General features: G+C 53.4%; 2 protein-coding genes across 2 annotated transcripts; both read right to left on the bottom strand.

Moving 5' to 3' along the window:
• Positions 1-1952: 1952 nt before the first annotated feature.
• DNAL4 (dynein axonemal light chain 4) lies at positions 1953-13656 on the bottom strand. The gene is made up of 4 exons (XM_044226524.1): positions 13578-13656; positions 5768-5978; positions 4090-4173; positions 1953-2751 (listed from the first exon to the last, which is right to left on the bottom strand). Exons 2-4 carry the CDS (start codon positions 5834-5836, stop codon positions 2587-2589), a joined length of 318 nt encoding a protein of 105 aa, XP_044082459.1. The 5' UTR covers positions 5837-5978; positions 13578-13656; the 3' UTR covers positions 1953-2586.
• Positions 13657-26251: 12595 nt separating this feature from the next.
• Positions 26252-50527, bottom strand: NPTXR (neuronal pentraxin receptor). The gene is made up of 6 exons (XM_044226317.1): positions 50491-50527; positions 48312-49387; positions 35636-35861; positions 33431-33678; positions 30814-30993; positions 26252-30466 (listed from the first exon to the last, which is right to left on the bottom strand). The coding sequence occupies exons 1-6, from the start codon at positions 50525-50527 to the stop codon at positions 30242-30244; spliced, it is 1992 nt and encodes a 663-aa protein (XP_044082252.1). The 3' UTR covers positions 26252-30241.
• Between the last annotated feature and the right edge of the window lie 15833 nt (positions 50528-66360).

Here is a 66360-nt window from a genome sequence, read left to right as displayed (position 1 = left end):
CTGGAAAATGCCAGGGCTGAGCTCAATGCCCCCTCCTCTGGAAGCTTTCCCCATGCCCTGGGCAGTGGGTTGCTTCCTTCCCTGAACCCTCTATGTCCGTGAACGCTGCCTCTCTCTCCTCCTCGTGGATGACTTCAAAGCATCCTGCTTTTCTGTTCCGGGTCTGTCCCCCTCAACAGGCCTCGAGCCATTCACTGCCAAGGACGGTGCATTCTTCCGTCCCTCTCCTCTTCAACCCCGGCCCGCAGATGCTTGCTGAACCACTGGCCGGGGGTGGGGAGGGCCCTGCGAGGAAGGCCGGGGTGACCACGGCTGGCGCTGGCCTCTGAGAGCAGAAGGAAGAAATCCCTGGGAGACACAGCTGCCACAGTGCCCGGTCACCTGAGACCCGGCCCGACAGTGACCAGGCGCTCTGTGGGAGCAGAATTGGGGCGACAAGCGGGGAGCGGGTCTGCGGCCTGGAGCCGAGGAGCACCCCTGTATCACATGCCCGCGAGGGCCAGCTGCTTACCGCGCATCTCACGGAGTCTCCACCCCGGCCCAAGGGGCTGGGCATCAGGAGGCCAGACAGGAACCGCACACAGCCCCAGGGGCTCTCCTGCTCCAGAGGCAGGGCCGAGACTCCCAACAGCCTCAGGAGGCTGGTGCTTCTTATCCTCATTCTACAGACAAAAGCACCGAGGCACAGAGAGGTTAGGAAGCAGGGCCAGGCCTGAGCCAGATCGGTGGACCTCAGGGCCCACGCTCCCGAATGCCGCCCCCGCCACCTCGGTCGCAGGCTGAGCCAGCCTCCCTGCCTGGCAGCCGCAGAGGCAGATGGGAGGCGAGAACAGATGCAAAGCGGCGGGTTAATAAACCCCAGCCATTCCAGGCCTCGGCGTCCCCTCTCCTGTCACTCCTCTCTGTGCGCCCCAATCTCTCCGGCCTGGGGTCAGCCTTTGCGGGGACCTCAACTTCCAGTTCTCATCTGCCCCCCGGCACTCAGGTCAGGACCCCGGGGCGCTGACTCAGCAAGCACTTCTGTCCATGAGCGACCCGACAGCCACCACACCGCCCAGCACACCTGCTGGTACACCTGGGGACAAACACGCTCAGCCTGGAAAGGGCGAGGGCGCAGGGGGCGGGGACTGCCAGGCCTCAGTGTCCCAGGTGGGCCATCACAGGAAGGCCCCCTGAGCAGGGAGCACTTAGGGCTGCAGAGGACAGGCTGCCCCAGCTCTGCCCAGTATCTGAGGGTCTGAGAACTTGAATGGAGGGAACAGCCCCTGAGCAGAAGGGGCTTCACAGCCCCTCAGTGTGCCCCCCTCGTGCTCAAATCACTCTGCCGCCTGGGTCTTTACTCCCACTGCCTCCTGGCCTGGGACAATCCCTCCCCCAGGAAAGCTCCCCCTTCTGCCCTTCAAGAGTCACTTTGAGGCCTCAGCCGCCAGAGGCCCCCCTCACTCCCTGGGCTGGGTGCGGAGGCTCGCCTTCCTCCTCCCAGAGGGCCCTGGCCTAGCTCTGGTCACATCACTTTTCCTGTCTGGTTGAAACAACTGAGTTCAAGTGTTCCTCCAGAACCACATGAGACCGGGAACGTGCAGGCGGCAGGGTCTGGGGCTTTTCCATCCTGGGTCCCTGACCCCGGGGCCTGGACCTCAGCAGCCGCTGAACGAACACCTTCGAACTAAAACTCCATCATTTGAGACTGAAAACGTCTTTATGGCGATGGCAGCTCAGTCTGGCCACCGAGGGAGTCTCGGTAGTGTCCCCGTGGCCCCAGCAACAGCCTGTGACCCCCAGCCAGGACGCAATGGCGAGGGAGCAGGGCTTGGGAGAGTGGGGCTGTGCCTGGGCACACATTCCAGGAGCCTCGCTGTTCAGCCTGAAGGCTCCCTGGGCTCCCGGGACCCACCACAGCCCGGGGATGCTGAGCCCATCCCCCCAAAACCTCAAGAGGCTGTAGATCAAGGTCCATTTTTGGTCACTTTAATTGTAAAAACCAAGACATTTATATAAATAAGACCGCTGTGTAAAATAGGATTCACCCTTCTACTAAAACCCTTCTCCCCACGCTCAAAAAAGAATATAGAAAACCCAGCAGAGATAAGAAGTACAAATTAGCATGCGGTCCCTGATGAGCGGTAGCTGGCAGGCCAGGATTCCCTGCAAACAGGCCTCGCGGCGAGCGCACTCCTGGCCCCGGAGCCTCGCAGAGGCTCAGTGATGTCCACACCCTCCGCCCCGGGCTACCAAGTGCAAGTACAGGGGTGGAGGCAGGTACAAAAGGCTCACAGCCTGGCAGCTGGGGGTGGGGAGAGGAGGGGACCGGGGAAGGCTGCTTGGTCCTCAGGCAAAGCTGGGGGACTAGGGTGCTCCCAGCCCCATGAGATGCAGTGGTTTGTTCAGCCTGCGGGTCAGATCGGGAAGGGGCTTCTGGGGGCGGGGGGCATCACTTCTCCAGAGGACAAGGGGAGACGCTGCCAGTGTCCCATGAGCAGACAGGCTCCTTCTGGGGCCATCTGCCTATGGCCGATAAAGACCAGGACAGTGACACCTGCCGGCAGTACTGGGCCCCCCTGGGCCGGGGGCTGGGGAGGGGCCACGTCAGGAGCACTTCCAGACACACACGGCCAGGGCCCCCCCGAAGTACAGGTACAGCAGGTTCTTCACCTCATGTGTGATCTCCAGCCCAAAGCCCTCGCCGATGACCACGTGCCACGAGGAGCCGAACTTCTTGTCCATCGTCTCCTTGATCATCTTGGCAGCGCTCTGGAGTGAAGAGGACGTTCATCAGGAGGGGAGGGGAGGGGAGGGCACGGGTCAGCCCCCTCTCTGGGAATCTTGGCAAGAGAAGAGCCCGACGCCCTATTGTTGTTCTCCTGCTCCTGGAACCTTCAGGAAGGGCTTCCACACTGCCCCACATGCACAGCCCCCCCGCCCCCGGCGGGGCTATTACAGAGGAACAGAAGAACAGACATGACCCCAAGCATCAAGAAGACACCGGAGAGGGAGGGGAAGCAGACACTGGTCCGCAGACAGAGCCGGGGGTCCGAGTTTGGGCTCTGCCACTTAGTGCTTGTCTCTGGTGTCCGCAGCGGCAGGCTGCGCTGGGGACATGACACTGAGCAGTGACACGCCTGTCAGCACTCTGCAGACTGTCCGCGACTGTCCGCATTGCGAGCTGCCAGCTTTGTCTTCAGGGAACAGAGAAGCTTCCCCCTAATGGGTTTGAGGGGCTCCTGGAAGCAGTTGGACTGCTTCCCTCACTGATGGCAACAGCCCCCACTCCTTTCTGTGCTGGCTCTTTCAAGAAGCTTCTTTTGAGAAGTCTAGGGAGGGGCAGAGGACCTAGCCTTGGAGGGGGAGTCCCAGGCTCAGCTGTGTGCTGAGCGCCCCCCGCAGCATGCCAGGCGCTTAGCCCGCGCCCCCTCGGCACACACCTCCTCCCGAGTGCCCAGCACGGACACAGCATCTGACTCCCCACTACAGATCAGGACACCAGGGCGCAGAGCTGAGAAATGGCTTTTCCCAGGTTAAAGAGCCAGCAAGGGCTGGAGACAGCATTTGAACTTAGGCCTGGCTGGCTCAAAGCCCAGGCTCTCATTGGCCAGGGCCTGGCTTCTCGGCTGCCATGCTTTCTCAGTCATCACCAGACTGATGAACAACGTTGTACGTCAATGCCTCCTGGCCATGTCCCCAGCACCTAGAACAGCGACTAGTGTCAGAAATGGTGTTTCACATCTTTTCGGAATGGATGAATGGATATATGAATTGATGCCTGGCTGGGTCCTGTTCTCTGCTGGGATGGAGCCAAAGGGAAAAGGTAATCTACTGGGCAGAGAAACACCTGCCTGAGACAGGAAGCACGGGCAGGGGCATCACGGAGAGCCCTCTAGGGCTGGGTGTGACCAGCAGACCAGTGCTGGGACACAGCACCAGACCAGACCCTTCCCTTCCTGGCCTTCCACGGGCTTCAAATCCTTCCAAGGAAGGTGCTAGCCAGGTCCCATTATGGCTCTCTGGAGCTGGATGTGGGGACAGGGGCCACTTGATTCACCCACGGGGGTCACCAAAGGCACAAAAGGCCGCCTGTACCAACGGCAATACCTCATTGTTGTTGGAGAATTTCTCACAGGCCGTGACACACAGCTCCATGGTCTCCACTCGCATCTCCTCTGGCATGTCCGAGTGCTAGGGACAGGGCAGGGGGACAAACAGAGAGAAGCTTAGCCCATGACCTGGCTTTGTGGTCTGGGCCTCTCTGTCCCACGCTTAAGGCACGGATACTGGGGAGCTGCCCCAGAACAGTCCTGGGCACAGCCCAGAGAGGTGGCCCATCTCCAGACTTGGGGTGTGGAGTCCAGTGGAACCAAGCAGGCTCTCACACCCAGGCCCCTCTGCAAGGGCATGAAGCTTCATGAACACCGCGTTCCAGCCAGCAGCCTGGCCCGGGCAGGCGAGAGGCGGGTTATGGAAAATAATTTAGAAGCAGCCCCAGAATGCCGCTGGATCTCACTCTGAAAGCGTGAAGAGACACCTCGGCTGCTCTCAACGGTTCTGATTTTTCTTCCCATGGTTGCTCTTCCTCGCCAACTTTGCTGGATCTCCCCTTGACCACCCTGATTGCAGGACAGTCCTGGGCTTCATCTCCACCCCGCTCTCTTCTCCAGCAACCTCCCAGCCCATCCTGTGACTCTGTCTATCTTCTACATGCGGAGGGTTCCCACATTTTCATTCCCAGCTACAACCTCCTTCGGGGTCTCCAGACTCTGACGTCCGGCTGTCTACTTGACCAGCTCCCTGAGATGTCTAAAGGATAACTCGACTCTCCCCACAAGCCTACCCTACCTCCATCTTCCTTCTCTTGGTAACTGACACCATTTTCTCTCCTAAGTTCCAGAAAAAGCCAACTCTGGGAGTTATCTGGATTATCGCGTGCCCTTGTGCCTGCCACCCAAGGCGCCAGTGTCTTCTACTGCCTCAACCTTCAAGATCGGTCCTGAGTGCGACCATGTGCACCTCCACACCGTGACCTGGATCAAGACACCCCCTCATCTCTCTGGGCCCCTGCAGTCTGCAGTGACGGTCTCTCCACTTCTACTCTGTTCCCTAAAATCCATTCCTACGAAGCTGGAGTGAGCTTTTAAGAACAACAAACGGATCCCATTACTCCTCGGTTTAAAGCATCCACTGTTCGCCTTTGAAGTCAGGACAGAATCCACGTTTGTCACTGTGTCTGTCGGGGTGGCCGGCCCGCCTGTGAGGCCTGGCCTCACGCCCCGTCACCCAGCTCAGCACTCCGATCTTTGTTTCTCCAAAATGTTGAGCTCACTCCCACCTAGGGTTTTCTGTGCTCGTTTTCCCTGCTTCGAATGCTCTTCCCCAGATATCCGCAAGGCTATCTCCCCAGCTTTATTCAAGTCAGAGATCAGAGAACTCCTTCCAGAAGCTAACCTCTCTCCACTAGCTCCATACACCTGCTTTATTTCTCTCTACAGCACTGATTACCTGAGTTATGTTCCTTAAGCCTCTCCTTCATGTGACCCAGGCCTCTCTGGCTTGTTCACTGCAGTGCCTAGACTACGTAGTAGGGGCCTAAGGAAAGACTTGTCGAATGAATGAATGGATGACAGAACGAAGCACTGTTGACCCCCAGACCTCCAGACCCGAGCCCACAGAGCCCTTCACTTCCTCCTCCTGCTGCCCTGCGGGGAACGGGCTCCTTGTCTCACTAGGAGGCTGTGCGGGCCTGCCGGCCTCCCTACCTCCCTCCCCTGTGGCTTACCCTGACCAGAGGGAAGGTCTGCAGTCGCTTATAATCAGCCTCCTCTTTCTTCCCTTCTGTTTCTCCCATGATCCTTCCACTGTGACCACTGGAGGGAGAGAGTGGGGCTTTCAGGAGGCGCTGGCACTGGCAGTTAAGACACACCCGGGAGATTCAGGAAGCTGGCCCTGCCAACTGGGTGGGAGCAGAAAATGTCTTTCCTCAAGGGGTGCTGTAGAAAACAGGAAAAACCAGGAGAGAGAGTTGGCTTTAAACCCATCCATCACAAATTAGAAATGTCTCACTGACAATGTGACACCTCCCCGTCTTAACTCCTCCACATCCTTTTCCAAATGGCCAGCAAGACTGCAGACGGGAGGATGAGTCAACACGAGCTGCTGGGACCGGTAAGAACACACTGGTATGCTGCTAGAAGCCCACACTGTCATTATCAAGACAAATACTGACTGCGGGCCAGGCCGAGGCTGGTGCCTGAGCCGGCAATTAGCAAATGCAGCAAGTCTGCGGGAACCCTGATGCACGTGGGCCTCACCTCCCCGTACACGTGGTTAGAAAGTTAAGTGTCAAGGTCAGGATCGACAGTCCTGGTCTTGTGGACAAGCAAGACCTCCTTCTCTAGGCACCCCCTCACCGAGCTTTTTAATCTGATTTATGGAAGGAACCGGAGCAGAGATCATCTGTGTCCTCCTGGGCATGGCCGGCTCCCAGCCCAGGTCTCCCTATTCTGGCCAGTTGGTCCAGAAAGTGGAAGGCATGGGCATTAGTGCTGGTTCTACTGGTCACCAGCAGCGTGGCCCTGGGCCTCCAATGCCTCGGCACTAACACAGGGGTAAGTCACATCTGTCTCTTGGGGCTGTAAGAGATCCGATGAGACAATGTATGTAAAGCGGCTAACACAGGGCCCGGCACGTGGCCACATACATGAGAGAACGTGCGTGTACATGAACCGAGAGGGATAAAGCCTAATACATATGTTTGGATTTTTTTTTTTTTCAAATCTAGTTATATAATAACAGATGGGACTTTTCCTAAAGAGAAGAGCCTGAATCCTAAATGTCTGGGAGCATTGCTAGAAATCCTGGTGTTTCTCTTTATTCTACAATTCAATTTATCCTGTAATTCAAAGAACTTTTTCATCTCAGCAGAAGTACTGATCTGGGGTGCCTGGGGGGCTCAGTTTGTGAAGCGTCTGCTTTTGGCTCAGGCCATGATCCCAGGGTCCTGGGACCGAGTCCCGAGTCCCGCGGTGGGCTCCTTGCTCGGCGGGGAGTCTGCTTCTCCCTCTGCCCCTGGGGGGGGGGGCGCAGGGGAAAGAAGAAGAAGTACTGATCTAAACGCATCTAAACCACCGTGCTATGAGCCCTATTTAACCATCCAGGCTGGACAGATACCTCCCGCTAACGTTACTCCAGCACGCCTCACAGTCCCAAATAGGTTTGTTGTCATGGCACAGCCTCCAAAGCCGGAAGATGCCTCGCAGAGTAACTAACGGGCAGTGACGATGGGTGACATCTGCTGGGCTTCCGGTCCCTCACACCCCGCTGCTGCAGGGACCGCGTGGGGAGGCCTGCACGAATGGAGGCTTGAAGCCATTCTGTCGTCGGCCCAAGATCTCAGCTAGTGAGCAGCAGGCTGGGGTCTGACTCCCGGCCCGTCTCCGGCCTGTGCCCTCCTCACAGTGCTGTCGCCTGGGAGGTGCCCACGAACCCGCCCCCAGCCAGCTGCCAGCAGCACGGCTCCGATGACCCCAGCCGGGAAGTACACATTTGATGTCCGGCCTGTCCGTGACCGGGGTTCTAACGTGAACTCAACCCTTGCATGGCCGAGTGCTGAGCTTTTCCGGGCCACGCCCACCATTTCCTCCCTCTGATGCCTCACAGGCCAACCGCACCGCCCCATCTGGTGGGCTCCCTCGCACAAGGCTGGGAGCCTGCCACCGACTCCGCCACCCGATTTCCCCGTGGACAGACGGCCCCTCTCCTCTCATCAAGTCTGCGCATCTGGAGTGCTCAGATATTAGCAATTTTTGTCTCTACATAGAAGCTGGCCAATGACCAGGCAGCACCTCGTTGTACTTTCTGCTCGTGTTTCTTATTTCACAAAATCTAGGGAATTGTTTGGTCTTTGCTCCTTAATATGAAGGCCCATCTCCAATTCCATCCTCTCCGCCCGGCTTTCTTTCCCCAAGGCCACTTGCTTGCCCACCCCCACCCCCACATTATCCAAGTTTGACAGAAGTGGCGGCCGCAGCAATGATCAAAGGCAAAGGGCTTTCCGGTTTGTTGACCTCCCAAGATTTTCAGCTGCAAATGCTGAACACCGGGTCCTCAGCAGCTGCTGGGGCCTCTTCTGCCTAAATATATCAATTCGATCCAATTCCTCCTCGGGGCTCACAAGTGCGGGCCTGGAGTGGCCTGGAAGGGAATCCAGAGGCGAGTGTGGACATGCGTGCCCTGGGGGAGGGCCAGGATGGCAGTGGCTGGACTCTGTGGATCCGAGAATACGGAATCCTGATGGGTTGGAGGTATTACCAAAGTCCATTCTTAAGGTACCAAGGGGGAAAGCTACTTGGACAGGTATTTTTTGGAGGCGGGGGGGCGGTGCGGGGGGCGGGGAGGTGTGGAGAACCGTGAGGCAGAGTATTTATGGTTGAATGCCTGTTTTATAACCAAAATGAATTCTGCTCTCTCCCTTGCTTTGTAGCCTTGGGCAAGTAACTCAACCTGAGCCTTGGTCTCTTCCTCTGTAAAATGGGAGCAACCCACCTTCTCGTTCTCAGAGATGCACGTGAGCACCCATTAGTGGCCTCTGAGCCTTTGGAAGTGGCAGAGCCCTGCGCGCCTCTTACCGCCGCCCTGCCAGTAGCCAGGACTTCACCAACACGATCCAAGCACATTTACGAAGGACCACAATTGCAAATGGCTTCCCTAACCACTACCTGTACTTCTGGGGATCCAAAAGGGATGAGACTTGCAGAATAAAAAGGAACAGTTATAGATGATATGCTGCCAAATACAGAAAAGTAAGAGAATCTTTTATGATGCCATATCATTATAGTACAGCTATAGTCATTCTGCTGCGATTTAAAACCCGGCTGGAAGAACGCTACCAAAAATAGCGGACCCAGAGGTTTTAATAACCTTATCCATCTTCCATGCAAATGAGTATGTGCCTGACAGCTCCAGGCCAGAAAGAAGTCCCATCAGGCCTAAAAGAGAGTCCTTTAATAATGCACATGTGCCTACGGCCAGGGTCCTGGAATCTGCTGGGTACCAGTCCCAGGACGTCCTGGTGCACCAAGCCCAGAGCAGCTGTGCCTTCTCTCCAGCCCCCTGTTCTTCTCCCCGCCCCAGGGCACCTCCGTGAGCTACATCCAGCCTCGCTCGTGTCTGCTGCGAGGCTTCTCCCAGGCAACAGGAGGCACAGACAGGGCTCTTCTTGTCATTGCCTCGAAACAGCCAGTGCCCCTGTCCTGCTGTCTGTGCCTTGTTCTTTTGTGACACTGACCTCAGTTGCTATGTATTATTTTGCTTCTGAAGTATTTCAGAAGGATCCTGAAGAGGGCAAGGGGATGTGAGAGGGATGGGGGAGACGAAGGCCCAAAGTGTCTGCCAGTTCCCTGGGGGTGTCCCCAGCCATTCAATGCCCAGAACACTCCTGGCCTGTGGATCTTGGGGTGCCTCTGGGTACCACCACGAGGATCTGAGAGATGGGAAGACACACAGAGCAGGACACGCGGTGGCAAGGTATAGGCTCCAAAGGCAGGTCTGATTTCACATCGCATGTCTTAGACAAGTGTTTCTCTCTCTAAGCCTTAGTTTTCTCATCTAGAAATTGGGGCTGAAGCACAGACTATTCCAGAGTAAATGTCAGCTCTTGTTACTGGAGCACTTGGAAGGGGACCTGTGAAGTCTTTCTTCTCTCTCTGCCTCTATGCGGGCTCACAGAACATCTGAACATTCAGCCAAACCAACCCATACTTACTGAGTTGTCACCCTGCAAACCACAGTATTAGCACAGATGGACGAAAGTCACAAGGAAATTCTGGAGAACAAGTTGGGGCCAGCGATAGTGGTGTGGGTGCACTGGGTGTTCTCCTTCATGTCTCATTTCACCCCACAACAACCCGTGGGGGCAGCATCCACTCCCCGTTCTCAGATTAGGCACCTGAGGGCCCAGAGAGGTTTGGAGGCTGGCCCAAGGGTACAGAGCCAGTAATGACAGAGCCAGGATCCAAACCCGTATCTTCTAATTCTACCTTCTCTACCTATTTCCCCCAGTCACAAGCAAGTAGGAGACAGACCAAAATGCAAACAGCTTCATGTCTCAGCATCTCCCAGTCCAGCACCTGTCCAGGCACACCTCTGCTTCCAGCCGTATCCGGGATACACACTTGTGTACCTTGGTCATCTTCCCGCCTTTCCGGGCCATGTCTACCCTCCGCCTTCTGGCAAACATAGAGCAAAGCTGGCAAGAGGAAGAGAGAAGAACCTGAGGGCCTGTGGCCATTCACCCAAGATGATGGTGCGGTCAGGAAATAACATGGAAGATCTGCATTTCACAGATCAGTCTAGAGAGGGGAAAGCAAACGCAGGATTGCATTTTTAAATTATGCTAAGCAAGAGCATTAAACACATTATCTACTAAAAAGGAAGATTTTAATAGTTAGGAGGAGATGCTTGCAGAAAAAAGGAGAGTCCTCAGAAAAGCCATTTACCTTTCACAAATGCAGGAGCACGTATGCGCATGCGCCTGCGCGCACACACACACACACACACACACACACAAACACATACACGATGTTGCCGCTGTTGGTGTTGTTTTTAATACTGCCCTTATTTTTTCTTATTTTACTGAGGTCCAGTGAACACTTTTGCTATGCCTTAGACTAAGGGGAGGGAGGGAAGACAAAGGAAGGAAGTAGGAAGAGAAAGAAACAGAGAGATGAAGAGATGAAGACACTTTCTCTCTGAGTAACTGATATAATAAGCAATATTGACTCACGTGGTACCCCCTCACCAACATATCCAAATTTGGATGAAATCCCAAACATTTTTTGTCAAGATACAAAGTACAGCAAAAAGTCATAACCGTCACAGCTATTAGCTCTACACAAGAACAGACACTTCCCACAGACAGTGGGTTACGAAGTTTCCCACCCCCTCCTTCCCACTCAAGAGAACAGATTTGAATGTAAGGGACTAAGAATGACATTATTACAGAAATAAATTGGGAGTTAGCACTGATTTATTATGTTTTTTTGTAAAGATTTTATTTATTTATTTGACAGAGAGAGATCACAAGTAGGTAGAGAGGCAGGCAGAGAGAGAGAAGGCGGGGGAAGCAGGCTCCCCACTGAGCAGAGAGTCTGATGCGGGACTTGATCCCAGGATCCTGAGATCATGACCTAAGCCGAGGGCAGAGGCTTAACCCACTGAGTCACCCAGGTGCCCTATTATTTTTTTTTATCATTCACAATTGATAATTTCTGTGACGTCTCACAACCAGTCACGACTTAGCCATGTGTCCTGAGTCCAGACAATCAATCACCCCGAGGCTGAAGAACCTCGTCTATTCTCCTGTAGACCCCCAGAGCACAAAGACCAGTGCCTGACACATGGCAGAAGCCCATCAGATGTCTATCTTGTGATTAAGTTACATTTCATTTGGCCCCCTGAGAAGGGAGAGGACCTATCAAATCCATTCGATATTTATTGAACACTGACCTTGAGCAAGGCAACAGGATGGACGTCCTACATACAGGATCTTATTTGCTGTCTGCCCCCCACCCCGCTGCCAATAACTCTGTTAAACAGGTACTCTGTTAGACATGACCATGACAGCTGAGAAAAAGAAAGGGACTTTCTACCCAGCTAACAAACGGAGGAGCTAGGAGTCCCTCAGGTGTATAGGACTTGAAGGTTATGCCTTTTCAATGACTCTACTACAAGCAAGAGACAGTTTCTACTTTCAAGGAGCTTACAATCGGAGAGATCAACACACATACACAGGAACTAACTATGCTTCATGGCAGAAAGCAGTACCTGTCACAAGGCAGATACAGAGACAGAGAGAGGAGGAGAGTTCTGGAAGGGGCAGGGATGGGGGAGAAGATAGCAAGAAAAGCTTGGTGGCAGGGGCATTTGAGTGGGAATCCTGCCAAGTGGACAAGGTGGGGCAGAGATAAGGACAAACACAGTGACAACCAAGCAGTAAGCTCAAAGCCTTTTCTGGGACAGTCCAATGGTCCAGTTTGGCTAGAGGACAGAACGTGGCACAGAAGGGGGAAAGAAGGCTGGGAAAAAATGTTGGGGTTGGGTTGTGGAAGTACAGAAGGGCTCTAAAACCTAGGCTTGAGAAGTGTGGATATTTTTAGTGGGGAACGAGAACCCCTTTGGAGGTCTCTTGGGGGTTGTGGCATTGCATTGTTTTCAGACAATTATTCTGGTGGGATGGATAAACAGAAAAGACTAAAGGTAGGGAACACCAGTTTGGAAGCTACAGCACTGACTCAGGTGACGGGCACTGAAGACTTGAGCCAAGATGGCAGCTTCAGGAATGGAGAAGATGGGAAGTCCTTGAGGAGGCAGAATCAAGGGAAACTGACAACCGCCCGAGTGTGAGGAGAGTGGCCGAGTGAGTGAGACGATGGCCTCGCCACTGAGAAAGACAGGGCAAGTCACGTTGAATGGATGGACAAGTAAAGAAGGGGGCCAGTTTGATTTTGGAACCTCTGAGTTTACGTGGCTGGTGAGACATGCAGATAAAGGTGTCTTGTGAGGGGGAGGCCATCACCAAATCACGGATCATTGGTCACAGAAGGGAAGCTGTTGAGTCCAACCAGCACAGCAATATGACCTAAGGCATCCCTAACCACTGAAGCCCCGTAGAAAGATGAGAGCAGGAGATCTGGATTTGAGGGTCACATTGAAGAAATGACGGCTGCCGCTAAGGGCACTGGTGACACTTCTCAGAGGGGGAGAATGTGAGGAAGTAAGAGACAAAGGAAGTGAAACAACAAATAGTAAATTCACACTGGACTGGGCTCTTTACACTTCAATTCCTACTATCCTCAGAATTCCCCAAGGAGATACCCTATTGTATCCTGATTCCATATAAACTCAGCCTGGAGCCCAGGGAGGTTAGATAACTTGCTAAGGTCCTGTAACTGGGAATCCAAATTGGGTTTGCCAAGTTCTTTTCACTACACCCGGTAACTGAGGATGGGTAGCACATCCTCAGGGAAGCCGATAGCTGGGTCAAAGAATTACATCCTAGAACTTTAGAGTCGAAGAGGCCTTCTATTTACGAAGCCCAGCTTCTATTTATAGATGGGGAAACTGAGGCCCAAAGAAGGAGCTGACCAGCCTGGAGTTCTAGCAAGTCACCAACTGTCCAAGTCAAACAGTCTGAGCCAATGCGACAGCGACCACCCGTCCAGCCGTGGGAGGGGGGAATTACTCCGCGAAACGTGTGTGTTGGCGGGGGCTGTGGGCTGGGGGGGGGGGATCAAGGTCCTGGGGGGAGCCGGGTCGGGGAGGATGGGGGACCGCGCAGCGGGACGGGGCCTCGGGTGTGTGGGGGAAGGAGCAGCCCACAGAGTCGCCACCGCTAATCTGTCACGGCCGAGTTCGCAGGTCCCCGAAGTGTGGGGGTGGGGGTTAGGAGGATCTGGGACCAGGACTAGCAGGCAGGAGACTGAGGTGGGGCCTCCGCGGAGGCCGAGGCCCCACCCGCCCCGCGACGCCACTCTGCCCCGCTTCGGGCCGGCCCTCCCCGCCCGGCTCCCCGCCGCGCCCCGGGGCCTCACCTGCTCCCGCGGGGGCCGGAGCCGGGGCCGCCGCTAGCGCACCCCCGCCAGGGTTGTCAAGGAGCGAAACAAGAGTGTCTTAGCAACAACAAGGAAGTCCTGCCTCCTCACCGGACGTTGACAGGAATTTCACTTTTTATTGGTGAATAAAAGTGTCAATCAATGTTAAAGGCCCCTACAACGGAAGGCTTTACGGAAGGGGGCGTGGCCAGAGGCTATGGAGGCGGAGCTTCAGTTATAGTCGTCTTAAGTGGGCCTGAGGAGCCCGCGGAGGTACAGAAGTCCGTGTTTCAGAGAAAAGAACTGGGAAGGGCGGTGTTACCCTGGGCTCATCTTTCGGCCATTTGAAATTACAAATGCAATTTGTTGGTGTCCTGATACTGAGATACTACTTTATTGGGATCTCAGAAGCCTAACAACAGCTAGCGTGACAAAAACTAGGCTTTGCAAGGAGTCTTTCACCAGATTCTCACAATTTTTTTTAAGGTAACGGTATTCGTAACCCCATTTGCACTAAGGTTCAGAGAGGTTAAGAAGCCTGTTAAAGGAGGGGCACCTGGGTGGCTCAGTGGGTTAAGCCGCTGCCTTCGGCTCGGGTCATGATCTCTGGGTCCTGGGATCGAGTCCCATATCGGGCTCTCTGCTCAGCAGGGAGCCTGCTTCCCTCTCTCTCTCTTTGCCTGCCTCTCCCTCTACTTGTGATTTCTCTCTGTCAAATAAATAAATAAAATCTTAAAAAAAAAAAAAGAAGCCTGTTAAAGGAAAGAATTAAAGAAAAATTCCCTGAGATGGAACCAGCTGTCCTTTCCACAGTAGCTCCATACGAGACGCTGTACCATCTAATTTAAAGACACAGTTGCCCAGAGCCTGCCTTTTCTTACATTTAGGAGGGAAAATTAATCCGAAAGTATTAGTACAACTAGGGAGAAGGGAAAGGGGAAAGAGAGAAGAAACTGCAGATTCATTTACTTGATTGGTGGATCAAAGGGTGACTTCGTAATTTCAACATTTACTTTATCATGATGGGTACTTCAGGTGAAACCCCACTTCACATTCACTGGCACTTTTTTTTTTTTAAGATTTTATTTATTTATTTGACAGACAGAGATCACAAGTAGGCAGAGAGAGAGGAAGGGAAGCAGGCTCCCCGCAGAGCAGAGAGCTCCATGCGGGGCTCTATCCCAGGACCCTGAGATCAGACCCAAGCTGAAGGCAGAGGCTTTAACCCACTGAGCAACCCAGGTACCCCATCACTGGCACTTTCTGGGAACTCAGTCCTGGCCAGATGCTGGTCATTCAGAGAAGAGTAAGATGAGGTTCTTGGTTCCAGAGAAGACACAGTCCAGTGAGGGGCAGCTGTGTACAAATTGATAAGAAGAATTTTTTACCTGTACTCTGGTATAGGTGCGGGCAAGGTGCTGGTTCTCTCCAAGGAGGGAGTAACTAACTCTCAGAGGAGGTGGTACTTGAGTTTTCTGTGTCTAAGCTGACTAGTAGGCTAATGAGGGCGGGAGAGCACAGTTCACTGGGGAGCTGCCAGTGATGCCATGAAGCCTGGGTTTAGGGTGAATGTGGTACAGTGGGAGATGACAGTGAAGAAGGTGGGGGTGAAGATGCAGAGGGAAGAAGTGATCACCAGAGTCAGAAGGGGTTTGAATGCCAAGGTCAGGGACTTGGGTAGTCCCTGGGAGTGTTCCCTGGTGTTCTCTTGGGTGAGAGTGGGGAAAGTAGCTGTTGGGAAGTTTCAAGTAGGTGCCCTACTTGAAAGATAGATATGAGTCACGGAACGATCACTTGGGCGGTGAATGTGGTGGAACTCACTTGGAGTGGGTAGACGGAAGGAGGGCACAGTGGGTTTGGTTCTGTGATTTGGCAGCTTGAGGTATGCTCGGCCCTTGCCGATTCCCAAATTGCCTTCCTGGTGCGTTCTTAAGGTCCATGGAATGTCTGACTCAGCCTCCAGATTTCCCTAATCCTCTTTGCCAAGTTTCTCCAGGAGATGGAAGTTGGCCTTTGAGGGGGCTGAAGCTCTCGCCTCCGCCTCTCATCCAAACTTCTAAAAGGGGTCTACGTTTGCCGTCTTCTGTTTCTCACCTCCTATTCGGTCTTCAGCCCACTGCAATCTGGCTTCCACACCCACGCTGCCGCCACCGAAATTACCTCTTCCATGGTTACCGGTGACCTCCTGAAGAGTGGAATCCAACAGATCTTTATCTTGCTGGACCTATCCCCTCTGGGGGTGTAAGCCTGTCCACCACACCTGTCTTCGTGAAATTCTCTACTTCAGAAATAGTGCCTGCAGAACTCTTTACGATGTGGATTCTAGGGCCCCATGGCATCAGAACAGTGAAGGGCAGGAATCCGTGTCATAAATGCTCCTGGTGCACATTCATAGTTGAGAGTCACTGCTCTGTCATCTGGGGCACCACATTCTCTTGGATCTTCTCAAACCTCTCTTCCTCTCTGGCTCCTTTTTCCCTTTGGTCTCTGTGCCTGCCTTGACTCTATTTTCTTCTTACCAAGGGTCTCAAATTTCTTCCTACCTCAGGTCACATCCTCATCAACAAGAGTTTCCCTTGGTCACACTTCCTAGGGTATTTACTGAAACTGAAGGTTGGTGCTTTGGTAAAGCCCCTCTGGTGACTCCAAACCCTCCCAGGGACATATGCCACCCCATGCATACCTTGTTGAGAATTAACTGCCTTAAATCTTGTCCTCTGGGGAATCTCATCTACTCCCATGGTTCTGTTGTCAATGTCCTAGATTCTGATGGCTCTTGTGTTTCTCTCTCCAGATTAGGCTTCTCACTGGAGCCCCAGACCTAAATATCCAGCTGCTCCTGGCCATCTCCACCAGCATGTCCCACAAGCCCTTCAAAGTCACTGTGCCCCAAACTGAATTAATCATCTCCCTCCAACTTGCTTTCCCTGTATCCCCCATCTCGATATATGGCACCAAGTTGCTTCCTTCAGAAACCAGAGATCCTGTCCTTCATACTTACTTCCCTCTGCCATCACCCACATCAAGTCAATCAAAAGCCTCCTGATTTTGGCTCCTATGTCCTGATTATAGCCCCTTCTGGCTACCTTCATGGAACTCCCCATGTGTACAGCATGGAGATCAGTACAGTATGATCCCATCTGTATTATTGCAACAACTTCCTAAAATGACTCCCTGAGTCTTGCCCTTTTCCAATACATCATCCAAGTCCCAGTCAATGTGATGTGTCTAAACCCCAAATTTCACCACTGCATTCCTCTCTTTAACAACTCCTTCCTTTTCTCCTCAGTTCCGCATAATCTGCCAGGTGATATCCAGAGACCATGACCTGTCATTTGAGGCTCCCCCATGGTGTGGTCTATGGGTGCCTCCATCTATTCTTGCTACTCCTTCCCCTGTGCTCTGTACCCCAGCTACACCAGCCCTCTTGGCCCTCTGCACCCTCCAACCCGTTTCTCACCTTGCCTTTGCTCACACATCTGCTTGGCCACATTCTCTCTCTGGCCTTCCTCCTTTTGGCTATATGAGCACATACATATTTGGCCTAAACTGTACACACTTGGATTCCATCACTGGCAGCTAGAAGAGACCTCTGTGCTCCCATCTCCTCTGGTGCCTGCTCTTGTCCTTGCTTTTCTCCATGGTTTAATTCTCTGTCTTCCCCTGTGAGCTCTTGGAGAGCAAGAACCTTGTCCCATTGATCTCTAAAGCAATGTGTTACCTACAGGATCTAGCAGAGAGTAGGTGCTTACTCAATGTTTCATGAACAATTGTATGCAGAAGTGGATAGGATCTCACCCTACTTCAGACTCACCTCTTGTCAATCCTCAAGATTCAGCCAATATTCCAGCTACATCAGCTACACCATTTCACGTACTGCTCCTGTTGTTCATCATGGCTGATGGGGACACCCTGGAATCAATTAGCAATTGGATCAGCTGCGAGTAAGAGAGATTGGAAAAATAGTGACTTAAAAAAAACATAAAGTTATTATCTCTTTTTAAAAAAATAGGTTCCACGCCCAGTGCTGAGCCCATTGTGGGGTGTGAGCTCACAACCCTGAGATCAAGACCTGTGCTGAGATCAAGAGTTGGGGTGCTTAACTGACTAAGCCACCCAGACACGCCATAAATTTATTATCTTGCATTGTTATGGAGTCAGAAGTCAGACACAATGGGTCTCACTGGGCTAAAAGCAAAGTGTTCCCAGGGCTGCATTTTGCCTGAGGCTATAGGTGAGGCTGTTTCTTTCCCTTTTCCTACTTCTAGAGACTTTCTGTATTCCTCTGACCCTGGCTCTTCAACCTCCCCTTAACTCTAAAAAATCTTGTGATTACATTGGGTCCATCCAGATAATCCAGGTTAATCCCCTTATCTTCTGGTCATATGATTAGCAGCCTTAATGCCATCTGTAATCTTATTTCCCCTTGCCACGTGATATAACATATTTACAGATTCTGGGGATCAGGATATAGACATATTTTGGGGGACTGTTTTTCTACCTTCTGTGGCCAGTTTGGGTGAATTTTTCCCATGTAATTAAAGAGAATATCTATTCTTTTCGTTGCTCTGTTAGGTCAAGTTTGTTAATCATTTTGTACAAATTTTCTATACTCATACTGAACTTTTTGTGTGCTAGCTTTATAAGTTATTGAGAGAGGTGTGTTCAAATATCCCATTACAACTGTGGATTTGTCAAATTTACTTTTTGTTTCTGTCAATTTTTACTTTATATTATTATGAAGCTGTGTTAATACATATTTTTCTGTCTTTTAAATTTCAACCTATCATATACCAGTTTGACAAGGTTAATATTTTTATTGGTCTAGTTCCCTTTTAACATTAATGTAATTACCTACTTCCATTACATGTAGGTTTAAAGCAGTCAACTCTCTATTCATTTTCTACTTATTCTGCCCTTTTTGTGTTCCTTTTTTCTTTCCCTTTAAGCCTTCTTTTGAATTGTTTTTATTATTCTATTTTTTCTTCTATTGTACTTGTTAGTTACACATTCTTTTACAGTCCTTTTAGCAAAACCCAGGAAAATAAAATGTTGACCCTAGAGATAGTAAAGTCTAGTATAAAATTAATACTTTTAGTATGTCCAGTACAATGCAAGGAAATTAGAACATTTTAACTGCATTTACCTCTTCCCACCTTTTATTCTGTTGTTATGAATTTTAAGCTTCACACAAGATAATTGTTATTTTTTTTCACCTGGTGTTAACTTAGATTTAACCACATGCTTACCCTTTCTGTTGTGAATTTCCATGCTTCCTTTCAGGACCATTTTCCCTTTTCTTAAATGATTTCCTTTAGTCTGTCCTCCAGAGAAGCTCTGTTGGTAACAAAACCCATTGGTGATGAATATGTTCTTTTTTCTTTGTCTGAACACATCTTTATGCCACCTCTATTTTTGAAGACTGTTCAGTGAATAGGGAATTCTAGAACGGGGTTATGTCAGCACTTTGATGCTATCATCACTTTATTGTCCTCCTTTCTCATTCCTTCTACTGAGAAGGTAGTTGTTATTCCAGCCATTGTCTTTGGAAAGTAATGCATCTTTCTTCTGTGGGACCTTGGAAGAGTTTTCTTTTTGTCTTTGGTTTTAGATCTGTTTCACCGTCAAAGTCCTAGTTGTGGTTTTCTTTGCATTTTTCATGCCCAGTGTTCCCTGAGATTCTTATATCTGTGGCTTCATGTCTTTCAATAGTTGGGAGAAAATCTTCAGATGTTAATTCAAATACTCTTTCTGCCTTATTTACTCTCTCCCCTTCTGGGGCTCCTTACTTGTTAGAACTTTTCACCATGTTGCTCGTTAATCTTTTGCTTCCCTCCTCTCCCTGCCCCTAGCACTTTCTATTCTTTTTCCTCAGTTTTTGCTCTGGCTCATTTCTTTTGAGATCTCTATTAATAGAGTTCACAATTCCTTCTTCAGGTGTGTCCAACCTGCTACTAGACTTATCTGTTGAGTTCATGAGTTCAGTTCATGCATTTTTCAGCTCTGGGATCTCCATTTCATTATTTTTCAGGGTTTACAGTTCTCTGTTGAAATTCTATTTGTCATCTAAGTTCTTAAATGTATTAACCATAATTATTTTCAGGTCTATGTTTCACAACTGCACCATATGGATTCCCTAAAGATATCTTTTCAAAATTAGACTTTAATTTTGAGATAATTATAGATTCACATTCTGTTGTAAGAAGTAATACAGAGAGATCTTATGCATCCTTTATCCACTTACCACCAATGATAGCATCCTGCAAAACTATAGGAGAATATCACAACCAGGATATTGACATTGACGCAATCATATTCAGAGTTCCCATTTTACTTGTACTCGAGTGTATGTGTGTGTATTTAGTTCCATGCAATTTTATCACATGTGTGGGTCTTTTGCCTTTGAATTTTTTTCTCCCCTTGATTTTGAGTCATTCAGTTTTGTTTTCAGATATGTCTGATGAGGCCAAGCCTTGTGTAACAAAAATGTAATGTGAGTTTGAATGATGTTGTTATCCTTCCTCCAGAGAGAACTTACTTTTGCTTTTGGCAAGATGTTGGTGAAAGAGCAGACACCTTAATTCAATCAGTGAATGAGAGGATTGGATGCTGGGATTCAGTCTTTGGAGGGCTGGAATATTTCCAATTTACCTGACTCTCTTTTTGGGGTCACACTGAAAGTCTGGATCATTTACCAAGAGCCATTTATATTGAACTCCAATTTGTAGCCAAAATCTTTACCTCTATTTGTCATACAATTTCTTGAATCTATTAACCAGCTGCTCAGCTGTTTCTCTCTGTTCAAAGTGGGCATTTGTCATAAGTGGGCAGGTGCCTCAAGAGGAAAACTGTAGCACCCCCCCCCCCAATCAGGCTCACTTCTCTGAGCTTCTGTTCTCTGTGGGATTTGGTTAACTCTCTCACCTCTCTTGATGTTTCCGTGATGCCTGGAAGTTTCAGATGTGATGCTTGGTTTTTCTAGCTTTTCTCCAGGGGAGAATTAATCTGCAACAGAAATCTCCTACCTCAGCCATTGTTTCTCAAACCAGTGTTTGCCATCCCTGAGAGGTGAAGGGGAATCCAAAATCACAGATCATATAATGCAGCCTCTGAGGGATTGTGCTGGAGTCAGGCAGGATTATATCCCAGTGTTGCCACTTTGCAGCTGGCTGACCTTGGACAAGCACTTCATCTTTCTGTGCCTGTTTTCTAGCAGTACTTCCCTCCCAGGCTTAAATAAACTAAGAGGTGTCAAGTGATCAGAGCAGCAAATGTCTAGTGCATAGTGAGAACTTAATATAGATCAGTTATTAGTATTCAACAAATACTCAGTAAGCCCTGCTCTGCCAGATGCTGGATACACTGTGTGGTGGGGAAGACAGATACTGTCCCTTCTCTCATGGGGCTGACACTCTGGGTGACTCACAATTAAAAGTAAGTAAAAAAGATCATTATCAAAGAGAAGTACGTGCTGTGAAAAGAGTTAAAGGGATGATAGAGAAGGTGACCCTGACAGGTTTGGGTCCAAGATGAGTCAGTAGGGCTCAGTTGCCAATTCTGGGGTCGTGGAGGAGAGGACTGAGCAAGTGGCAGAAAGCGACCAGGCAGTGACTTAAGGCTGAGGAGTCAGCAAAACATCTGCGATTGTTGCATGGCAAGCTGAGACCTGAATGACCAGGAGCATGTCCCCTGAGAACTAGGAGAAGGTGCCTTCCAGGAAGGAAGGGAGGGAACATATGCAACCTCCCCAGATCTGGCAGTCTGGGGGAACAGAGGGAGGCCTGAGTGTCCCGGAGCATAAGTGGGGAAAGGGAGAGAGGTAATGCATGAGACCTGAGAGGTGGGAGGGAGTCGGATCACATAGGGCTTTGTATGGATTTCATTCTAAATGTACTGGCATGCTTCGGAGTTTTGTGAAGGGGAATTTGGACGCATTTTGATGGCAACACGATCATTCTGGCTACTGTATAGAGAATGAATTTAGAGAGAGATTTGCAGGAAGACAGTTGAGCGATGATGGTGGTTTGGACAGAGCAGTAGCGGATCTAGAGAGGAGTGAGCAGGCTGGAGATCCGTGTTAGTGGTGGAGTCAGAAGACGGATATGCAAGAGAAAGAGGGAAGTCATTGATAATTCTTGCATTTCTGATTTGAACAACTGGCAGCTCATGAGCCTGTTTAGTAAGTGGAAGGCTGGGGCAGAAGCCGAGGGGGATCGGGAGTTTGGGATGTATTAATTTGGAGATTCCTATCAGGCAAGGATTCCTGGTTTGAAAGTCATCAGATGATAACTAAAGCCATGATCCTGGATAAGATTTCCAACAGAGAGTGTCTAAATAGCAAGGATAAAGAGATACAGGGCTGTGGCCTGGGGTACTGCAGATTTAGAGGTTGGGAAGATAAGGAGGAATCGGAAAGAGCCTGAGAAGGAGCAGCCAGTGAATTCAAACTCTGGTTCTCAAAGTGCCGTCCAGGGACCAGCGGCCACTGCGTCGCCTAGCTCTTGTTAGAGGTGCTGAATGTCAGGCTGCACCCCCAGCCCTGCTGCCTCAGACACACCAGGGGTGAGGCCCAGACATCAGTCCTTGATTGCACTATGGGCCAAACTAGTGAAATAGAAGGAGAACTGAGGAAACGTGTGCTTTGAAAGGCCAGAGAAGGAAATCTTAAGAGAAGGAAGGAGTGGTTAATTATGTGTCCATGCAGCTGCAAGCGCAACCTAGATGAGTACACAGGCCTGGCCGTGAAGTTTCATAATGTAGAGGTCACCCTTGGCCTTGACGAGTGTGATCTCGGTGAGCCGTGGGCGCAGTGGCAGAGTGGGAGCTGGAGAAGGAGTGAATGAGAGAGGGAGGGCGTGGGGAAGACTGTAGACCCCGTGTGCAGTAAAGGGTTAACTCAGCCAGCGTAGGGTGCTCAAACCCCATCCATTCCAAAGAAAGAACTGAGCCTTTTTTAAAGTATATGTGCTGCCGAAGTGAGCACAAGAACTGAGCCTTGACCAGTGGGTGGTAGATAACTTCTGAGCCCTTCAAATATCCTACCTGGTAAGGGTATCTTTATACACCTTGGGCCATATCAGATGATTTCCTTTCACAAAGTGATTTACAGAAAACACCTGCCTTTTTTTTTTTTTTCACCCTGTGTCAGCTTGACCTGTCGGAGTGGGGGCTGGAGCCTGAGTAGTGAGGATGTACAGGTTCTGCATGCCCGCATGACTGACCCCAAGTACAACCCCTGGACACCCAGGCTCAGGTCCCCTTCCCTGGATGATGATTTTCTTTTTTTTTTTTTAAGTATTTATTTTTTATTTTTTATAAACATACATTTTTATCCCCAGGGGTACAGGTCTGTGAATCGCCAGGTTTACACACTTCACAGCACTCACCAAAGCACATACCCTCCCCAATATCCATAACCCCACCCCCTTCTCCCAACCCCCCTCCCCCCAGCAACCCTCAGTTTGTTTTGTGAGATTAAGAGTCACTTATGATTTGTCTCCCTCCCAATCCCATCTTGTTTCATTTATTCTTCTCCTACTCACTTAAGCCCCCATGTTGCATCACCACTTCCTCATATCAGGGAGCTCATATGATAGTTGTCTTTCTTGGCTTGACTTATTTCGCTGAGCATGATACACTCTAGTTCCATCCATGTTGTCACAAATGGCAAGATTTCATTTCTTTTGATGGCTACATAGTATTCCATTGTGTATATATACCACATCTTCTTTATCCATTCATCTGCTGATGGACATCTAGGTTCTTTCCATAGTTTGACTATTGTGGACATTGCTGCTATAAACATTCGGGTGCACATGCCCCTTTGGATCACTACATTTGTATCTTTAGGGTAAATACCCAGTAGTGCAATTGCTGGGTCATCGGGCAGTTCTATTTTCAACATTTTGAGGAACCTCCATGCTGTTTTCCAGAGTGGTTGCACCAGCTTGCATTCCCACCAACAGTGTAGGAGGGTTCCCCTTTCTCCACATCCTCGCCAGCATCTGTCATTTCCTGACTTGTTGATTTTAGCCATTCTGACTGGTGTGAGGTGATATCTCATTGTGGTTTTGATTTGTATTTCCCTGATGCCGAGTGATATGGAGCACTTTTTCATGTGTCTGTTGGCCATCTGGATGTCTTCTTTGCAGAAATGTCTGTTCATGTCCTCTGCTCATTTCTTGATTGGATTATTTGTTCTTTGGGTGTTGAGTTTGCTAAGTTCTTTATAGATTTTGGACACTAGTCCTTTATCTGATATGTCGTTTGCAAATATCTTCTCCCATTCTGTCAGTTGTCTTTTGATTTTGTTAACTGTTTCCTTTGCTGTGCAAAAGCTTTTGATCTTGATGAAATCCCAATAGCTCATTTTTGCCCTTGCTTCCCTTGCCTTTGCGATGTTCCTAGGAAGATGTTGCTGCGGCTGAGGTCGAAGAGGTTGCTGCCTGTGTTCTCCTCAAGGATTTTGATGGATTCCTTTCTCACATTGAGGTCCTTCATCCATTTTGAGTCTATTTTCGTGTGTGGTGTAAGGAAATGGTCCAATTTCATTTTTCTGCATGTGGCTGTCCAATTTTCCCAATACCATTTAGATGATTTTCTTTTTTAAAAAGATTTTTATTTATTTATTTGACAGAGAGAGATTACAAGTAGGCAGAGAGGCAGGTAGAGAGAGAAGGAGGAGGAAGCAGGCTCCCTGCCGAGCAGAGAGCCCGATGCGGGACTCGGTCCCAGGACCCCGAGATCATGACCTGAGCCGAAGGCAGCGGCTTAACCCACTGAGCCACCCAGGCGCCCCTGAATGATGATTTTCTGCACAGATGTCACACATCACTGCTTGGGGAGGGAAGCGTTGTCCATGACTCCCCCACCCCCACTCCCAGAAGGGACACCTGGAAGCTCACTCCTGGTCTCTCCTGGATTTCTGCCCTAATGTGCCTTTTCCCTCTGCATTTGTTCACCGTAACAAACCATAACCAAGAGAAGAACAATTTTTTGGAGGCCCGTGAGCCAGTCCAGTGAGTCATCAAACCTGAGGGTGGTCTTGGGGACCCTACCACACCTGCTTTTGTGAGAAGTCTTGCAGTGATAGGAGCAGAGAAGAAATGAGAACTGGGGGTATGTACTGGCTTGGGGTGGGGGGATTTGGTTTGAGGAGCCAGGAAGACATCCTTGCAAACCCGTTGCAGTGATAAGGTAGACAGGAAGAGTTGGTAACTCAGGAGAGATGCTCTTGAGGTGGCAAGGGGGACGGGGTCCAGGTCACAAGGGCCTCCCGTAGGAGCAGGGATGACTTGTTCTGAGTGGCAGGAGGGCAGTTAGAGAACGTGTGGGCTCATAGACAGATTTGGTGAAGCAATGCTCATTTTGTTTCCTCAACGGACTGTGGGGTAAGGTCACCCTTGAGCATGCAGGAGGGGGGTTGTGGAGGACTCTAGGAGGTCTGAGGAGAGAAGGGGTCTGCTTTTTAGCTATTCTGGGGAACAAGTCCTCATACAAGGAAAGTGCTAAGATGGCGGGGCAGGCGGAAACACCCCTCGGAGATCTCAACATCCATCAGAGCCCTGAGCTTTTCTGCATCAGTGTTCAGCTGGGCAGGTGCTGGCATGAAGCAGGTGGATGGTGGGGATTAAAGCAGGGTTGGACGTTGCCAGCTGAGTGGGACAGAGGGAGAGAGGGTGTTTGTAAGTAAATCAGTGCGAGAGAGGATAAACAAAGTGTATCTGCCTGCAGCTTAATTTTGCTCCGTGGTAAGTAATCAAAAGCAATATTTTAAAACAAATCTGGATTCATTTTGGAGAAGGAAGCAAGCACACGAAGTTTTCAGATAACTTGGTAGACTTCAGATATGGTTTTCCTGTTTCAATGGCTGCTTCTTGCTAGCTATACACCCTGGTCTTCATGGGGTGAGTTCACTTAGGGGGGATGTTTGGGAAACTTCAGAAAATTCTGGAAGCCTGTCCTACCGGCATGACCCTCTGACCTGCTGGACCCCCTGGCATTTTCACAGGGGCTGTCTGAGGACACGGTCCAACTACAGGCAGAAACAGTATTGATGGAACAGGAGGATGGAGGCTGTGTCCCTAAGATAGTGAGGATAGGGAGGGCTGGGGACCCGATCAAGACCTCCTAGAGAAGGGAAGGGTTTTGTAGGGGTGGGCAGGGGTAGCAGACCCTGACACGGCCAAAGAAGCCAGCCTAGAGGCCAAAGTCAGAGGGACCAGGTAGACTGTGGAGCAGGGACAGGTTGAAATACACCAGAGTCCCTCCCTCTCTCTAGGGTCCAAGGGAGGCGATGCTCTGGGGGTCCAGGCAGTGGGTCCAGTGACTCAGGCAGACTGGGTCTCCGGGAACAAGTCAGGGACCTCATTCCCAGAACTGGGGCACGAGGTGGGGATCGGGTGTTGGGAATGAGGCCAAAACCCAGTTATCAGAACTGGGACACTTTCCATGTGGGACTTGGGTGTTCTTTACATCCATCCTGCATAAATCCTGGCCAAGGGGGTATGCCTGCGCCGGGAGCTGGCAGAACAATCAGTCTCAGTGAGAGGCTAGCGTGGTGAGGCTGCGGAGCACCCAGGTGCCTCCTATGTCTTTGCCCGCTGCCCTGCTCCAAGGAGCCGCCTCCTTCCAGCCCCGCACCCCCAGGCTAGGTCCACCCTTACAAGAAGAGCCTCAGAGTAAACATTGTTTATTTTGAACATTCAAATTTACAAAAACAAAAAAAGTAACAAAAACCAGGACACATCTCATACACATACACACATACGCACACATGTTGCATCTCATGTCACTTTATGTACAAAACCGGGCGAGGAGGAGGAGGGGATGCGCTAATTTCACAGTGTCAGACAGTTGGACGTGCTCACTCACTGCTCAGCCTGGGCCCACGCGAGCCCCCTCCCCACCCAGCAGGGGCGAGGTGGGGTTTGGGGGGGGCAGGCAGCTGGGACAGAGGGGAGGAGAATGATCCCATCTTTGGGAGGGGACCCCTTCCCCAGTCTGCTCAAGGCAAGGTGCTGGGACATGGAGAGGAACCAGGGACCCAGTTCTTGGTGGGGGGGCAGGGACCACTGCATTGTGGAGAGTCAGAAAACTAAGATCAGGTCTCCGGAAGTCCTGGCTGGGTGGCCCCAAGAACCACTCACCCTCCGGGGGCCTCTGCATCCTCATCTATAAAACGAGGCTGGGGCCTCTTGAAGAAACCTTTCTGCCCAAAGCTGTGGTCCTAGGTCATGCACAACTGTGGCAAGATGATCTGTTCCCTCAGGATGTTGACCGGAGGTACAGCAGGCCACAAAGGGGGATGAAATCTGGCAGATCAGAGCTGTGAAGCACCTGGCGCAGGGCTTGACCAAAGCAGAATTTTGAGAAAGATCATCTCCCCTCTTCCCTGCCTGGGACTCTTGGGAGACCATCCAGCTTCTTCTTCCCTTTGGATTCTCCTGGAAACTCAAGCCAGTTGGAGAAGGGCTGAGGCGGCAGGCACACTGCAGAGACCCCTCCACGGCCTCACCCAAGGGGACCCTGGCCCTGGGGCCAGCCCATCCTGGGCCTCTTCCTCCATCACCAAACCTGGGAGGGTAGTGAATGGGGTCAAGCACATCTCTTTGGGGCAAAACCCACTGGGAGCAATGAGGCTCGAGTCTCACTCCACACAGAGTAGGGGTGCCTGTCCCTTTGGTCCTGGCTATAACCTGCCTCGGCTTAAAGCCTGGACTCCAGCACCTGCCAGCTGATTAACACCGGGCAGGTGACTTAACCTCTCTGTGCCCCAGTTCCCTCCCTTGGAGCACGGGGCTGAGAACAGTCCCAGCTTGTGTTGTGAGGATAAATGAGATGATGCCTGTGAGGTGCTCAGCACAGGCCTGATACTTTAAAAAGATGGAACAAACAGACTCCAGCATCACCGTTAGCCAGGGTAGCTCAAGAACACAAGTGAGCACCGTTTCTAGCTCCTCTTTCCCCATCTTCTCGGCTGTGCCCCGGAGCAGCCGGACAAGACCAGAGCCGGAGTCCGAACAGCAGGTGCTCGGCAAAGGTGAAGAACCATTAGTGAACGAAGGAAGGGTGGGGACTTTCAGGTTTTCACCTTCCTGGAATGGAAACGGGCACCCAGGCCACTCACCAATGGCCCAGACTCACAGCCTGCACCTTAAAGCCTCTAATTTGTTCCTGTGCCCTCTGGAGGGCTGGCCAGGGTGACTCAGATGGGGACCAAGGTCCGATGTCTCATCATCACCAAAACAAAGCATAAAGGACTTGGGAGGATGCCTCTGGGTGGGCTCAAGTTCTGTCCCTTCCCTCCTAGACCCTTTCTTTCCCCCAAGGCCTCCAGAAAACCTGCTTCCTTAAAACCAGTACTGGAAACCCAATAAAACCCGGTGTCCCCAGAATTTGGGTTCCAAATTCCGCTGTCACCCCAGCAACAGCGTATGTCATTAAAAGATGCATGACCCAGCACTTGGGCTGATGTCATTGGCTGTTACCAGGGCAACCCTGGTCTCAGCAGGTTCTGGCGGAAGCACGCCACGCCATAGCTGCTGCTTCTAGGGGGAGTTGGGGCCGTTGTGCTGAAAGGTCTATTTGTGCTCTTGAACTGGCAACAAGCATCTGGGGGCTGGAGGCAACAAGTCTTGGGGAGGCGTCCATGGCAATGGGCCCCACAGCCTGCTGCTCTCTTGCCTCCGGCCCCAGGCTGAGTAGTGGTGGGGGGCAGAAATAGGGAGCAGAAAGCAGGGCACATGCATCAGTACCTGCTCAAGTCAGGTAGTCTGCAGCTGCCCAGACACCTCGTTGTAGGTGACTGGCAGAGGGGACACCTGCTTTCCATTCCTGCCAGAGTGCCTGGGGATCACCCTTTTCCTCCCCCTACTTCCTAGGGCAGCGGGGGGGGGGCGGGGCTGGATGCCAAGATATTTGTGTGTTTCATAAAGGAAGATGTTCATATTGGAAAGCATTCTGATCTCTTTCAAATGTCCATCCTCTCAGGTGAAGGCTGGACGTGAAGACACTCATGGGCAGGCAGTATGGTGTAGGGGGAAAGAACACTGAAGGGGGTGTCAAAAGCCCTGGGTTCTAGTCCTGGTTCTGCCACATTGTGCTGTGTGATCCTGTGCAAGTCACTTGACCTCTTGGAGCTCTTCCCCATCTATACAAGCAAGAAGTCAGACTGAGTGGTTTTTCTCAGCTTTTACATTCTTCTACTCTCTTGGGGGAGCTGGTGAGGACTCAGGGTGGGGAGCTGGAAGCCACCAGCCCTTTCAGATGGGCAAGGGTGCCAGGCTGTGGTGGTGGTGGGGGAATCCAGAAAAGCTGGTTTTTACAATCTGTGCATGAGGTTGGTCCGCTTTGTCCCTCGCCCTTGCCCTGGTGCCTGACTTTCTGGAGGCCACTGCTGACCCTGACCCATGCCTAGCCAGATCCCATCTGCTACTTACTCTGAGGATCTGCCTCTGGTTCCTGGGCAGCTTCGGGCTTGCCCCATCTGATCCACTTGGAACAACAGACCACCTCACGTCTGATCTGGAGAGCTCTCCAGAATGACCAAAGCAAGGGTTACAAATGAGGAAGGCTGAGCCAGAGAGGGCAGGGACTCACAGAAGGCCACACAGCAGGTTAGCAGCCAGGCTAGCCAGGAACCATGGGCTTCTTCTCATCCAGTGCTCTGCACACCACTCCATGCTTCTCCCCTCTTTGCCTACTTGGTTTCTCCCCTCTTTCCCCAGAGGCTGCAGTGCCATGCAGAGGGAGTAGGTAATGTGGCTCTGCTGTAACCTGGGTCCCCTGGGCACATGTCTCTGACACAAACTGCTCCTAGCCCAGGCTGAAGTGGCCCAGGCCATCCTCGGCATGGAGAGGTGACCTGCCAGTTAGCACACGTGTGGGTGGGCACAAGGGGTGACTATGGCCTTTGGGCCTCCGAGGGTCTTGTCCCTCAGGCTGGGGCTGGAAGGGGATGTCCTGGAAATCGAGGTGGGGGTGGGCCAGGCATGGAACCAACACTCAAACCACTGCACACATAGAAACGAGGGAAGAGGAAGAGAGAAGGTGCAGGAGGCTCCGTCAAGATCCCGCGGCCCTTCGCTGGCAGCGGGTGTAAAGATGGAGGAGGGATGAGTCTGAGTCTCCTGTCTCTGTCATCCCCTTCTCAGCTCAGGGGACAGCTCTAGAGTCTGTTGCGGCCCTGAAGGGGAAGGGGCCAGGCCTGTTGCATGGGGGACAGGAGGGCAGATAGCCAAGCCTGCTGCTGAGATAGTGGGTCCTTCCCTCATACACGACCCCGTGGGACATGCTGTTGAGATCAGTGGAATCAGACGTGGCTGAGGGCCAGCGTGGGTGGGGGTAAGAGAGAGCTCCAGTGTAATGCTGAGAAGGTGGGCAGTGCTGAGGGGGGCTCTGCTACCACCCCCCACCAGGCCCTGGACTCACCCCAGGCTTGGCCTGTTGGCTTGAGCTGCTTGTCCCCATCCAATTGGGGTTAGGGGACAGGCGCTGCAGGGCAGGGCATTCTGGAGGTGTGGGTATAGGTGGGGAAACAGGTGGCATAGCCAGGAGCGGGGCGGGAGGGAAGGCCAGTGTGTGGGTAGGCTGAGGAGGGAATGTGTGCCCCCACCATAAGGTCCCCTGGTAGGCAAGGGAGGGACCCTGGATGAGGAAGCCCCTCATGCTTTGGCCCTCCCCTTGCAGACATCAAAGGTGGCCTTTTTTGCACCCCCGAAGGCCTCCACCAACTTGTCTTCCCAGGGGAGGACGTTGCCCAGCAGTGGCCCGGTACAGTTGGCAATGCCCAGGACTTGGGCAGGTGTCAGGATGTGGTCCCACAGGTTAAACTGGGCGATGTCACCCACGAAGGCCTGGGTGGCATCAAACCGGCCGCCCAGGGTATCCTGGGCCAAGAGAGCAGCAGAAAAAGGAGAGAGAAGAAAGACATGGAGTGAGCCATCGGAAAAGACAGGCAGACAGACTCAATCAGGCCCCAGGTCCCGTTGAAGTCCCGCCCCTGAACTTCTAGCTCCGCCCCAAGCCTCCAGCTCTGTCCCTGAGGTTCCAGCCCTTTGGGCAGGTCACTGCTCATTCTGAGTCTCAGTTTGCCCATCTGCAGAATGGCTGGGTCAGACTAAGTGATCATTGTTGAGCTTCCAGGGTCCCTCTACCTAACTCCTCCTTCCCAGGGGCCCTGGGTGAGTGTGACATCTACTCAGGCCTCAAGCCCTCACAACACCCTGAGGCTTACCTGCTCCTGGCCCAGAATGAGGATCCCGTGAGGCTTGATGGGGTGCCAGGCGGCCAGGTTCTCACCGGAGCCCTGCAGCTCCCCATCCTGGTAGGCAGACCACAGGCCATCCCTCGTGGTCCAGGCGACACAGATGTGATGCCAGCCATTGTCCTTCAGGCTCAGAGGCAGCTGGGCCACCTGGACATAGGTCCCGCAACCCCAGGTCAGAGGTGTCACAAGTCCCAAGGCTGGACCAGTGAGGTGGGGATCAGAAGACCCGTGTCCTTTCCAGGGACTGAGCCAAGGCTTGATCCTCCCCTTCCTCTCAACCCTGTGCCTTTCTGACCAATTTTTCCTCTTTCCCCACAACTTAACCAGGCAGCTTCTCTCGGATTGCAAGGGACTAGTCAATATTGGTTTTTGGGTGTTTCCAGTTACCTTATTTAACCCCTCACAGGCCTGTCAGTTCATGTGGGGTGGGAGCCACATCTCACAGCCTCTGAACACCTCACACAGTGCCTGGCACACAGCTGGGCTCAGGGAGTCCTAGCAGCCTTGGACTCAGAGCCTGGGCTCTGCCACCCAACCTCCTGCAGGACCTTGGGGAGGCTGATCTCTCTTCCCTGGGTCTCAGTTCCTCATGCAAAGGATGCAAAGGTCAAGCAAAGGGTGGCAAATACATAGCCACCTCTGCCTCGTCCACCCAAGGCGGGCCCGGCTAACCAGTCATGAACCCAGGCTCAGCCCTGGGATCTTTCCTACCACAGTGCTCTGGGAAGCTGCTGGTGATTGATTAGCGTTGGCCTGTGAGATGAAAGGTACTTGCTGTCTGTGGATTTGGGACTCCCGAAGGGCTCTTTCATCTCCTAAGTTCTGTGAGATCACGCTTTAATACAACATTCTCTGAGGTCCACTTAGTGCCAGGCTTGTTCTGGACACTGTGGATCTGGCCCTAGCTATAAATGAGCTGAGTCTGCAGGGGAGGGAAGAACTTCAGGGGCGATATAAGGCAAAATAACCCGGGGCCATTTGGGAGGTCCGGAGGAAGAGGGAGGTGTGGGACAGCAGACGGGGTATTCAAACACAGGGGGAAGGACAATGGATCTGAGTGTTCCATTGAAAGTCAAGGCAAGGTAGGGACACAGCGGGAGCAAAGGCTGAGAGGCTGGAATAAAAGGAAAACTGAGTAATCTGGGAGGCTGACTTTAAAAAGATGCCAGAGGTTTGTGGAATAGGGCCATTGTGGGCCCTGTCCAGGGTGCTGAATCCTTTCCACGGAGAGCAGAGTGCTGGGATGGCAGCCAGGGGGTGAGTGAAGGGGACATGGCAGCAGGATCTAGATGTAGTTCAGCTACTCCAGTCTTCTTAGGACCTACTGGACTACAAGAGAAACTCACTGTCCCCTGGGCCCATCTCCTTCCTCCTCCTCCTTCAGGACACCCATGAAAGACACCTGCTGAGCTGGCTTCTGATGGGTGACAGCCGCTGCCTAGCAACTCTATGTAGCTACGGGCTGGTCTTGAGTGGGTGTGATTTGTGGTGTAAAGACCACCATGCCTGCAAATCCCAAAGCAATATGGCAGGTAGAGGAGGATACTGGGGAGAGTGAGGATGTTAAGATACTCCCTCTTCTCCTGCTCAATCACATGCCCCCCACCACACCACTTCCCCCATGTCCTAGTCCTAATCTGTGGACAGGCCCAGGGAGGGCTGTGGGGATGGGGAAAATGGGTGCCCAAGGCCAGGACAGTGAAGAGGTGAAGAGGAGGTTTCTGCAGCCCAAGACCATGAACTATATCACGAGCCCTTCGCCAGCTGTGTGGCCTGGGCGCATTTTTGCCCTCTCTGAGCCTCAGCTTCTCCATGTACAAAACAGTGACAATAAGGCTGCCTACTTCCCCATGCTATTGGGAGGGTCAAGGGTGATAATGTGGGTAAAGTGCTTACTGGCACAGGCCTGGAATGATACCGGCTCGCATGTATCAAGCTTGCTAAATGCCAGGCTTGCTCAAAGCCCTTTACATGTATTTAAGTCACTTCTCACCATGACCCCATGAGGTAGAGACTATTATTTTTCTTTCTTGGCAGATAGGGAACTGAGACACAGGAAGGATAAATGACCAGTCTAAGGTCACACAGTAGGTAAGTAGCAGAACTGGGGTTCAAATCCAGTATTCAGGCCTGACCATGGCACCATTCTACTTTCCAAGTGATGGAAGGGGCAGAGGGGCTGGCCACAGGAGAGGAGTCCACCAGCACTCCCTGCCTAGGTAGGTCCCTGGACCTCATTCTCTTCTCTTCTTGTCCAGGAGAATGAGCAGAGCCCTGGAACAGACCCTTCCAGCCCTGCTCACACAACTGGGTCACCGGAGAAGGGCCATAAGCTTCCTCTGTAAATGGAAAGGCCATCACTGACAGCCTCTCTTGGCTACAAGCCCCTCTTCAGCCAGCCCTAGGTCTGTCTTTGTATCCCCAGAACCCAGCCTGGCACTCAGTAGGCATTTCCCGTGTGCTGACCCTGCTGAGCAAGAGAATGGAAAGGACCCACATGCTTGGGACCCAGCCCAGTGCAGGGGCTCCTGGAAGGGTAGCCCTGCCCCCCACTTTCTGCCCGCTCCGCCCAGCCCCCACTTACCTTGTCATTGATCAGCAGTTCCATGGGGTCCTGGCCCGCCTCCAGCAGTACAATCTCATTGGCCTGCCCGGGCACAGAGTAGGAGAAGGGCGTGCCCTGGCCACTGCCATCTGACCTGGAGCGCAGCCACATGCAGACGGTAAAGGCATAGAGCTCGGGTAACGCCTTCCGCACACGGGCGTACATGTAGTTGTTGCGGATGGGGATGCTGATCTTGAAGGCATCTGGGGGGCTGTAGGCCGAGGACCCTGAGGGGGGTGGACAAAGCGGCATGGTGGGGTCAGTGGACACTGACTGGGGGCAAGGCAGACTCTAGGATGAGGGCTCCTAGTCAGTCCCTGGGAAGCTGCCACATGCCAGGTGCCTTCACAACCCTGTCTACCCTGCTTCTGGACACAGAAGGGCTCTGGACCTGAGATGTCCTGAGTTCGAACCCTGCCTCTGCACTTTCTAGCCACATGAACTTCCACAAGTTCAATATCACCATTCCAGCCCCGGTTTGCTCAGTCAAGTGACATAAATAAGATTTCTTCCCTCCCAGCCTTGTGTGAGGGCAGAGGGGGACAAACCATGTAAAGGGCGCAGCCCATAGTAAATGCTCAACAAACATGAGCCATGGCAATGGCCATTTTTCTGAGTTCTTTGCCTCATTATTTAACAAGCACTGTGCAGAGCCTTCCACCTGGCAGGAACTGCGGTAAATGCTTTTGTATCCATGATCTCCTTCATTCTTGTGACAACCCTAGGAGGTAGCCACTATTATAATCCTCATTTCACAGATGAGGATGCCTTGGCACTGAGATTAAGTCATCTTCTCAAGGCCACACAGCTGGTCAGTGGCAGAGCTGGCATGCAAACAAGATCCTTGGGCAGGGGGTAACACCTACCACACCCACCTCCAGGGTAGGAGGTCCCCTTCTCTAGCTGGTTGTTAAAGGCTGGTGCTAGGGGGTTAGGGGCTGGTGGACCCAGGTTCCCAGGTCTGGTTGGGGTTAGGGGTGACGACTAATGTGCTAAAGCAACATGGGAAGAGAGGAAGGGACTCAGTGCCCCCTTGAAACCCATTTCATAGATGGGGAAGTCAAATCCCAAGAAGGGAAACAACTTGCCCATAGGCACACAGACATCCAGCCTAGTTGTCTGCCTCCTCCCTGCCCTGCAGCCTCTGGAGGGGGCATGTCCCCCAATCCCTTAGAAGATGCAGTACAGAGGGGCTGGTGACAGAACCAAGGAGGGATAAGTTCACCTTTCTTGTCTTTGTGCTCCAGCCAGGATGCTGAACCTGAAACCCACCAGGCTGTGCCTCACCTTCAGCTGTGCCCCTGCTCTGGCCCCTCTACTCCAAAACCGACTCTCCCTCTGCCTTCAGCAACTAGCTTGAGGCCTGCCTCCTTCAGGAAGCTCTTGGATTTCCTACTCCTGAACTCACATCCCACATCCAAGCCAGTCCCTGATAATTGCTCATGATTCCCCCAGTATCCCTAACTTGTCTGTAAGCCTCTTAAGGGTCGTCCTCCCAAGGTTTCAAAGACGGAAGGTCCCTGGGAGTGCAGGGACCCTAGATCTCCATATTTCAGATGAGAAAAACGAGGCCTGGGGAGAGGAAGCAAATTTCCAAAGTCACAGAGCAAGCCAGTGACAGCTGTGGAGCTAGGGGCCAGGTCTCCTGAGGCTCAGACCTGGGGACTATCCATTACAGCACATTTCTCAGACTCCTGGCAGTGCCAGGCCCAGGTGCTAAGCAAGTACCAAAATTCTGATTCACTGAAGGTGCAACTTCGTGGGGCGGTTAAATGCATGGACTTTGGGAAAGTCCAAACCTCAGACTGGTTTGAGGTCCAGATCTACTACTCACTGGCTGTGTGATGCTGGGCAAGTCACTTGCCCTCTCTGAGCCTCTGTTTTCTCATCTGTGAACCAGGGACAATAACAGTATCACCCCCATGTGGTTTGTGAAGGTTAAACAGCTGATGGGTCAAGTCCTTAGCCCACTCTCAGAATGTAAGGGCCAGAAAATGCTAACGGTTAAGAAAAATAATTATATTCTCCGTTAATTCCCTCCTTCTTGGGTTTCGCAGCCTCTTCGCCGTCTAGCTTTAGCCTCTGGAGAGCATAGAAATATTCTCAAGTGAATCTGAGACCTTGAGGACCCATCTGGGAACCAAGGCCCCACCTGCTGTGTCCTCTGCGGGGCCCCAGACCCACCATGTTCCAGTCCAGCCACACGGTCCTGCAGGGCGTCCAGCTCCTTCTCCACTTCCTGCCGCTGCCGCTGGCTGCTGTGACTGAGAGCCACGCGCTCCTTCTCCAGGGCCAGCACCTTGGCCAGCAGCTGCCCTTCCAGTTCGTCCATCTTGGAGTGCAGGGCGGTGGGCACCGCGGGTGCAGGGGCTGCGGCGGTTGAGAAGTTCACACGGGCTGGGAGCTCCTGCTGCTTATGGGGCAGAAGAAAGGGCATGTGAGGTCACTTGGACGGTGGAAGGAAAGAGACACAGGGCTCAGAGATGCCCACCGCTCCTGCTGAGTGATGCCAGGTGAGCCTCAGCTTCCCCAAATGCAAAATGGGGATGGCAATACCAAATTCAGGCAATACCTGTTCAACGAAAGAACAGGTTCTTTCTGCTGCCAGTGCCTAATGGTAAGTTGAAAGAAGGCTGGCTCTGCCCTCAAGAACATCTCTGCCTATGGTTGGGGGGGGGCTGGAAGTGGAGAGCTATAGAAGCTCCCCTGGGTGGTTCTCACCCTGCAGTCAGGGTTGAGAGCCATTGCTGAGTGGCTCTCATAACACAGCCTGTATGCTGATGGGTCCTTGAAGGGGTGGACTGTCTTAGTCTTCACTCATTCACTCGCCGGGCTTCTCTAAGATGGGGCAAGTTTCCGTGGGGGCACTAGGCAGATGCAGAGGCATGAACCAGGGGCTTCTGGAATAGGGCTGTGGTGGTGTGCCCATTCCAGAGCAACAGGTTAAGGTCATGGACTCTTATTCAGACAAACCAGGGCTCAAATCCAGCTCCAGAATCAATCTGCTATATGACCCCCGGTGCATGCCTCCATCTCTCTGAACCCGTTTCCTCACATGGAACAGGGACAACTGTACCTATTTAGAAGGGTTGGGGGATGGTCAAGTAGTCAATGCCAATGAACAGAGCCTGGTTATTGCAATTACTGCCCAGGGCAGAGCGTTGTAAGCTGGTCTCTAAAAGCCCTTATCTTGCCCAGGGGGAGGACAAAGTGCTTAGAGTTCCCCCATCTGCTGTCTCGTGACCCCATCAGGCAGGAGAATTAGGGCAGGGGCTCAAGGGGAGCTCTCCTCCCCCTCTCCTGCTGGAGGAAGCCCCCATCTGGGGTGGAAGAAGGCAGGGGAGGCTGCCAAGTCCAGACGCTGGGAGGAGCTAGTCTTTGGCAGGCAATAATTCAGTGAGCTTCTAGGAGCCAAATTAGAACTTCCCTGTCCCCTTGGCTTCCTCCACACTCCCCAAGGGCCCAGGAAGCTCCTGCTCAGTCAGCCCTGGGCCTTGCCCACAGGCTTAGCTCCAGAACAGAGCTCACTGAATTCTCACGATTCCTTCACTGAGCAAGGAATCAGGGAGCACCTACTAGAGGTTGGGCCCTGCACCAGGTGCTAAAGAGATAGTCAAGGGCAGAACAGAAAACCAAGAGCACAACTTAACATTTCCTGATTGCCCTGAGCCGCGCAGGGATGGCCCCTCAGCTTGGAGCGAGTGGAGGAGACCCTTCCCTGGCCTCACTGGCCCAGCCCTGGCCCTGCTGGTCGTTTGCTGGATGAGACTGGGCAGATGCCTTTGCCTTGATGTGCCTGGTTTCTAGCCGTGTGAGGAGGGGAAAAATGGGTATCCTGCCTCAGAGTGCCGGAAGGAGGGGTGGGGAGGCCAGCACCTGGAGATGCTACCATGACCTCAGGCCCGGGAATTGGAGGGACTGATACTCCACCTCAGGAGTGGGAGCAGGGGGGCTAACTTCTCTGGTGTCATTTTCCCTCATCTACAGAGGGCTTGGAATGCCCATTTTGCAGACCTGCGATCAGGATTAAATAGTGATGTGCAAGACAAGAGCCCGGGCCAAAGCTGGACCACAGGGGCTGCCTTTTTGCTTTTTTTTTTTTTTAAGCATTTATTTACTTATTTGGAGAGAGAGAGAATGAGAGAAAGGGCATGAGCGGGAGGGGCAGAGGGAAAGGGAGAGAGAATCTCCGGCAGGCTCCCACTAAGCACGGAGCCTAATGCAGGGCTTGATCTCATGACTCTGAGATCACGACCTGAGCTAAAACCAAGAATTGTACACTTAACCAACTGAGCCACCCAGGTAACCCTATAGGGGGTCACCTTTATCCCCCATCACATCCTGCGTAAGAGGGCACAGCCGCCCATCCGTGCTCGGCCCCCGGGCTGGGGTGCAGGCCAAGTCCGTGGGGCATGGACTGATGAGCACCTCCGGTCCCGCCCTTTATACTATCTTTCGATACCCTGTCTGGAGGGTTCCTTCTAACTCTCTGGGTGCCTACGAATCCTAACTCTGGGGCTTACTAAACGCAAAGCCTCAGTTTCCTCTTCTGTGAAATAGGGACAATGGGGCCCCCCTCTGTCCATCCCCAGGACAGATGTAAGGATGGAAAAGTGGAAGTAACGGGCCCTCCTGGACTGTACTAAAGCCAAATGCAAACTGTGAGCCTTAAGTACACCAGCCAGTGAAGAGCAAGCTACTTCCAGAAACTTCCACTGGCCACAAAAGCCCAGGGAGTGTCAGGGCCGGGCAGCCACTGCATTTAAAGTGGCTGAACTTCCAGGAAATCTTGGGCTGAAGCAGTTAGCTCCTAGAGGGCATCCTGTCTCGGTGCCAGCGGGGCCACGGCTGGGTCTCCTGGGCTCCGGCACCCTCGATCCTCAATTTCCCTCTTTCCATGGTGCCACGCTTGGCAGGAGGGCCACCCATCTGAATGAGGCAGTGTGCCAGGCTTGTCCTTGACACTGCACATGTATTTGCTACTCTCATTGCCCCCATTTCACAGAGCAGGGAGCCGAGGTAGAAGTCCTTTTGAACTTTCTACAGTAACGGGGCTGGGCAAAGCTGACACCCTTGGAGCTCTTGGGCAAAGCGTTGTCCTTCCTCAGAGGAGGAACAGGACATCTAGGGCTATTTACACAGACGCCACGGCGAGGAGGAGCCGTGCAGGCTGAGGGAGGCAGGCGTGCAAGCCGTCCTTTTGTTGGAGTCCCTAGCCTTGCCGCTGGCAGGAAGGCCAGGGAGGAGGTGGGCCCTCCAGATCGTGTGCAGCCCCCTCCCCACCCCAGTGTCTGAATCAGAAGAGCATGACTCCCCCCACTTTCCCATCTGCTGCGGGCGCAGGCTGGGCCGCGTGGGCTCCTGGCAGATGCCAACTGGGCCCCTAGCCCAAGATGGGGGGAGGGATGAAGATGCTGTCACCCCCACTCAGGTCCCGATGTGGCGGGGAAAGGGGGGCTCTGAACCCACAGACTGTTGCGCTGGGAGTTTGGGTGGGGTTCAGCGTAAGTATACGGGCCCCAAGCCAGAGCCCAGGGCTCCAGCCCAGAGCAGTGCCAACGTGCTGGGCTCATTAGCACTCGGTGATAAGAATGTGACAGTGGCAGCTGTCCTCATCGTCACGTACTGCATGCCAGGTCCTGCACCAGGGAAGCCTGTGCGCACATTTCACAACCCCCCTCGACCATCTGGGAAAGTGAGGAGGCCCACTTTACAGATGAGGGAACTGAGACGGTGAGCTAAAGTTTCAGGAACCCCAGCCCAGGCCCTTTTGGTTCCAGAAGCTGTTTCCATTCCTCCATCCTTCCCTCACTGTGTGGGTCCCAGTTGGCCCAGTGGGCACAGTGCTGGCTGCCCTGCCTGCCTGGGGGCCTAGTGGAAGAGGTTCCAGTGGTCACGAAAAGGCTGGGAGGGTCCCACAGGCTGTCAGACCGCAGTGGGCGGGGGGTGGCCTCACAGAGGGACCCAGAAAGGAGGGACCTGCCTAGGCAGGTGGCTTTGAGGCTGGGAGAATGTGGGGAGGACCCAACCATCTCATCCCCAGCTGGGGTCTGCTCCTTTCCTTCGGGGAGCAGAGGGAGGGTGCTGGGGCTCTATGCACAGCTCACCCCTGCCTGGGCTGCGCAGGGCCCTGTTCCCGGGGCAGCATGCAGGGTGAAGGAGGAAAGGCTTTCCTGAGGCACTGTGGTGGGGGGCGGGCTCCTCATCTCCCCATCTGACCACCCCCAGTCCAGTGTGGATCTGCTGGGCTCACAGCTGGGTTCCACCCCCCTAGTGACCTTGCATAAGGTGGTGTGCCTCAGTTTCCCCAGCAAAAAGGTTCAGCAATAGCATCTCAGTGCACCTTGAGAAGCAAGGCAGTCATGATGCCCTGAGGGCAGAGCGGGCGCAGGGAAGCGCTGTGTCAGTTATTATTACTACTACTTAAAGAGTTCTTGAAGGTGCCCACCCTACTCCAGCTCCTGCCATAAATCTTTTTGTTTAATCATTATGTTGGGAGAAGAAGCAAGTTACAGGAGAACAGTTAGAGACCATTTGTATGAAGTTGCAGATTCAAAACCAGATCATGTATTTGTAAAAAGCAGGAACAAACACCGGGGGAGAGATGAATACAAATTCGGGGCAGTGGGGACCCTCTCCTGGGGGTGCGTTGTCTGGGGGCTGGGAGCTGAGAGGCCCTGTGGGGCACAAGCTGGCTGCAAACATTCTGCTTCTTGAGTTTGGGTCTCTGTCTGGATGGCATTCTTTATTCCTTTGTGTTATGTCTGAGATACTCTGCAATGACTTTGTTTAAAAAACAAAACAAAACACATAGGGAGGGGCGCCTGGGTGGCTCAGTGGGTTAAAGCCTCTGCCCTTGGCTCAGGTCATGGTCCCAGGGTCCTCGGATGGAGCCCCACATCAGGTTCTCTGCTCAGCAGGGAGCCTGCCTCCCCCACACACCTCTGCCTGCCTCTCTGTCTACTTGTGATCTCTCTCTGTCAAATAAATAAAATCTTAAAACAAAACAAAACATGGAAAAATCCAAAAGCAGAGTCTCTGAGGGTAGAAGCAAACCCTGAATCTTAATGGTGGCCTCACTTGGCTCCTTGGGTTTCCCTAGTCCAGGCCCCGGTCTCCTGGCCCCTACACTAACCCTTCTCCAGGAGGAAGCCAGTGGCCTAACTGCTTAAAATCCTCCAATAGCTCCCCTCCCCCACCCATAAAGTCCCAGCCCCTCTGATCTCAGCCCTCACTACCCACCCCTGCAGGCTACACTTCCTTCCCACTTAAAGTCCCCAACTGCCCCTACCCCAGCTCCCTTCCCACCACAGAGGCTCCATATATGCTGTTCCTTCTGCTAAGAACACACTTCCTGCTCCCGCTGCTCCTTCCCTGGCCAAAGCCCACTCCCCCTCCAGATGGCAGCTTTCCCGACCCCTGATCTAAGATGCTCCAAAGGGAGAGGAAAGAGGGCTTCTGTGGGGGCTTGCAAAGTCTTCCTTCCCTCGGTCCCTCCCTCCCTCACCCATTCGCGTGTCCACACAGGCTGTGACAACTCTATGTCATGAAGTCGGGCACAACTCTCGCATCAGACAGGCCAGTGTCCTTTCTAGGACCCCACTTCCTAGGGCCAACTGCTCAACTCCCAGGACCGCCGGTTTCCTCAACTGTAAAATGGGGATAATCATCGTCTCTACGTTTTGGAATATAATTAATGACCGGATGAGGAACGTGTGTGAGGGCCGGCATATGAGATGTGGCATATGAGATGAGGAGTGTTCGCGTCTGCAGAGGGGCAGGAGGGCACAGAGAGCCATACCTGTGCGGTGGTGGGGCCTGGAGTCAGCAGCCCAGAGGGCAGGGACAGGGGCCAGATTAGCCTGCCTCCGTTTCCTCACCTGCCATATGGGGACAGTAACAGCCCCGTGGTTCTTGGGACTCACCTGTAAGGCCCCTAGAACAGGCTGGCACAGAGGGTGCCCTCAGTCCTGCTGTGCTGTGGCTCCAGCGCCTGGAGTGAGGCGGGCGCCGCCCCAGGCCGTGCTCTGCGCTGCTGGCGGGGAAGGCCGCCTGGCTGCGGGGACAGCACGCACGCCCTCATGGAGGCGCGGGCTCTGTGGGGCAGCAGGGGTCAGGGTGAGTCCGGGCAGGCCTCTCAGAGGGACCTTTTCTCCCTGGGGGCTGGCCCAGCAGGCCCCGTGTCTCCATCCCACCCCAGTGGGGAGGGTCAGGAGAGCAGGCTGCGGAGGCCAGACTGATCCTTGTCTCCGGGCCCCCAAGGCTGATTTGGAGCTGTAACCAAAAGCAGACAGATGGGTCTCTGTGTAGCGGGGGGTGGGATGGGGGGTGGTGGCGGTGGTGGGACAGGTCAGGGCGCTCCGTGAGTGGGGAGGCCAGGAGAAGAATCTCCGAGCATCTGTCCTTCCACCCTCCTGGGCTCAGAGGCCCCAGAGTAAGTGACAAGACACCCCCAACGCCTCTCCCTTCAAGTACTCTCTGTCGAGCTGCCTCACGGAGGTGGCCACAGAATTCCCTCTCAGGTCCAGCTTGCCCGCATACTTCTGGGCTCTGGCCAAAATTCTGCAGCAAAAACTCAGTATCTCCCCTACCCACAAGCGCATTTTTACAGAAAATCCTGGCTATGCGCTGAGCTCAGCTTCTGCTGTGCTGTGTGACCTCGGGCAAGTTACTCAGCGTCTCTGAGTGGCAGCTTCCCCTAGAGTCAAATGAGGGGCGTGTGGGGGCACTTAAGTGCTTCCACTTTCTTTGGTTGTCTCAGCCCCTGTCCCCAGAATTCTGTGGGGACCGTGGGCCCAAGACTATCCCTGGGAGACCCCAGCCCATTTCCCCTTGGTGAGGAGAACCAACCCCTGACCTCTTTTCACCTCCCACAGGCAAGGACTTCACAAAATGGCCAATAAACATAGGAAAAGCTGCTCCATATCATGAGTCATCAGAGATCCACAAATTAAAACCCCAGCGAGTTCACTACACGCCCACCAAAACGGGGAGGGTTTTAAAAATAACCATACCAAGGCTGGCAAGCTTCACGCACAGGTGGGCATGTCGACGCTTACTGCCACTTTGGAAAAGTGTTTGGCATCACCTCCTCACGTTAAATAAATGTCTCTCCCGGGACCCAGACACCCACTCCCGGGGATGCAGCCAGGAGAAATGAGGGCTTATCGCCACCGAAAGATGTCACAGGAATGTTCACGGCAGCCTTATTTGTCATAACGTCAAGCCAGAAACACCCCAAATGTCCATCCATAGAGGAAGGGTAAGTAAACGGAGGCATATCCATACGTCGAAACACTATGCGGCATGGAAAAAATAACACACCACTGACACAGGCTTGGTGATCCAATGTCAGACATAACATATAACAAAACGCCAGACACAGCAAAGTGCGGCCATCTGAGAACGCTCGTATGAAGTTCAAACCCGGGCAGACCACATCTTTGGTGACAGAAGCCGGGGGAGTGGTACCTCTGGGGAAGGAGGGATTTTAGGGGTCACAAAGGAGACTTTGGGAGCACTGGAAATGTCCTCTTCTCAATCTGGGTGGTGGTCTCATGGATGTAGTCATACGCGAGTTTTCACTGAGGTGCACACAAGATTTGTGTGTTTCATATGTACGATATATGAGTTCTTACGTGTCTGGAATGTAAGGTATACCTCAAAAAGGACCCTGAGTTCTCCCAAGCAGGCTTGTAGGGGCAGGATGGCCTCCTCTCTTGAGAGAAGGGCTGCCAGGGAAAGGGCCCAGGATGACAGCACAAGAGGGGCCCCTCCTGGGGTCCGGCCCCCACCCCCATCTCACAGATGGGGAAGCCAAGGATCAGAGAGAGGGAATTTTCTTGAGGTCACCAGCATCTAGAGCCGGGGTTTGAAACACCAGGTTTCCTGCTACAGCAAAGGTATCACACTGGCGGGAGTGGGGTTAAGGGCTTCGAAGTACAAGGGGGGGCCGTCGGGGTCTGTAGATGGCTGCTGGGCACTGAGGATCCACATCCTCAATGGGCAGAATCTCTCTCACTGCACCCCTGCCAGCCCAGTTCACAGCCAGAGAGGCAGGGTGAGGGGAACCAGTCCCTGCCTAGCAGAAGCTGCCAGAATGGGCAGCAGTGGAAGAGGAAAGCAAAAGCAACCAATAGAGTTTAGAAAAGGCACTAGGAGATTCTCTATGCCACTGCGTTTATCTGCAGATGTTCCTCAGAAACCAGAGGCATGGGAGTGGGTGGCTGGGGGCCTTGCAGCGCCCCCCCCGCCACACCCACAATTCCTAAGCGGGACACATGTGCCCAAGAATTCCCAGTTTAGAGCCTAAAGGGTCAGGACCAAATCCAGCCCCTCCTTGCACCCATTTTACAGATAAGAAAATGAAAAAAAAGTCAAGGGAGGTGAAGAGCTTCAAATCACAGGAACTTCACTTGACACCATCAGCCAGCCTACTTCAGAGACCATTTAGAGCTGGAAGTTTTCTAGAGACCTTTTGACCCACTGTATCATTTTAGGGAGTGGAAACTGAAGCCCGGTCAGGGGGGATGGGGTGGTGGGCCTGGCTCCGGTTCCTCTAGAGTCTCTGGCCTTCTATGTCCTTATCTGTAAGATGGGGACACATACAGCCCACTTCCCAGGGCTGAAGACTGAAGAGCTAATAAATATGACTTATTGTTATCTATTTTCAGCAAAGCTCCCACGTGAGCCTTCTGATGATCTTGCCAGCGGGCAGGACAAGCCTTGGAGGACTGGCCCTCCTCACTCTTGCTCTGGGTGTGCTGATGGCAGAAATGGCTCAGGGTCACCGACAGGGTCAAATCCAAGCCCCATTGCTTTGTGACCTTGGGTCAATTGCTTAACCCCTCTGAATGTTGGTTCTTTTTCCGTCTGTACGATGTACCTCCCTCATGGAGAGTTTATGAGGATTAATGAGAGAAGTGCCCGACACATGGTAAGCACTCAGTGAGTGTGAGCTGTAATCATTATCAAGTTCAGGATCCCCTGTGACCATCATCAAAGTGTTCCTTATCCCCGTCTTCCCACTCAAGATGGGGGTAGGCCACCAGCTAGCCAGGCCGGGTTAGGGATGTGGTTTCAGTCAAAGAACTGCTGATTAAATCAATCTTAAAGTTTCATTTTACAATATATTAAATTAGTGCAAAAATGGAACCCCGGAACTTGCCTATATGGCCAGTTGCCATACAGATGGTTCAACCCTTTTGGAAAGTGGTTCTTGGCCACAGCCATAAAAGATCAATATCCTCTGACCCCGTAATACCACTCCTGGGACTCCAGCCTCAAGAAACAATTCAAGACTTAAAAAGAAAAATAAATAAAGAAAGAAAGAAAACCCAAACCCAAACCCAAACAACTATCTGCATGAAATTGATCCTGCAATGAGCATCTAGAAGAAAAATAATTAGGAACGATCGACATGTCCAGCAACAAGAATGATCAGAGGATTCACGGATGATGGAGCCGGAGTCAGATTCCAGCGTACTATGGCCGGCATTAAAATGGTAATGACCAGCAACCAGGAACTGGGGAACAATGCCTGCCTCTGGAGAAAGGACCAAGAGGGGCTGCAAAAACAGATACAATGGTGGAATGAAATGCAATTTCTCCCCCAACCAACACCTTTTGACTGTTTTCAATGAACAGCCATAACAATAACACAAATAAAAACACAAGAAGGAAGACAATTTCTTCTAAGCCCTCAAACGTGGCTCTCACTTGAGGCCTCAGGGGAAGGCCTGGGCCAGTGTGGCTTTCCCTCCCCTTTGGTAGAAGGCTGGCGGGGTGAGAGGGGGGTGATGCAGAGATGTGCGGAGTGGGGACAGGCAGGGATGTGCCCAGGGTTATGGGAGCAGGAGTGGGGCAAGGAAAAAGACTGTGTGATCAGGGAGGGCCTCTGGGAGGTGGTGTCTTCAGAGCAGACTCCTAGATGATGAGTATGGATACTCTGGGGGTAATCTGGACAGAGGCAAGAAGGAACTGGGAGTCTGGCCAGCTCTGAAATGACAGCCTGGAGCAGGCTGGATACTTTGCACCACAAGGAAGCCCCATGATGGGCTTAAGGAAGATCCCCGGGGCTGCCTGGAGGAGGAAGGGTGGAGGAGTGTGCCTGGTGGGCTGAGGAGGATGCGGCAAGCATCCAGAGTAACAGAGGAGCTTCTCAGAGCACACCTGAAAGGGAGGTTGTCGGAGGACTGGAGTTCAGGTTGGGGCGCCTTGAGGGCAGGGGGCCAGTGCGAAGTCCAGAGGGAGTTGCTCAGGAAGCAGTTGGATCTATCGGTCTGGAGCTCAGGAGAGAAACCTTGGGTGGATGAAGTTGGTTGGGGCACATGGGTGTTGGAAGCCGCAGGGTGTGGCTGAGTTCACCCAGGGAAAGTGAGAGGAGAGCCAGGCGGGGCATGACCATTAAAGGAGAAGGACCCCGAAAGGGGACACAGAAGCAGAGAGGAAGGAGGAGCAGGTAAGAGGTTTCTAGAAGCCAAGGGCATGGAGGTCTGTGGAAGGGAATGGTGGATGGGGTCAGATGTTGGAAAGGCATTCAGCAAGATAAAGACTGAATCATTCCTATTCAACTGATCCACTTCCGTGATGTCCCCAGAGCACATTCTGTGTGCCGTAAAGGGAGAGAGAGGAGTGGCAAGGAAACAGATCTTGGCAATCCAGGGACATCCTATTGAGGATACTGGATGAGAAGAGAGGGGAGGAAGGAGGCAGTGGCTACAGGACGCACGCAGTCCTGCTGAGATTGGTCGGCTGAGCCCACAGCAGGACTGTTGGGGTCCAGACCCCATCCCTTCCCAAAGGCCCCACGGGGGCTGGCTCTGGGTGCTGCCAGGCTCCGCAGGCAGACCTGGTAGACCAGCAGAGCCCCGCCCTTCGCCCTTCATGTCCACTGCACGCAGAAAGCAGCAGGGAGTATGTGCAGGGAAGCCAGGGCTCTCCCAACCTGGGAGGCCGAGCTGGTGCCAAATCCCAGCCGCCAGGATCCCCGCCCCCCAACCTCAGCGGGCTAACTGGAGGGGAGCCCACCCTGCCAAATGCACAGGTGCTGGGGGAACAGGTCCAGGGCAAGCCCAGCTCTGCCAACCCCAGACGTGGGAGGAACCACGGGGGCCATCTGGGTATGGAGGCAGGGGTGAGGGTAGAAGGCAAGAGGAAGTTTACTGGGAACTACAGCTTTTTTTTCCTTTTTTTTTTTTTTTTATGTTAATAAATTCTCTTTCCTGGGGCACCTGGGTGGCTCAGTCCTTAAGCGTCTGCCTTTGGCTCAGGTCATGATCCCAGGGTCCTGGGATCGAGCCCTGCATCAGGCTCCCTGCTCTGTGGGGACCCTTGCTTCTCCCTCTTCCACTCCCCCTGCTTGTGTTCCCTCTCTCGCTGTCTCTGTCTCTGTCAAATAAATAAATAAAATCTTAAAAAAAAAAAAAAACCCAACCTCTCTTTCCTAAAAGGAGAGTTTGTTCCCATTTTTATTTCTGCTACTTAAAAAATTAGCAATATTATATCTTAATGACAAAAGTAGCAATCACTCACACAGACCGAGCACACACGGCTGCCGACACTGTTCTGGGCCATTCGCAAGGACTAACTCACTCAGTCTCCCTAACGCCTCAACGAGGTAGGTGTTATTGTTGTTCCATTTCACAGGTGAGGAAACTGAGGCTCCCCTCACTGTTGAATTTCAGTGTTTCCCTGATTATCTTCCCGCTCTTGGCTCTCTCATCCTAGAAAAGCCCCAGAGCCTAATAGGAAAAGGGGATGCTACTAGCCTGGCAGAAGAGCCCCCTGGGCTTTCCTCCTGCCGCTGTCACTCACCTAGGAGGGCCCTGAGCCCTGGTTTCTCACAGGTAAGTAGAGAGGGGTGACTGGGATGGCCTGGCCACACTCGGATCCCCTGTGGGGTGGGTGCTGACCCCAGCACAGACAGTCCGGAGGGCCACGGGGCCATGGCACTCAATGGCCAACCTTTTCCACAGGCCAAGTCTATGCCAGAGCTCGATGTGAGGGAGCCACGAGGAGGGGGAGTCCCTACATTTCCTTCCTTCCAGCCTCTCCTCCCTCTGCCTTTGCCAGCTCAGCTAGGCTGGGGGAAAACATGAAAGGAGGCTTTGGCCTCTCTCTCTCCCCTCCTCTTTCCACAGACTCAGTTTTGTTGCTAACCCCCTTTGCTGCCATCTGGAAATCATGGATGGCTGGGGGTGCTCAGTGCCCTCTCAGACCCCCTGTGTCTGACCTGTCCCAGGGGCTTCCGAAGAAGGTGTGCGGAGGAGGAGGAACCCGCCCGACGCCCTATTCTCCAGTCAGTCCCCACCCAGAGCTGCTGGCTTCCAGGTACTGGGGGCTGGGCCCGCGCCATCTAAGTCGCTGCCCTTGGGTCTGTGGTCCGAGGCCGATCGGGGGGGGGGGGGATACCGGGACGGGAAGCGCTGAGGGACACCGGGATTTGGCTGATGGGACACTCTGGTCCCTGCTCTTCGCAGGACAGCATCTTCCGGAGTCCCTCGGACAGCGCCTCCTAGCTCCCCGCCCCCACCCTAGGAAGAGAAGGGGACGGGGGCTGCTTTGGGGGTGTCTGCGAGAAACAAACGAAACGGACATCTAATGAGGTCCTAGTACGTGCCAAGCATTTTCACATACCTACATTTCACTAAATCCTGCTACTTGCGGACGCCGTGACGCCCGTTTCACAGATGCGGAAACTGAGGCTCAGCACAGAGGAGCCTGGAGGAAACGGGGAGGGGAACGAGCCTTTCCCGCGCGCCCCACCCCCGTGCCGGTGTCTCACCGACCGCACGCGCCGGCCTCCCCTTTCCGCCCCTCGCACACCCCCCGCCGCTGCCCGACGGCGCGCGGCGCTCACCTCGATGCGGTCCAGGCGGTCCCGGAGGGCGCGCACGGCGTCCTCCAGCTGGAGGATGAGCGCGGGCGAGTCCCAGGGCCCGTCGGCCATGGCGTCGCGGCGGGGTCCCGGGTCCTGGAGGCCGCGCGGCAGGCCGCTCTCGCAGCGGCCCAGCTTGCCGGTGAGCTCGCGGATGGTGTCCTGGTCCGCGCGGATGCGCGCCTCCTGCTGCAGCGCCGTCTGGCGCAGCTGCTCGGCCGTGCTCTGCAGCAGCAGCAGCTCCTCCCGCTCGCCGGCCGCCGCGTCGCCCTGCTCGGTCCCCGACGGGCAGGCGGCCGCCAGCGGCGTGCAGAGGAAGCGGCTGAAGAGGGGCGCGGGTGGCAGCGGGTGCGCGCTGGCCGCCGGCGCCCCGGGCAGCGCGGGGGGCCCGGCCGAGCCGCCCGCGCCGTGCAGCGCGCTCAGACCGCGCTGCGGGCCCGGGGACGCGGCGGCGGCGGCGGCCGAGGAGGCCGAGGCGTTGTCGGCGCCGCCGGGCAGCGCCCGCGCCGGGCTGGCCGCCAGGGGCACGCTGGCGATGATGCAGATGACGGCACCGAGGAACGCCAGCATGCCCGCGGCCAGCAGCACGGCCAGGAACTTCAGCGTGAGGCGGGCGGCGGGGGCGCCCGAGGCCCCCCGGCAGGCGCGGCGGCGGGGTCGGGGCGCGGGGCCCGGGCGCGCGGGGCCGAACGGGGCCGAGCAGGAGCCGGAGCCCGAGCGGGAGCTGTTGCCGCGGCCGCTGCTGCCGCCGCTCTGAGCCGGAGCGGCGCGAGGAGGAGAAGGCGGCGGGCGGCGGGGAGGGGGAGCGGGCGCGGCGGCCCCGCCCCGCAGGCTCCCCCGGGCCGGCCCTGGCCCAGCCCCGCACCCGTTCCGTGCCGGGCGCCGTGGCCGGGGCGCCGCCGAGATCGTGATCCCGCCGCCCGCACCGCACCGCACGGAGCGGATTAGGAGATAGGGGGCGGTGACCCGGTGGCCACGCGGCGGGACTCCCCGGGGACCCCCGCCGCACCCGTCCCGGGCTCCCGCCTCCTCCCCGAACCCGTAATGCCGACTGCTACCTGGCGGGGAGCTTGTCTCGTGTCGGGCTCAGGGCCTGGCGAGCTACAAGCTTGGGCGCAGGGAAACCTCGCGGTGGACACGCTCACCGGGGAAAGGAGAAGCCTGAGGCCCACCGAGGTCGGGTCGCTGTCCAAGGTCACACAGCCAGGATGCGATGGAGCGGCACTGGGGTTCAGGCACTTCTGGGGGGACTCAGGTTGTGCGATGGAGCTGGGGTGGGCGTGGGCAGAAGAAAAGAGGTCAGTGTTAGGGGCAGGGGACTGGAGATTTTGAGCCAACCGCCAGCCTGTCACTCCCCACCTGGGATCTCCTGAAGGAACAGGGTTCACTCCCCTCCACACCCTTCAAAAGAACGAACACACACACACACACACACACACACACACACACACGGCAGAAAAACAAAGAAGCAAAAACTTTCTCTGATCTCAGAAGATAGCAGAAGATCCCCCCACTCTGAGAATCCTTAAGGGCAGGAAACACCAGGGGTCCCAGAGAAGACCCCTCTCCCGACCTCCCCACCGCTGTCTACAGTAGGAAGGCAAAACCCTGCTGGGCATGTGGACCAGGCACTGGAAGGAACCGGAAGGAATGGGAGAGAGCTGTGGTGTGGGGGTGGCTGAGGAGACTTTTACTTTCTCCTTTCACAAATGTCTATATATATTTTGTTGCAAATTAACTTTGCAATTAAAAACTTTAAAAAAATCCTCCACAATTCAGGTCCAGCTCCAGTTTTCCACGAGGTGTTTTCTGAGAGGCCTGGGTTCCCAGTGCTGGAAGGGCACTCAAAAGGCTGCGGATGTTGGATGTTTGCTGCAAAGGGTGGAGGAGAGGGGCTATGGCTCTTGGGAGTCACTGGCCAAGGCCACACCCAGGCCAGTCCTGACCTGGAGTCTGGCCTGTCTCCCTGCCTTGCCTGTATTCTTGACTTGAGGAAAAGACACACACTGGGATTCTGAACCACCGTGGCTACCTCGTGGTCTCTGCACAGTGCCGGTGGTGGGGAGAGACCAGAACATTTCTCAAAAGGCCACAGCCCTGGGGGACGCTCTTTGACCACCGGGATCCTGCCCAGTGGTCCCTGAGCACATGCTTTTCACACCCCACCCCTCCCCCAGCCCCAAGATGATGCCCGCCATGCTCCCCAGATCTCTCTGGGTGTCAAGGATCATGAGCTATAACGTGGGAGCCAAGGGAGGGCAAGCTCTATATGATGAGCCCCCAGAGTCCCACGTGCATGGATGTGAGCTTGTGCTCGTTGGAGCATTGACCTGGAAACCCCGCCAGGCAGCACAGCCTGGGGGAAGAAGCTTCACCCTGACGGAGAGGTGAGCCAGGCTCTCTGAAGACAAGCGCAGGCAGAAGGGGGCCTGTGAAGTCCTGCAGGTGCGCGAGGCATCAGAACTCCCGGTGCATCTACGAGTTCTGTAAAGACAGAAACACACACCTCCCATCCCCAGGAGAAACTGTTGCAGAAAATCCAGACACGCACATGCCAGGCCGAGAGAAGGGGCTGCTGCCAAGGGCTTAGGCACCAAAGGGTGCCTAAGGGTGCGGCTTAGGCATCAAAGGGTGCCAGTATTATGTGGCTGCCCCATGAGATTTGGGGACAATTGGATAAATGGGTTCAAAGTCTTGAGTCAGTTCTTGTTTAAACTGATCTGTTTTGCCCCAGAATGGCTTTTTAGACCTGTGCTAGGAACACTCTGCTCTCCTGCTTCTAAACCCATCAGTGGCTTCCCTGTCCCTTATGGAATAAATTCCAAACCCCTTAATAGGTAGTACCGTACAGCCTAGTGGTCAAGGTCATGGACTTTCTTAGAGGTGGAGGGCCTCCTTTTCACCCTGTTACCAGTTGTGTGACATAGTTTGCAAGGAGGGCAAAGTCTCAGGCCTTTCCCCATTCTTGACACTCTCTCTGCGCCTCAGTTTTCCAAGTTATAAAATGGGGGAGTAACAGTTATACGTAGAAAGGCTCCATAAATGCCAGACCTAGCTTCTCTTGGTTTGTAAGACTGTTGGGAATCTGGACATCGCTCCCCCTTCCAGCCTCATCTCCTACTCCTCACTGTCTAGAGCAGTATCAGACCAGTGCATATTTCCCTGAACACACCAGAATGTCCCCTGTCTCTGCCTTTGTTCACGCTGTCTGCTGCCTGGGCTGCCACTCCTCTCCTTCCTAGCCTCTCCTCTATCCCCAACATCCAGCAGGGTAGTTTCTTGGTAAGTTTTTGAGGAGCTAGCTCCCCCAACACTGGCTGCTGCCGGAGGCAGAGAGGGGAGGCTAGGACAGGGAGGTCCTGAAACCCATTTCTCCGGGGCTTTGGAAGAGACTGCGCCCCCCCAATCCTAACACAGAATCCCTCCAGAGATGGCCGGAAACAGATTCTCAGGGGAACTCCTCTCAGACTTGAATTGTCCCCACATTTTCCCTCTAAAGTCTCGCGTCTCTAGGCTTTTTATTTCTTACTTATATTCCATTCTTAGGGTAAGGGAATTCTGCCCTAAATGAACAAGTATAGTTATTCATTCAAAATATATGTTTCGAGACCGACTTTGTGCCAGGCAAAATGCCAGGCCCTGGGGAGAGCTGGAAATAAGACAAACTCGGAGTTTATATTCTAGTAGGGAGGCAAGCAGTAAACAAATGAATAATTAAATAAATGAGTTTATTTATAATAGTCATGAGAACTACAAAGAAAATGTAAAAAGTAATATTATAGAAAGTTGTAGGCGGTTTGTGTGTGTGTGTTGGTGGGGGCAGATTTGAGAAATTGGCATTATTTGTAAGGTTGTCAGAAAAGTCCTGCTTATGAGCTGAGACCTGAATGACCTGAGAAACCAGCCGTGCAGAAATCTGGGGAAGGACTTAGTGTTCTAGGCAGAGCAGATGGCTTGTGCAAAGGCCCTGCAGCAGAAATGAGCTTGGTGTGTTCTAGAAACAGAAAGAAGGCCACTGGGGCTGAAGAAGAGTGAACTTCAGGGGAGAGAGGAAATCTGGAGAGAAAGGCAGGGTGAAGTCATGTAGAGCGTCACAGGCTAGGGGAAGAGAATGGGTTTGATTCTAAGCCCAGCTGGAAGGCTTGAAGTAGGGAAGTACCATCACATGGTTTGTGTTTGTAAAAGATCACTCTCGTGGTTGTATGGAGACTGGGTCGTATCAGGGTAGGAGAGGAAGCAGGGAGACAAGCTAGGGGCCCGGCAACCATCCAGGTGAGAGGAATGGGGTCTTGGAGGTTGGATGACCGAGAGAACTGGATGGATCATTTTAGAGGTAGAATTTGCCACTTGGGTCCTCCAGGCAGCAGATGGGGTTGGTTCTACAAGTGGTTGATTGGAGGCTGCGGGCTGTGAGAGCCTCAGACCTCAGTGCAGATCTGCCAAAGTCTTGCCCAACCCAACAGGGAGCGCCAGGGTCAAGACTGACCATTAGGGAATCTTGCATCGGGCAGAGATGCCCAGTCCCTAACACCCTTTTCATGCTTGGTCATTAACTGGGAGCTGCTCCAGAAGAAGATGGCTTCAGCTCAGAAGCTGGGGTGAGACCCGCACACAAACCTGCACGCGGGTGTTTATAGGCACTTTATTCATAGTTGTAAACTTGGTAGCAAACAAGATGTCCTTCAGTGTGTGAACTTGTACATCCAGACGGAATCTTACATACTGAGGAGAAAAAAGGAGCTATCAAGCCATGAAAAGACATGGAGGAACCTTAAATGACTAAGGGAAATGAGCCAGTCTGAAAAGGCCACATGCTCTATGACTCCACTTTCATGACATTCTGGAGCACTGAAAACTATAAGTACTGTAGAAAGATCTGTGGTTGCCAGGGGTGCTATTGGTCTTGGGGCCCCAAGAGGTATCCGCTGTCTCCCTCCTCCACTACCCATTGTAAATACCCCTTGCCCTCTTCTTACCTCTGCTGAGAAAAGGTGGGAGGAATATTCTTTCCTTCCTGTACACTAGTGAAGTCCATGGTATAATACATCCACTCAACAAATGTTTATTGAACCGAGATATGTTGTTGTTGTTGTTGTTAAAGCAGGGGAGGGAGGAGGGACGATGGGGTAGCGAAAACCTTCAGGCTACAGCAAAGTCATGTCTAAAAGAATGCGAGAACGCTGCTAGTTTGGCACCTGGTAGTTTCTGCCCACAGGCCCGTGATGGACTCGGGGCTTGAACTCAGGGCTTCGGGTGACCAACTCATTTCAGTTTAGCCCTGCAAGTCCTGTGCCCTGGGAAACTTCTCCATCCTGGGAAGATCGGGCCAGTTGGTCACCCGAGCTCTCTCCAAATCACACATCCCCAGGTGCCCGTACATAATGGGTATCGGTTAGGACATGACTCTTCCTCTTCCTGCCTTCCTAAGCCCCCATGTTCTTCCCTCCACTACACCATCTCCCACTTTACCTGTCTCCTGCAAGACCATGAGCCCCTCCAGGGCAGGGCTCTGGGGGACTGGCACTTGTGGCTACTCAAACTCCCAGCGAAAGCAGGCAGTTCCTCTTGGGGTGTGTCTGTGAGCTAAAGAACGTCCTTGGGTCGCCTGGGTGGCTCAGTCGGTTAAGCGTCTGCCTTCGCCTCAGGTCATGATCCCAGCATCCTGGGATCGAGTCCTACATTGGCTACTTGCTCAGCAGGGAGTCTGCTTCTCACTTTGCCTCTGCCTGCCACTCTGCCTGCCTGTGTTCTCGCTCTCTCTCTCTGACAAATAAATAAATAAAATCTTTACCAAAAAGAGAGAGAGAGAGAGAGAACACTTCCCTTCTATCCTGGACATCTCCATCCTGAGAGTCCAGTCCCCAGCCAGGGATGGACTGTCCCAGAATCAGAGCTGCCTTAGTCTCTCCTCGCCTGTAAAGCGGGCTCATGGTAACAATCACAGAGTGAGAACGGGAAAAGAGCAGATGAGATGTACATAAAATCTTCCAGGGACTCAAGGTTGAGGACAATTTCTCACCATGTTCTTTTGTATGCCCAGGGCACAACACAGTACCTGACCCTTAGTAAATGCCCCAAACATGCCATCCCTTCCTTATTTATTTCTAGCACATATTAGGTGCCCAGTAAAGGCTAATTTCCTCTTCTACTTTTTTTTTTAAAGATTTTATTCATTTATTTCACACACAGAGAGAGGGCAAGTACAAGCCAGGGGAGGAGAAGAGAGAGAGGGAGAAGCAGACTCCCCGCTGAGCAAGGAGCCCAATGCGGGGCTCGATCCCAGGACCCTGGGATTATAACCTGAGCGAGAGGCAGATGCTTAACCAAATGAGCCATCCAGATGCCCCCTCTTTTTTACTTCTTTACCTTCATTCCCCAAGTGCCTACAGTGCCTTCCCCCGTCGGCACTCTCTCCTTTCTTGGCTCCCCTCCCATCCCCTTCCTGAACAGAGTGGCGAGTCATTCCGACTAAGGTATACATCTTCGATCAACATACCCCAGCCTGGGACCTTCCAAGGGAAAACAGCGCTCAGAAATGTTTGCCTCTTGGCAGCAAATTCCCCCAACTAGGAGCCCGGCCAGAGAGAAGGGGCAGAAGCCAGGGAGGGGAGAGCTTTCCTCTCTGGGGAAGCCCAGAGATTTCCATCCAGGGTTTCTGCCTCCCTGGAAGCAGCAAAAGGAGCCAACCCACCTCTCAGGCTCAGGCAGGAAGCAAAGACATCTGTTCGCAGCTCAGGAGGGGCCGAGAACCAAGGAGGAAGCGGGTGGCCTCCTTGCAGGGGGCCTGGCAGTTGGCTGGAAGGTGTGTGCCTGCAGCCAGACCGAGCCGAGAAAGACCAGGATGAGTGGCTGGCCAGTGAGGCTGTGTGCTCTTTCCGTGGCTGTCCGGGGGCCGGGGTGCTCTCACTGTCTTGCCATTATTCTGCCAGCTGTGGGCGCTCAGTCCATCCCTCCTGCCCACACTTGTTACTCTGTTACTCACCATGGCAAACCCGGAGTTCCACATTGGAATCTTCCCTATTTCCCAGATAAGAATTGAAACTCAGAGAGGTTCTGACGTTTGCCCAGGGCCCCATGGTCAGTGCAGGTATGCCTGGGATTTGAACCTGGACGTTCGCAGACTCCACGTTGCACGCTCTTGCTCTCTCTCCAAATAGATCAGACCCTGAACAAGGAGGAAATAGCCAAGTACATCCTGGGAGCCTCACACTGCCCTGGGCTCAGTTCATCTCCTTCTCCTGGCCCTCCCCGGACCCTGGAGACAGGAGGAGGGGGAGGGCCAGGAACCACTGTGGGCCCGGCACTGGTTTCTGTTGCAATGATCTGTGACATGTGTTTCCCCCACGAGCCTGAGAACTTCTGGAGGTCTGGCACGGTGTCTGTTCCATATCTGGATCACTGGAACCCAGTGTGTGTTCTGGGTGTATCTACTTCACCCGTGATGGAACCTGAGGGCTGATGTCCATTTCTTTAGCTCCGCTAGGAAAGACAGTTTTCTGATGGCCCCCAGGATTCTGCAGACACAGCTCCTGAAGGCAAGGAAACCAAGCCTTAGGGCTCCAGGAGCAACCCTTTCTTAACCCATAGGATGGCTATGGGCAGACCTGACTGTCTATGGAGACGACAGAAGGCCTCTAAAAGATAAAAGGTCTCCTTGTGAAGGAGGCTCAGGGACAGGTGGACACTGAAGGGTCAGAGCTGAGGCTTGTGATGGGGTTAGAGGCAAGGGGGTACCTGGGACCTCACCAGATGACTGCTCATGATGTCTGGCACCTACTTCTTAAATACCACGTGTTTCCTGGTCTAGCTCAGGGGACCCAAGGTGATCCCTAGGGAAAGTGGGGGGCAAGTTGGGGAGACTCTCCCAGAAGCTGGAAGAAGGGACCATGCAGGAGAACAGGGTCCAGTGGGCGGTCCTTCTGGCTGGACCCCTGCTCCTGCCCACTGAGTTGGCCAGCCCTCTTACTGGACTGCCTCGGGATGGGTCAGGCCTTAGGTCTCTCTCCTCTAAAGTCTGCCTGCCGCCAGCATTGGCTGCAGCCACTAGCAAATTGCACCCACATACAATTTGTTTTTTTCAGATACAGAAATGGTGATTCAGCGAGGGAAAGGGACTTTCCCGAGATTATACCACAAGGAGGAAGCATTTGATGATAATGAAGAGGTGGTCCTTGCTCTGCTGCTAAGTGCATGATCTGTTATCATAGAAAACCTCACAAAACTCCAATGGAACAGGCATGCTACCAGCCCCATGGTATGGTTTGTGAGGCACAGAGAAGTTAAGCAACTTGTTTCAGGTCACACAGCTGCCAAGGTGAGAGGCTGAGATTCAAACCCAGACATTCAAGTTCATGACCACTAGGCTACGAGGACTTTCTAGGAGGAAGCACAGTGCAGGGAAGGCTGTTCTGGCAGGCCTGAGTCCGCTGGACTGGGACAGGGGTTAAGGGTAGGACAGGAACAGCAGAAGGGAGGAAAGGGGGCGTGTTTGGAGGTTGAAGCAGTGAACAGACCCAGAGAGAGCTGTGCTTGGCAGACTGCAGGCCGAAATCATTGTACTCTTCCCCAGGGTCTGCCTTGTCAACCTGTTCGGTTGACCCCATCTTTCCCACTTTGGATGAAATCTCAGGCATCTCTCATAACTTTTTCAGTCACTCTTGGGTTTTTTCCCTATTTTTTAGATATTAGAATCATCTGGTTTAGTAGCAAAGCTTTAAGCTCTGTTCAAAGCTTCTCCTTTCCCCCAAGTCTGCCTTAAACTCAAAGACCTGTATAATGAGGAAGGAGGCACTCTTTCTCATTAAGGGAACTTCTAAAGGTTCTTCAGGGACATCCCCCCCATCACTAGGGATCTCCTACCTGCAGTTTCTACATGGGCAAAGCCTCTCCGGGCTGGCTGGGCTTAGAGTCCCCTTCAGCTCCTGCCTTTCAGGGTCCAACCCAACATGAATCCTTCTGATAGGATCTCATGCCCCTTCCCTGCTTTCCCTTCAACCCCCACCAATCCTCTTGGGGCAGGGTCCTCATTCAAAATGACTTCAAACCAGCCACATTCTGCAAGGTTCCCTCTGGGGTCCTGGGAAACGCATTTGCATCCTGGCCCCCAGAGGCTGGGAGAGCAGGCTATTCCCCAAGCAGCTTGGTCCTTGCCTCACAGAAGCGGAAGCAGAAGCCTAGCCAGCCTCTCCACTTTGTCGCTCATCCTCAATCCTCAGGATTCCAGGGGACACATGCCATGCCCTTGAGTTCTCTGAAGCCCCCTCGCTTGGCCACACAGCCCTGGAGGGCTGAGGGACTGAGAGCACCTCCCCTTTGCAAGTCTATGCTTTGGAAAGGGGGTACCTGGTACCCATTGCCCTCAGCTCTGAGGGTCTGGACTGGAGCGGGCAGCAGAGCTGAGGGGAAAGGGAGGGATTGGAGTGGTATTTCCATTACAGGTCCCTCGGTCACAAATGCTGGAGACAGGCCAGAAAGGGATGAGTCAGAGACGAGGCGCAGGGTTCAGACCTCACCAGTGGAAGGCAGTGAGTCAGGCAGCCCGTGGGGGCCAATTTGCAGTCCGGAGGCTGTTTTGTTTTTTTTTTAATTTTTTTATTTATTTATTTGAGAGATCAGAAGTAGTCAGAGAGGCAGGCAGAGAGAGAGAGAGGAGGAAGCAGGCTCCCCGCTGAGCAGAGAGCCCGATGCGGGGCTCGATCCCAGGACCCTGAGACCATGACCTGAGCCGAAGGCAGAGGCTTTAACCCACTGAGCCACCCAGGCGCCCCCGGAGGCTGGTTTTGAATACGGAGTCTGAGGGTGTCACATCGGGGTAGAGCAGAGGGGTTGAAAGCATGGACTTTGAAGTTAAGGTGTTTGGGTTTCAATTCCAGCTCCGCACACAACTTACCAAGGGTGCCACCCAGAGGAAGTGACTCAGTCTCTCTTGCCAGTTTCCCTGGCTGCACCATGGGAGCAGCAAACCAGAATGAAACTCCAGTGCGAGGCTCAAAGTCTGGCTCATGGGGCCCTCAGCAGGGTTCCCTGCAATCCCAGGAGGAAGAGAGCATTACTCTCATCTCCCGTTTTACAGAGGGGAAACTGAGGCACGACAGAGCCTGAGCAACACGCTGTGGAAGGCCCGAACAGTCAGGCAGCCCAGCTCTGCTTAGTGTGCCCTCACCTACCAAGCTACACAGCAGGACGTGGGGACAGTGGGAAGGATGACCGCCCGGGTTCAAATCCTACCTCTACTGCATAGGAATTCGTGAGCTGTAACGTCACCTTTCTAGACCACAGAGATACCTCATTTCTATACCATGGGTACTGAGCTCTCTGGGTTGTGAGGATTTAATTAATTAATCCTTGTAAAGTCCAGTCTGTCTGTATTAACTGTCCTTAGAGCAGTTCTGGGTTGGAAGGATGATTAGAGGAAGACCCTCTCCTGTTTTACAGAAGAGGAGGCAGAGGCCCCAGAGACAGTGACTGACAGCACTGAGATCCCAGAAGTGGCAGAGCTGGGGCTCACCCACTGCTTCTCAATGATCTGGAAGCTGTTATGTGGGAGGAGGGCATTGAGAGTTGGTGGGCAAACCCCCGGAGCCCCTGGGCGGGAAGTCAGAGGGATGGTCAAGTCCGGATACACAGGTCTGGAAGATATCTCCTCTTACCCAAGAGGTGCTTGAACAAAAACCCCTCACACCCATCACCTCAGGCCTCCCAAGAACCCTGCCAAGCAGGGACTCCCGGCTTCCACAACAGCTGAGGGGCACGAGGGCTGGAGAGGGGAAGTAACCTGACCACCGGAACCCAGACAAGAGTCTCCTTCTGGTGGCAGGGGTGAACGGCAGGCAGAGGAGGGATGAGCGTGGAGGAGCAGGTCAGGGCTGATCAGAACAGAAAGCTTCCGCCGGGACTTCGACATGGAAACTGTGCCAAGGGAGCCTGAGAGAGGACGGTCACTTTAATGAGTCCCTGTGGGGGACCATCTACAATTGCCTTTTCCAAAGTGCATCCTGTTGCCTTGATCACAGACAGGAGTATCGGAGCCTTAACAGAGAACCCCTAGGGACCTCCAAATCCACCCCGAAAGAATGCGTGACTCGTGCTGGGATTTCACACCATGAGATGAGGGGGACAGAAGGCTGGCAGGGGGGCCTGTCTTTATGCCACAGCACCAAGAACCCCTGCCACCTGCTTTGTCCCATTTTCATCAGCCCATCTCGGCTCTGCATCGATGTTTCCCTCTGGCTCATAAAGGCTAATTGCTAGCAGCTGTCATTTAAATGGAGGCTCATGTCTTTGTCACACTCTGAGCCCAGCCTTGGGAAGAGACAAAGAAGACTTTGGTCTTCTGCTCTAATGAAGGTCATATTCCATCTAGAGGGACCGCAGGGGACCTGTTCCCATCTAGCTTCAACTCTGATTGTCTGTGTGCCTCCTATGTGTCTGCCGTGCATTCGCACTTTCACACTTACCCTGAATCTCATTGTTCTACAGAGATTTCAGAAGTTTGGGGAGGGAGCAAGATGCTGGGCAAAGAGAGACGTGGGCTACTATCCAAGTACATGAGGCTTGGCTTTTCAGTTCTCTTTTAACTATTGGTTTTTCATTTAATTCTACAGGAACTGTGATGACAATTTCTTGAAATGTACTGAGATTTGCTTTTTACCATGCCACATGATGTACGAGGAAATGTCTGGAAATCTTCAGTGTGTGCTTGACAGTGATGTGTCAGGTGCAAGATTCCATACATGCTGTTTGTAATTCTGCTGCGCATTTATTTGCGGCCTGCGTCTTTGTATGTCTTGTAATTTTGGATTGCAAGCTCACATTAAGGAGGGTTTTATCTGTGAGTATCACACTGTGGCTTTTATCGTGGGAACGTCCCTCCAGAGAGGCTTGTATTTCCCATTGCCACATGCTCTGTGAGTGTAACGCATCCCACATTTGCTTTGTATGTTAATTATCAGACTCGGTAGTTCTGGAACCACACGGGTAATGCAAATTCAAATCTCAAATTTGTGTTAGTGAAGGTCTAGAGTCATAATCAAGAGAGATTTCATTTTTGTTTTTCCAACCAGAGCCAAAAATGAGACAAAGTCTCTGACAACTTTTTTTTTTTTTTTAACCGTTTGTCTTTTCATTGAAGACATGCTTTATTCAGGTGTCTTGGTTTCAGATCTCTTTTTGGCAATGGCCAGGGGCCTTGTCTCCCAACTGTATATAGATGTAGACTCCAAGCTCCTTGGTTACCAAGTTCAACAAAGGCCAACACCTCCCCACACCTGTCCCGGTGTCACTGCAGACCCACCCTGCAGGGCAAAGGATTGGCATCTTCTTATCACTCTGATTTTGGCTTCCTCTTTGTTTATGGTCCTTGAGGATTTCTTTACTATCTTGGAAGGTCAGCTGGGTATTTAACAGAATGTCTGTTATACAGTAGTATCTCTAGGTGCTGTGTAACATCCCATTGGAAGCTTCCATTCACCAAGCCCAAGTCCTGGGTTCCACTCCTTCAGCTTCTGAGGGACCCTGGTAAGCACTCTCCCATACACTGCTTGTCTGACTCACTATCCCCAGCCAACTGCCCCACGACCTCACCCGGAGGAAAGGCAGGAGATTGTTGGATGGGTGGCAGGCAGAGGCTGGATATCCCAGTGGCCTCTGGAGCAAAGCACCTAAGTTCTAAGAGATCCTTCCCAGGGGTCTGGTGACATCTCAGAGCTGAGCTGTACTTGAGGACAAAGGTTCTTCAACAAAAGGACAGGTTCCTCTAGCAGTCCCTCGGTGAGCAGGAACTTGCTGCTCCAAGTCTCACATCTATGGGTCAAAATCCCTCCTAATTCACACCCAAGGTGTCCCAAACTGCATTCACCCTCCTCCCAAGCCGCCGCCTCCACCAGGCTCCCCCGCCCGTCCGCCCCATGAGTGGCACCAACACCCACTCTCGCTCACTAGACACCCAGGAGGTTTTCAGAGGCTCTCTCCTGCAAGCACTGCAAGCCAGTCGCAAAATCTTCAATATTCCAAATCTCCCTCAACTCTGGCCATCCCTCCCATCCGCACCACCTCTGCTGTGCCCGGTCTCATTAGTGCTCACCAGGGGCATCTGTTCCTCTGTCCCTCCTCTGCTGAGGATGGATGTCTGGAGGGTGGGGCCTCTCCCCTGCTGCTTCCCTTGCAGAGCCCACATGTGGATCTGGTCCCTGAGCTCTCAGAGCTGGAGCCATTTGAAGTCCGAACCGTCAGAAGCCCGCATCCTGAACAAAGGTGCAGAATGGGCACAGAAGCCTGTGATCTGGCTTGAGGGGGGCTTGCCATCTGGAGGCAACCACGCTGAGCCTCCCTTTTCACTTCAGGCAGAGCTTGGTAAGGACAGAAAAGTCACTGCACTTACAGCTTTAAAAAAATGATGGGAGTGATTTTGCGAACTTGTCCTCCCCCATCTCCACCCCCGACCTTCCCTTGTCCCAGTCCTGAGCCTCGCCGCATGGCTGACCTGGACCCCAGGCAAGGCCCAGGAATAGGAGGTGAGGCTGGGCGGGGGGGGGCTGGGTCAGGGGCCACCTGGCAGATGAACCCTGTGACACCAACAGTGACGCTGACGCATTTCAGACAGGGCATCATGGCCTCTGGGCCCAGTGGTCCTGCCCAGCCCTGCAAACAAACCCTCCAGTGCTCCTTAAGAAGCAGTTGTGATCACGCTCACTCAGAGGCAACTAATACACAGAGCTCACTGCTTAGTGATGGCATGCGACAAAGCACTGTGACTTGTGACAAGGGACGGCAGCGACTCTATGTCTCTGAAGGCACCTGCCTCACAAGGGCAGCCGCCCCGTGTTCTCAGTCCCAGGGAGCATCGGGCTTGGGGGCAAGTCTGGCCTGGAGGGCAGCCCCTGCCATCACTGAGAACCAAGCCACTTTGGCAAATGAATGAATGAACCTAGTCTCCCCCCACGGGAGCCCGACAGCTCCTCCCTTGAGGCTTCGCTAGGCACCGGGGAGTGGGGCAGGTGCCCGGGGTGCCGGTGGGGCGGCGGAGAGAGGGGGATGAAGGGAGACAGAAAAGCTCTCACTGGGGTTTGGCCTGTAATGGGTGGGCTGAGCTTCCGGGTGTTCTTTCGCTCAGTGTGGATTAAGGAGTTTTGGAGAAGAAAACGCTGAACACCTGGCGAGATGACCAGTGGGAGGGAGGGGTGGCTTGGAGTAGATGCCCTGGAGAAGGGCCAGCCCTGACTTCAGAGGGACACCACAGCCCTCGCCCCCTTACCACGTACCTGCCGGGACCAGGGGCAGACAGGGACACGCTTCCATTTGTCCTGCTGGCCCAGGACCAGTTGGATGAATTGTCCTGGGGTCCCAGGTCTGCTGCTCAGTTACTCCCCGGCCTCCCTGACCCCATCAGGAAGGCGGTGACAACTGGAGAAAAGATGGAGGGCCCAGTGTGTCAGGCACCAGGCTGTGAGTTGCGGGTTATCATGGTATGCCACGCTCCCACCCACAGAGGGACAAGGCCTCGGGTTGTGGACGGGGAGGTGCTGCTGACCATGGGAGGCCCCCCTGAGAGTACCCAAGGACAGCGGGAGGGGCCTGCACCCCCCAGGAGGCCGCCAGGTGGAGGACTTGGGATCCTGAGGACAAGGTGGGGGCGGGGGGGGCGTTTCCAGCCCCCTGTGGCACGGGTGTGGAAGAGGCAGGGGTGATGCAGGCAAGAACAGAGCCTGGCAGATCGGTCAGGATGGGTGGGGGTGCGCAGGGTGCGGAGACATCCCAGAGGGGAGACAGTGGGGATTTCATGATGGGGGAGGTATGGGTGCTGTGGGAGGATTCAGGGGGGGACACCTGCTTAAGAGCCACAAAAGTGGCTCAAGAGCAGAGGGGTGGGCCCTTGAGGAAGGTATGGGATTGCCCGGGGTGGTGGCTTTTAAACCTCCAAGGCTCCCCTGCGTGGGGAGAAGGTGCCTTGTGGCTGCTTATCTCATTGGAGAAGGCACCCAAGCACCCAGAAAACATTTCTCTGCACTGGTCTGCTCTCCCAGGCGCTGTGGCAAGATGCTTGTTAGGGGGGCGCCTGGGTGGCTCAGTGGGTTAAGCCTCTGCCTTCAGCTTGGGCCATGGCCTCAGGGTCCTGGGATGGAGCCCCGCATTGGGATCTCTGCTAGGCAGGGAATCTGCTCCCCCCACCCTCTCTGCCTACTTGTGATCGGTCTTCAAATAAATAAAATCTTAAAAAAAAAAAAAAAAAAAAAAGCAGCAGCTTGATAGGGACCCAGCCCCACAGGCTCCCTCGTCTGCAGCTACTGATTCCAAGTGGGGGCTGGGGAGCAGGGAGCTGGCAGTGGCAGGCCCTCTCCCCCCCCCTCCAAGGTACCCACCAGCCTGGAAGCCCTGCAGTCGCACGGCTTGGGGTCCTCACCCCCAGCTCAGCCCACCTACCGGCTGTGAGGCGGGAGGCGGTGAGCTCAGAAATGGACCACAGCAGGCAGGCCAGGCCAAACCCCTCCTCACGTGCAGCAGGTGAGGCCTGGCCAGATGTGATGCGTAAAGACCACAGGCACGGCGGGAAGAAATGAGACAGACACATCCCCACCCTAGGGGCCAGGCCGTAGCTTCGGAATGTGACAATTTATTTGGGGGTGGGGGCAAAAGAGGCTTTTCACTCCCCCTTCCTGGCATTGATACAACATTGAAGAGCAGCAGGAACTAAACGTACAAGACGAGAGTAATCGGCACAAACCCCCCTCCCCCGGCCCAGAAACAACCGAATCCGGAACAGAACCAAAGCCCACACCCAAAACACGCTGTCTTCTCCACCCACAGGCTCCAGGAGCCGGAGCGGGCAGGTGGCCTGGGGGACCCACCCCCATGCGGGGTGAGGGGCGACATCTCCATTTCTGGTCTCCTGCCGCCCGCTCAGTCCCTCTTGTGCACCACTGGAGGCAAAGTTTAGCCAGCTGGCAGCTGGATGGTTGAACCACAGACAAAGGCAACAACACTTCATTTTTAAAATGAGAAAGAGAAAAAAAGAGATGGCGCCCCTCCCCCAATATAGAGCTATATACGTATATTTTATATATATAGAATTCATTCGTGCACAATTCATTTAAATGAGCTTTTCAAAAATTAAAAAAAATTATAAGATACACTTTTTTAGGCCTTTGTTTTTTTAAATTAAAACGAACAAAAAGTGTCCATCTGCACTCCTCCCAAGAAGGGGGGCAGGCCCCAGAAGGAACCCTTCGTTCCTTCTACCTTGCGTGGCCTGTTGCAAGGGGTCCCCTGTTAGACCATCAACCCCATTTGCCTAGCTGAAGCTCTGCATACAGTAGGCACTCACTCAGTGTTGGAGCAGGGTATCAACTCCTTCGAGGAGGGGCAGGGGGACCCCGCAGGCATGGGGCGTGGGGTCCTCAGTCCCCACTCAGCCTGGCCCCGTACTATGGCATTTTGGTGACTGCCAGCAAGATGGGAGTCAGGCTGGGGAGACCCTCTCCTGGAGTGTTAGCCCCTAAATTCCTTTTTGAATCCGAGAGGAGATGCAGACCGAAAAAAACGAAAACCTTTAAACACTTTCCTTTTCTTTTTAAAAGTGATTCCTTAAACCATACAAGCCCCCAGAGAGGCTGCCTTGGACTAGTGCATGGGAGCCCGGAAGCGGAACTGACCCTACAGGGCTCCACTGTCCGGCGTGGGCCAAGTGCAAAAACAAAATAAAAGCGAAAAAACCCCCAAACCCAAAAAACCCAACCCAACCCAACCAACCAATAAAACCCCAGAAGGTGGGAATGGTGGTATGTCCACTTGGGTCCCCATGGAGGCTAAAAGAGCTGGTCATGGCCCAGCACCCCCCACGTAACAGGTTCCTCCTCTGGGCTGACCCCTCAACCAGTGCTGCCTGGGAAGGGTGGGGCAGTGGGGGGGGCGGCGGGACTGCCAGCTCTGCAGCGGCCTCAACATCCCAGGCTCCCTCCTTTGAATGGGCTTTTCCCAAAACGCCAGAGCAGCTGGGCTCTTCACCCCAGCGAAGCAGCTTTGCCTCCCAGAACCCCAGTTTCCTGGTCTTTTCAATGGGGTAACCCCTCCCACTGTGCCCACCTCACACTGAGGTTGGACCTCAATCATCCCTTCTTTTCAGCAGAAGGATGGGGCTCGTTTTGCCCCGGACCCCTTTGCAGGGCAAGAACAAGGGGGCTGTGGGAGGCTAGAGGCCCCAGTTCCAGAGCCGTCGACCAGCACTGAATCCTCAGCACCCGTCTGGACACCAGCAGTGCTTTATGAAGAGGACTTGGACCCAATACGCCCATTTCACAGAAGGGCACACTGAGGGTCAGAGAGGGGAATAAGACAGGGAGGTGTCCCAACTTCCCATCTCAAACTGGAGACACCAAACCTCACTTGTTTCCTATGACATGTGGGTGGGGAAGGGGTGGCATTAAGGGGAGATGACCGATGCCCCAACCAACACTGAATATAGCAGGATATCAGGCTTTGGGGGGGTATTTCACGTATAAAAATAAAGCAAACCAGAATGCAACTTCTGCTTGGTAATTAGGCAAACGGAAAAGCAGCAAGGGGAGAGGAAGGGCCCATAGGAGGCTGATTCGTGCAAGAGTGTGGGGGGGGCGGTTAGGATCCCCGCTCAGAGCCGCCCTGGGAGAGAGGTAAGGAGGGCCCCACTTGCTCTTGACCCTGTGCCCACCTCAAAGCAGTGCGCATGCGTGCCTCTGGGTGTGCTGACACGGAATGGGGCCACATGGCTGAGGGTCAGGGGCAGCAGCCCACCTGTGCAAAGAGAAGGGGCAGGCATTCCCCTCTCCCCATAGTTACCCCCAATACCTTAGGGTCACCACCTAAAATTCTCCCAGAATCTACAGCTCCTTCTTCCTGAAGCTTGTATCCCCCACGTGGTCAGGGAAGCTCAGGGCTGTTGTGGTCTTTGGGGTGATGGGGTGGGAGGGACCAGATAACCCGACAAGCTGGCAAACGAATGACAGAGAGCAAGACACCCAACTGCATCTAGTCACCGGCCTTCCTGGACAAAGTCACCAAG

This window comes from Neovison vison, chromosome 12, assembly GCF_020171115.1.
Source record: "Neovison vison isolate M4711 chromosome 12, ASM_NN_V1, whole genome shotgun sequence".
In the NCBI taxonomy this organism is placed as follows: Eukaryota; Metazoa; Chordata; class Mammalia; order Carnivora; family Mustelidae; genus Neogale; species Neogale vison.
The sequence above is the reverse complement of the archived record's forward strand: the minus strand, read 5'-3'. Positions and strand labels throughout refer to the sequence as shown.

What these genes read in the sequence shown, in the direction of transcription:
- NPTXR (XM_044226317.1), bottom strand. Translation starts at nt 50,527, where the DNA reads ATGGCGGGCATCATCTTGGGGCTGGGGGAGGGGTGGG. An exon ending in GGGGCTGGGGGAGGGGTGGG is followed by an intron (nt 49,388 to 50,490) that starts GTGTGAAAAGCA and finishes GCTCCCCGCCAG; the next exon opens with GTAGCAGTCGGCATTACGGG. An exon ending in ACCGCCTGGACCGCATCGAG is followed by an intron (nt 35,862 to 48,311) that starts GTGAGCGCCGCG and finishes CCCCATAAGCAG; the next exon opens with CAGGAGCTCCCAGCCCGTGT.
- DNAL4 (XM_044226524.1), bottom strand. Translation starts at nt 5,836, where the DNA reads ATGGGAGAAACAGAAGGGAAGAAAGAGGAGGCTGATTATAAGCGACTG. An exon ending in AGACCTTCCCTCTGGTCAGG is followed by an intron (nt 4,174 to 5,767) that starts GTAAGCCACAGG and finishes CCCTGTCCCTAG; the next exon opens with CACTCGGACATGCCAGAGGA. An exon ending in AATTCTCCAACAACAATGAG is followed by an intron (nt 2,752 to 4,089) that starts GTATTGCCGTTG and finishes TCTTCACTCCAG; the next exon opens with AGCGCTGCCAAGATGATCAA.